This window comes from Homo sapiens, chromosome 4, assembly GCF_000001405.40.
Source record: "Homo sapiens chromosome 4, GRCh38.p14 Primary Assembly".
In the NCBI taxonomy this organism is placed as follows: Eukaryota; Metazoa; Chordata; class Mammalia; order Primates; family Hominidae; genus Homo; species Homo sapiens.
Window position 1 is genome coordinate 114,011,941 of NC_000004.12, and position 72,089 is coordinate 114,084,029.

At 37.2% G+C, this 72,089-nt stretch overlaps 1 long non-coding RNA gene across 1 annotated transcript, besides 1 other annotated feature; it reads right to left on the minus strand.

The window, feature by feature from the left end:
• Positions 1–11,425: 11,425 nt before the first annotated feature.
• LOC105377376 (uncharacterized) lies at positions 11,426–24,611 on the minus strand. Its single transcript, XR_939088.2, has 3 exons — positions 24,536–24,611; positions 18,288–18,362; positions 11,426–11,529 (listed from the first exon to the last, which is right to left on the minus strand). It is a non-coding gene; the product is annotated as an uncharacterized LOC105377376 (long non-coding RNA).
• Positions 15,608–16,109: an enhancer, noted in NCBI's record as "NANOG hESC enhancer chr4:114948704-114949205 (GRCh37/hg19 assembly coordinates)". NCBI's record gives its function as "activates a minimal SCP1, AML or CMV promoter by ChIP-STARR-seq in primed H9 embryonic stem cells {active_cell/tissue: H9 hESC(primed)}" and the evidence as "EXISTENCE:reporter gene assay evidence [ECO:0000049][PMID:30033119]".
• Positions 24,612–72,089: the final 47,478 nt, after the last annotated feature.

Here is a 72,089-nt window from a genome sequence, read left to right on the forward strand (position 1 = left end):
TTGGCTATTGATACTTGTGTATGCTTTCCAAAGTTCTCATGCTGTGTTTTTCAGCTCCATCAGATCATTTACATTATTCTCTAAACTCTTTATTTGAGTTAGCAGTTCCTGTAACCTTCCATCAAGGTTCTTAGCTTCCATGGAATTGGGTTAGAACATGCTCCTTTAGTTTAGAGGAGTTTGTTATTACCGACCTTTTGAAGCCTAGTTCTGTCCATTCGTCAAACTCATTCTCTGTCCAGTTTTGTTCCCTTGCTGGTGAGGAGTGGTGATCCTTTAGAGAAAAGGCATTCTGGTTTTTGGAATTTTCAGCATTTTTGCATTGGTTTTTCCTCATTTTCCTGGATTTATCCTGGTAGATTATCTGGATCTTTGGTGTTGGTGACCTTCAGATGGGGTTTTTGCCTGGGTGTCCTTTTTGTTGATGTTGATGCTATTGCTTTCTGTTTGTTGGTTTTCCTTCTAACAGTCAGGCCCCTCTTTGGCAGGTCTGCTGGAGTTTGCTGGTGGTTCACTCCAGACCCTGTTTGCCTGAGTATCACCAGTCGAGGCTGCAGAACAGCAAAGATTGCTGCCTGCTCCTTCCACTGGAAGCTTCGTCCCAGAGGGGCACCCACCAGATGCTAGCCAGAGCTCTCCTGTATGAGGTGTCTGTGGAACCCTGCTGGGAGGTGTCTCCCAGTCAGGAGGCATGGGGGTCAGGGACCCAGTTGAGGAGGCAGTCTGTCCCTTAGCAGAGCTCAAGCGCTGTGCTGGGAGATCCTCTGCTCTCTTCAGAGCCTGCAGGCAGGAACCTTTAAGTCTCATGAAGCTGTGCCAACACCTGTCCCTTCCCCACAGTGTTCTGTCCCAGGGAGATGGGAGTTTGATCTATAAGCCTCTGACTGGGGCTGCTGCCTTTCTTTCAGAAATGCCCTGCCCGGAGAGGAATCTAGAGAGGCAGTCTGGTTACCGCGGCTTTGCCGAGCCCGCAGTGGGTTCAGCACCCAGTTTGAACTTCCCTGAGGCTTTGTTTACACTGTGAGAGGAAAGCCACCTACTCAAGCTTCAATAATGGCAGATGCCCCTCCCCGCACCAAGCTCAAGCATCCCATCCCAGGTCGACTTCAGACTGCTGTGTTGGCAGTGAGAATTTCACACCAGTGGATTTTAGCTTGCTGGGCTCCGTGGGGATGGGAACCTCTGAGCAAGACCACTCAGCTCCCTGGCTTCAGCCCCCTTTCCAAGGGAGTGAACAGTTCTGTCTCACTGGCATTCCAGGCACCATCGGGGTACGAAAAAAAAAACTGCTGCAGCTAGCTTGTTGTCTGCCCAAATGGCTGCCCAGTTTTGTGCTTGAAACCCGGGGCCCTGGTGGTGTAGGCACCAGAGGGAATCTCCTGGTCTGTGGTTTGCGAAGACTGTGGGAAAAGCACAGTATCTGGGCCAGAGTGCAAAGTCCCTCAAGACACAGTTGCTCAAGGCTTCCCCTGGCTAAAGGAGGGAGTTCCCCTGACTGCTTGCACTTCCCAGGTAAGATGATGCCCCACCCTGCTTCAGCTCATCCTCTGTGGGCTGAACCCACTGTCTAACCAGTCCCAATGAGATGAACTGGGTACCTCAGTTGGAAATGCAGACATCACCCACCTTCTGCATTGGTCTCACTGGGAGCTGCAGACCTGCAGACGGGAGCTGTTCCTATTTGGCTATCTTGCCACCATGCCCCTCCCCCAGCTTTGGATTTAATACAGAAGTAAAATCAATGATTATAAACAAATATAATTTTAAAAAGTACTTATGTTTAGAAAAAAGAAAAATCAATATCTAGAGGGAAAGAAAAAGAAAGACAGTTAATGTATCTGTTTACTTCATTCAAAAATCTTTTCTATTTATATATAGCAGGGAAATTTTTTAAAATAATGACATATTTGCATATGTTAATTTCTATAAAAATGCCTAGCTTGAATTCCATCCTAGACTCAAATACACATTGGCTGTCTAACTTCAAGAAAGACAAATAAATTAATTCAGGAATTATGTTTTAACTTAAAAATCAATAATTGGAAAGCGAATTTCCCCAGCCTGTTATTTTTATATTACATGAAAATCCTTCAAGGAATAGTTTGTGATATTTGAACAGCAAATTTCAGTGATACTGTTGAAATATAAAATAAGAATGTTCAGGACAAGTTATTTACATATATTTGTGCTTCAGTTTCTCAATTCACAAAATAACGACAATAATTTATTATCTCATAGGGTTGTTGTGAGGATTTAATGACTACGTATATAATTTAAAAATATCTATATGTCTTTTCTAAGTACTTTATATTACTCAGTATTATCATAAGCAGCAAAATTAAATTATAAAAGAAAGCTAAACAAGCAGGAAATTAAACACACTCAAAACATACACATAAACATACAAAGAAGCGAACTTTTCAAATTTCCCCACCTTTTTGTTACAAAAAAAGTAAACAAAAAAAAAAGTTTAGTTTTCAAAGGCCCATTTTAGAGGTATTGCTTTATCAATGATTATACATTAAATAAGAAGAAGCAATAATAGACCTCCCAATGCCAGGGTTTAATTAGATTTGAATTTTACAGTTATCTCAATGGAATGTTTTTCCATCTGTAAGATCACCTTTTCTAATGCTTTATGAAGCAGACATGGACATCTTCTGTCTCCTTTCCTTCAGGACCAAGAAAAGTGGTAAAAAGTCTGTAGCTTTTACTACAGCCCATAGCTGTACCATATAACAGATAAAATAGTGCTTTTTGTAATTGGAAAAATTTTATGGTGTTCAGAAATAGTATTATTAAGTAAAGCAAGGATTTGATTCTAAATCCTGATTTGCAGAGAAAGCTTAAGCAAGTCACTAAATGTAATTTTACAGTCAATAAAATAATTGATAAGAATCCTGAAATGCCACTTAGAAATGCCTTGTCAAAACTTCAAATTATAAATGTGAGATTTATAAAACTGTCTACTATGTTATTATGGTTATCATGCAAAAGGGCAATCTTTTGATTGGAGTTTATTCAAGCAAAACAAATTAGAAGCATTCTCATTTTGCTTAGTTCTCCAAGGCATAAATAGATTATCTAATTGGTCTTTCTTTTGTTTCTCAGATTTATATCTAATAGCTTGCTCTGAGCAATAATAATTTGAGTAGAGAACTGGAGAACTTCTTGTTCCCCTTAAATTCACATTACTAAATCTCAAGGCCATGGCCATTTAGCAATATGCTCAGTCTCTAGCTCCTAACACCATCTTGTCTTGAGTACAGTAGAAAGTACATTTGTTGATGAATATTTGTCAGGAATTTAACACTAGCTTACATGTTAAATTTTCATCCTTGAAAAAAGATGCCACTTATACTAAAGCTTAAGATCTTCCTCTTAGATTATTTTTGGAGTTCACGAAAGGTGCAATACCAAACAATAGGTCAGAATTTAGAAAACATGATTTCTCCATTTAATGAACACAACAACCTAAAGTGAATAGATATGTCTTGCTTTATGGAAATTACACTGAACCATTATGTCATAGATAAAAAGAACAATGGAGTGAATGAATAAACCACCAGCTCATCTGGCTGGAATCTCATTTGTAATGAGCATTTGCCAAAGCTGGCTACGTTTTTTGGTTTCTCATCTGCCTGGCCCTCCTGATTTATTGATGTGTTTGACTTTCTCCATTCACAACCATCCTGATTCATTTCCTGGCTTTTAAAATCTTTCCTGGCATAATGCCTTCATGGGCTTCCATCTCAGAAGTAGAACCTTCTTCCTTCTTTGGACTTATTCCAAAATCAACTATATTCAACTGAAACTTTTAAAGTGGAGTCTTCACCAACCAAGGCCCTGATCTGTTTACTTTTAGCTCTACCACAGATGAGACAGCCAGGCAGAGGCAACATTCCTCCTTTGGCCTTCTTTATATTGGGCTTAAAAGATCAGTTTTCCCAGCACTATGGGAGGCCAAGGCGGGCAGATCACGAGGTCAGGAGATCGAGACCACGGTGAAACCCTGTCTCTACTAAAAATACAAAAAATTAGCCGGGCGTCGTGGCGGGCGCCTGTAGTCCCAGCTACTCCGAGAGGCTGAGGCAGGAGAATGGCGTGAACCCGGCAGGCGGAGCTTGCAGTGAGCCGCGATTGCGCCACTGCACTCCAACCTGGGCGACAGAGCAAGACTCCGTCTCAATTAAAAAAAAAAAAAAAAAAAAAAAAAAGATCAGTTTTTGGGCCAGTCATGGTGGCTCACGCCTTTAGTCCCAGCACTGGGAGGCCAAGGCAGGCAGATTTCTTGAGACCAGCCTAGGCAATATGGCGAAACCCCATCTCTTAAAAAAAATCTTTTAAAATTATTTTATTGACTTACAGGACAAACACAATTGATAGTGTTGACTAAGAGGATTCTGTATCCATGAGAAAGCATTGTAGAAACATTAATGACAGCATCATGAGGTACTACTGAGTCCAATAAACAGTCTTCAGTCATAAATCCTGGATTTTCTCTCTGTATCTTGTGGTGAATCCTTAATTGATTTAGAAGATTGCTGGATATCTCCATACCTCATTTCCTTGCCTGTATAAATGTGGAAAAATTATGGTCACTACCATGTTTGGTAAATAGTGGTCTAGATGCTTTGTTCTTATTTTGTAAATCCATCAGTCTGAAGATTTCCTCACTGTTCTAAAGCTCTTGAGTGTTTTGATATACATTTGATGTGGAAAGCACAAGCAGCAAAAGAAAAAATATATATATATATAAGTATTCTATGTATCTCATTTTGCATTTTTAAAATATGTGGCTTTAGGTTGCAAACCTAGAAGGTCTGAGAGGAAATAATGGAATTTTGTCTCATTTTTGTTGGAGTATAGCAATATAATAAAGTATATCCTCAAGTCATGAAAAATATTCATGGCTATATTCCAAGAGAAATATTTATTTAGAATACTTAGGTTAAAATTTGATCTCGTTATATAAGCAATACAATTGCATACACTTTTCAGTGCTAATTATTTTAGAAGACCAGGCTGGTATTTCATTCTTATTTCTTCCCAATACACAATGCAACTTAGAGATGGCTATATGATTATGACCTCATGGACAGGGTTTTGTTCCTTATGTAGGCCTGCGAGGCCTACAGAGAAAAATTCTCATTCCAAGACTTCAACTGAACTGCTGGTGTTAACTAACTGCCATTCAAATGGGTCTGGGTAAGAAGACAGAGCAGGAGAAAGAATGAGTCTAGCAAATAATCTACATTATATAATATATTCTTCATATGAGCAGACTAGTATGTGAAACGCCTATGAACAAAATATGTCTCATGAATCTGTAAGAACACACTGTGGTTTTAAAAATGATTCTGGTTTAATTTCAAAGGTGGGTTGCATCATACTGGAGGTTACAGTAGGGTAGTGGCAATATGTGCAGTACATCGGTCCCCAAACCTGCATCACTGTTAGAATCACTTGGAGTGGCCCCTGCAAACTTTAGAATCAGAAGTTCCAAGATATGTCCTGGGAATCTTATTTTTGGAATCTCTCTAATTTGGGAGCTACTATTGTAATGGCCAGAAAGTAGACTTGAAGTCAGAGAGACCAAGATCTAAGTTTGCTGAGTCTCACTTTTCTTATAGTAATGAGGAAAAAATGATAAACTGCTTTGTAAAGTGCTGCCAGATTAGAGTAAATCATATGGAAAAAATCTATCAAAATATTGTTACTCAGGATAACCATTATTTAAAAAATCAATTAGCATGTTTCACAAGGTATATAGTGTGTCGCAATGTATACAATGACCACGATGTCTCACAATGTATACACTTATCAAAACATCAAGCTGTACACTGTAAATATATATAATTTTTGTCAATTATACCTTAATAAACCTGTGGAAAAATAAAATTGTTTTAAAAACAATAATAAATGTTATAATGTAGGATGTATAACTTCAACCAGGAGAACAAGATTGGTTAAGTAAGATTAGAGAAGAGTTCAGAAGTTGAGAGTTAAAAAATAATATAAGAAGAAAGGAAAATGGTGAATGAGGCCATGAATGAGCAATTCAGAGTGATGGAGAAGGCATTAAAGCGGGAAAGCATAAAAAGTGAAGATCAGAACCATAAAGAGAGCAATAACCAAATTGTCAGTAGTGTTGAAGCATAGGCCATAGAGGGAACGAATCCAGAACTTAGTGAGAATGTCCCAGAACCCCTGATCAAGAACCAAGGCAGAACCCGGGCAGGAGAGATCAGAGCCCAGCAAAGGAGGATCATTCACCAGTAACAGTGTGTATAGCCCAACTCCAGGTTACTGTTGAGGCAGCCCTCTTGGATTCATGGGATAGGGATAGGCAATGGGGAGCACACAATTATGGGTCTTGCATGAGCACAGATGGTTCTGGGCCATGGTGTCTGAGGTGATATTGCAGTTCTCCCCATTTAGCTCCCATTCTGTGGATATAAAGAAACAGATAAAAAGACTAAGGCAGTTAAAATTCTTCTTAAATTTGAAGAAAAAAATGTAAAGAAATAGATTTGTCTTTCATGACCAGTAACAATAAGACATCACATCTTTGTTAATTCACATAAAATGTTTTTCTCTCAATGCAAGGTTTGAAGAGATAGGTAGATTTGGATCTGGGAAGAGAAAGGCAAAGAGTTTACCTGTGAGGGAAACATGAACTGAGACTTGGAAGCAAGAATGACAATTTTTTCAGAGAGAAAATTCATCTGCCAACAAAGTTAGCAGTAGTGGAGGAAATGATTGAAAAAGGAACAATTAGAATGTCACTGCAGTGATTTGGGTGTTACCTTTACTAAAATTTTACTACATAGTTCAGATCAGAGGACTATTATATCTTTTGTATTCTTTCTTTTTTTTATTTTAGTAAAGACATTCTATTTCCTTTGAGTTTTGTAGAATTATTCATATGTTTTTGATTCTGCTATCTAATTATGTAAGTACTAGACCGAACTAAAGATTAATTTCTGGTTTGAGTGTTGTTTACCTGAAATGTTTAACAATATCATTTGATAGAACTAAAAATTGATTTCTTGTTTAAAAATGTTGTTTCCTCAAAATGCTTAGCAGTGTCATGTGACTGCTTTGGTTGGAACATGACCATTCAAAAGCCTTCATGGAATCTAGACTGTCTTAGAGGTTTGACTGTGTTATGTCAAATATATTAAGATGGTCCCACATCCCACATTCAACATCATTTATATGTAATTGGATAAACTGTGTTTCAATGTAGTTGAATAGTTGGTATAATATACTATTTTGAAAACACTTTATTAATCAGTTAATAATTTTAATTTATAATTTTATTTTCATAGTTTTGAGCCAATAATTTTTTTTAGAGTCCCAAAAATCTGACAAGCTCAGGATGCAGTCCTTTTAAAGATTTATGAAAAAACAATTGGCCTTGCAGGTGAAGGTTATTTTACATATGTAAGATAACCTCTTAGAGAAAACATGTCTTAAGAGTCATTAAAGACTGTGAGAGAATGTTTGTTCATCCATTGAATATCCTGTTTCTCATAATCATAGGATTTGGTGACTAGTTTCTTGAGTTGGTATATTTTGTGTTTAAGTATTTTTTTAAAAGTATCTTGTAAACTTTGGAAAGGCACAGCCTTTTTTTTAGGCCTTGTTTTATACTCAGGATCAGCCCAGTTACTTCTACTTAGTAAAAGTTTATATACTAATTGTTCTTTCAAATTCCAACCACTTCATTTTAAAAAATAATAAGTTTATTAAACTTATACTTTGCGAGTAAAGTTCCTATGCTTGTGCCAACTGGCAGAAATCATGAGAATGTGTTACCAATAGGTTGATTGCACAATATTTAAGAATTTATTCCCAACTTCCTATGTTCTGACCAACATAAAATTTTTAAAAGGTCAGCATATAGGTTTTTGTATTGAAACTAACCTTCTCAAAGTTTGTGTCTCTGCATGTTATTGAGTTTAATGCCAGCACTGAACTTAACACATAAATAGAAAAAGGACATCTGCCATTTCGTAGACTTACCAATAAAATTCTGTTACAAATTAACTGGTTGCTTTGTTAAGTATTTTCTTGTATAAAGAAAACTTATCTTATAACCTAACAAAACCCAACCCATGTATATCTCATGTACTTTTCCTTTCCAACTGGCAATTAAACTATTTAAAATCAATTTGTTTTGAAAGGCATTGTGACACTTCTTAGCCTGAGAACTGCCATATCATAGCAACTAGGGTGGAGGCACAAAAACTGAACTGGTTCACAGGAAGTCTATTTTGAAAAGGCCATAGGGACCACTCACATCAGTGATGCATGGCATATTCAGAAAGTCACCGAAGGCTGCAATATTTCTCTCTTTTTATAGGAGAATAAAATAGTATGATTTATAAAAGGGTGGAATAATGGAATGAGTAAAGAGGACATAAATATCCTAAGTTATTTTTACGTAGTACAGCAAATTTTCTTTTTGAAATGGAATTTTTTTTTAAATCAGTGGTTGTTGTCATTATATTGTTTAAAAGGAAATGATATCACCTGTTAAAATGTCACCCATTTGGAAAAATATAGAAAAAACATATATTTATATATATATAAATATATATTATATATAATCTGTATAAACTAGCAAGAAGAATTAATTCAAAATATTACTCCATTATGTGGCATTTAGGAGTAAGAGAACAATAAAATTATTTAACAGTTTTGAATTTGGAAAATATAATGTGACAGAGTAAGCAAATATATCCTGCCAGCTTAAATCACTAGAGATTTTTACAGCATATCTTTATTCCTAACTATGAACGTAAACAAGTGAAAATTATAGAGGATAAAATATACCATTTTAGTCATAGCTTTCAGTATTATTTCCCTAACAATTTTTCTTTGTTACATCTAAATGCTTCTAAATCAGAATAAAATAACTCATTAGATTTTTGCCGGACATTGTGTTGGAAAGCACTTTTTTTTTCAGTTACTTTATTCCTTAGAGAAAAGAGAAAGGAATGAAATAAGGAGTGAAAGAAAAACAAGAATAAAGACATCTGTGTGGTCTGATAGAATAATGTGATGTGGAGGCCTGCAGAGAGATCTCTATGGACTGAAGAAAGTACTGGAACTTCTGATAAGAGCTTAGTCTTAGTGAAATAACGAACTTCCCAAACGTAGAATCCACAGAGGAGGGTTCCAGAGTATGTTTGTTGGGCTCAGTTGAATAGCTTATAGTATATAGTATATAGTCACTTAATGATGGGAGTACATTCTGAGAAATGCATCTTTAGGTGATTTTGTCATTGTGTGAACATCATAGAGTGTCCTTACATAAACCTAGATGGTATAGCCTGCTACACACCTAGGTTATATGGTATAGCCTATTGCTCCTAGGCTACAATCCTGCACAGCATGTAACTGTACTGAGCACTGTAGGCAATTGTAACACAACAGCAAGTATTTTTGTATCTAAACATATTTAAATATAGAAAAGGTACAGTAAAAATGTGGTATAATCTTATGGGACCACCATTGTACATGTGGTCTATCATTGGTGGAAATGTTGTTTTGTGGCACAGACTATTTGAATACTTGGTATATTATATGTATATAATCATATATATTACATATATATAATATATGTAATACGGCTAAAAGAATCTGCAGCTGCTGCTGTCTGCTGTCTGTCCCCAAAGCTGCTGCCATGGTAACCATACTACGCTCCCAAGCAAGTATGAGTGTTTCAGTTTCACGTATTTAGATATGCCCTTTGGGCCATTTTCAAGACACTGGCTTTTCATTTCCAAATATTAAAGCTGAAACTCTGAAGCAAGAAGACTTGTGATGAAGAATAAATGCTCATCAACTCTTTGGGATTGAAGCTTTGAATCCTGACCAGTGAGAAAGAGTTTGCAAATAAGAATTGGAGAGCTTTTGCTGGGCCAACAATTTTTAGTGTTAATTTGTGTGTGGCTGCTGTGCCTGTCTAAAGGGAGCATGTTCTTAAGCTACAAGCTGGACTTTCCTAGCAGCAGGTTGGGAAGAGTGATGATATGGAAAAATGTCCACATTGGAAGTTTTCTTGGTTACACACTTTCCAGAAGAAACTTAATTTCACAGAAGGCATTCTTGTTTCATCACTTCTTGTTTAAGAAGCTTGATGGAGATACTTGAGGTCTTAGAATCTTTTGTTAAATGGAGATAAAAAAAATACATACCTTTTAGTGTAGCTATGAAGATTAAGTAAAACAATATTTTTAAATGAATTAATGTAATGAACATGATGACACTAATAATAACTGTTATAGGCTAAATTGTATCCCCTCCAACTTCATATGTTGAAATCCTAACCCACAGTACCTCAGAATGAAGCTGTTTTGGAGATAAGGCTTTTACAGAGGTGATTACATTAAAATGGGAATGGTGATATGGGCCTTAATCTAAGTGATGCAGTTTTTGGTATTTTGTTATGGCAACCTTAGCAAACTAACCCAATAACTAACAGAGATGGAGAGCTTACTCTAGGTTTTATAATTGGTTCTATTTAATAGAAGAATTGCTAAATTAATTTAGAGACCATGGATGAAGATGCTGAAGGAAACATTCTTCCACCTTTGCCTTTAACTTCCCAATAGAACAGCTGTCACTTAGGCAATTTATTGTATCTGTATTATTGCAAGAACAAAGTAACTGAAAGGGTCCTTCACAATTTCTTTGTTACGTAACTTAGTTCTAAATGAAATATATTTAATTTTCAAATAAAATCTGGATTTTAAATTAATTTTGTATTCATTTTCTACCCATGAAAATGTTCCTTACAAATATTGTGATGTTTGAGTGTGGAGTGAGTGGAAACGTAAACCCATTTCAAAGAAGATATTTGTTTACTATATTCTTGCAAAGCATACTTTATATTGGCCCAACCTGAAAGATCTACTAGCTTTTGCTTCCTCTTTAAACAAGTGTAGTCAGTTTTACTTCCTCCCATTTTAATGTGTTTCTCTATTCTGGTGAATATGGATAAGTCTTTTCTTTCTTTTATGGTAAGTAGGAAGAAGTCTGAATCACAATTCAAAAGTCAAATTTAGTCTAAGTCAAAAATAGAAGGGGCACTAAATAAATAGGCATTTTATGATGTTCTAAGAATGCCATCAAAATTTCTGTTTAAGATTTCTGTGTGTATATGTTATATATGCATATGTATGTGATTATTAACAATATAACAGAAATAACCTGTATTGTATGTTGCTTATCTATCTATCTATCTATCATCTATCTATCTATCATCTATCTTCTATCTATCATCTTTTTTATCACATACATTTTAGCTTGGGACATAAATACAGGTTAGGTAATTAACTCTTAGCAAATTAATTAAAATGGGAATTCTTTTATTGAGGTCACATATATTTAAGTTTTAAAAACCACCTACCTGTTACTTTCAGTGTTGGTTTTTTTCCTTTAAAGATTAAGTGTAATTACCATTTGTAAATTAATTTTTAGGCGATTATTTGACTAGTAACTTGACTCTCTGACCTAGAAGAAAAAGGAGCAAAAGTCAGAAAACTCATTGAATATTGACTACAAACTGTGGTAATGCTAGATTTCCCAACAAAAATCAACTATGTAAGCTTTGGTTATATAGGTTAGTAATGCCTAGGGACAGCTTAAATTTGTAGTATGTGTACATTAGTTCATCTGAACTTTAATTAAATAAGGCATACTTTGTGTCTTGCTTATTTTGGCTTCTATTAGTTTCTTCATGACCATTCTAGGTTTTTTATCCCCATGGTCTACTAGTTTAAAAAAAAATGCTTGTTAAAACACGTTTAATCTCAAAATTGTATCATTTAAACCAAAGGACAACCATATTTTATAGACTATTCCAGTATTATATAAATTGTTATGATTTTGTCACATTTGCTGTGTATTTTATGAATAATGATGAGCACTTAATAAAATTATTTTTTTCTACCTCTGCATATTTGCTATATTAAAGTCAAGTACTTTTGCTTATACACCTGGGTGGAAGAAAAATTTTTCTGTGTTAAAAAACAGAAGAAACATTGAAATATTTGTTTTCAGATGGTAAAAAATACTGCTTGGAAATATAAATCAATATAAACAAATACTTTAAGATCTTCTAGGTGATGAATGCATAGTAAAAGTGTAGTATTTTCTTTTGAGGACATAAATGAATGATAATCATTTTTGAATGTAACTATCATAAATTAGACAATGCCTAAATTTTTGGTTTACCATTTTTAAAGGATCATGTGTGGGGCCTGCCACTTATACACATGCCTTATCTGGCAGATGCCTTTTTCAATTAGTACCTCATTTACAATATCATAAATGCAATGGTTTATTGATAAAAACTTTTAATAACCCCTTAATGGTAGTTGGGTCGCACACTGAGTCTTGTACTCCACAGGAAGACAGATTACCTTCACTGTTATTGAAAATATCTGACTTTAGAGTGTAAAAACATAAGATCTGCTCCTCTGATCTGTTTATTTTGAGGTGGGCTGTTAGATACTGACAGTGGTTATGGTGGTCCTATGGAAGGGGTGGTTTTTCTTTCTTGACATCATCCTCAAAAGTTGAGGACTTGCATCAAATCCCCCTCTCCTTTCCTCTCTTTCTTATTCACTCCATCCTGTCCTCGTAAATAGTATATACTAATGTCATTTTATAGATTCATCATACCTATAAAAAATATAAACCATGTAGTTATGGGAAGTAATTTATATTTATATTAATATGTTCCAAGTTTTCTGAGACAAGCAACTGTGTCCGATTAACTTTTGTCTCCTACCTGTGTCTCTTGTGTCTAATGTAAGCTTTGGTACCAATAGCAGATACTAAATATCTGTTGAGTGAATGACCGGCCTAAATATCCTTCTGAGATAAAGTGTTCCATCATGAGCTGTATGAGGTAATGATTAATTTGTTTTAAATTGATTCTTTTGAGTTTTAAACTATAACTTTTTAACCCAATATGCCAGCATAGATGAAAATATCTTATAGATACCATTTATATGTTCTTGGGAAACCTATAAATGTCTCAATATATTTGAAATTGTTCAGATTAAATTTCTCCCATCAAGAAGAATGGGCAAACACTGAGTTTAGTTGTGGAAAATTGAGTGGGCTATTAGTAGACCTGAACTTGTGATTTGAGAAATGTGTACCTTCACCTGCGGATAAAATGTAATATCTCATTTTGTAGACTTACTAGGTACTTGTAACAATGAGTTAAATATGTATGATATACTTTCTAGCAAAGTTGCTATGTAGTTAAATAACAAGAATGGTGCAGACCATTAGTTTAATAGGAATTCAAACACTGTGGTCTAGAAAGGTGAGTAAAGTTTCACTTCAGGAAGTGAAACCTGAGAAAGGCTGTGAAAAATACGTGCCAGCTGAAGGGACATTATATGGTTCAAAGTCCTAGGAAGCTGCTAGCAGCGTGTGAGTGCTAGCACCCTGCCCCTCGCCTTGGGGAATTGTTGCCTATGCATAGTCACATTAGTCCAAGCCTTGTGGAACTTCTATCTAATAAGCTTCTATACCATCAAGGGTAATATTTTTGTACAAGATGAATAGTTCTAGATGCTCTACTTCCTCTGAGAGTTGGATCAATAGTCCTGCATTGCTTAGTCATAGCTAGACATTTGACTACAAGAACATCTATCTTCACAAAACTCATCCCTATACGGTTCTGCCCAGCCCTTAATTTGATCCTCTCACTTCCATCATATTTCTCTTGTTCTTCGTAACAAAACCACCTCAAATGTGTCATCTTTTCTAGGAACATTTCCTTATATTCTTGCTTTATCAAAAAACTGCCTGTCCCTTTTTATTGTCAGCTCAACTTGGCCCTCTCAAAAGAAAGTTGTTCTTTCTCGTAGTGATTACATGAGGTATGACAGGGTTGACTTGTCTTCTTTGATTTTGGTTTGCAATATTAGCTCTTTATCCATCTCCCTCCTGCAAATGCCTACCACCGTTCTTGATGCATATGCCTCCTCTATCTTTTTGTTACTGTTGTCTATTTACCTATGTATTAAGGCCCTTTTATTCAAGCATATAGATTTCTAAATTCTGTACAGTATATTTATTTGTGACTTCAGCATCCACATAAATAAAACATGTAAAATGGAGGCTTTTTGGTTCTTTCATCTTCTCATCTCCCAATTTTTTTTCATTCCTAGCTAACCACTTTCACTTAATGTCTTTTCAGCCCCAGAAAACTTACCACTTCTGAAATCTTGGTTTTAAATATTCCATTGTCCAATAATGATCATTTATTTATCTGGAGCATTTATTCAGGTATCTCTACTGCCACAATTCTTCAAATACATCAATACTCCAACCCTGACCCACACCTGTTATCACCACTCCAAGCTTCATTTTTACCCTGGCGTTTGTGATCTCTGTCCATCATGAGATTACTTCATGGCAAATATCCTTCAATCCCTTACCCCTCTCTCCTTTCATTTTAGTTACCCTGAAAAACTTGGCCATGTGCCTTTTTATGATTTAATTTGAGTGGGGAAACTTTGCTGGAGAAAGATCACAGGACTCTGTGATCTCAAATTTCAAACTTCCACTCCATACCACTCATTAATCCTTTCATTTTCTTCTGATAGGATCATGTTTCCACTTTGAAAATGAGAACTTTATACCTTTTGTTTTCTCTTCAAACCACCCATAACTTCTTTCTGTTCACAGCTGTTAATTGTGCTGTCTCACTTCTTCCCCTTCCATTTACACCACAACCCACTGTGATCAGGCTTCTCTGCCCAATTATCTGAGCCCCGCATTCCACTGAAAAACCTCGTAACTAGGTCAATATTAACATTTCATTGTCTATAACTTGCTCGATTTCTCACCATTATGTGAGACAGTAAATACTAATTTTTTTTTCCCACTCACTTTTCTCCTGTGGCTTCTGTTCCACCACCCTACTGATTTTTTTAGACTTAATGGTTACATCTACTTAATTTTCTTAGCTGGTTACCCTTCCTTTAAATATCTGTGCTTCTTAATTTTAGGTTCTAGATCTACTTTGCTTCTTCAACAAACATTTTCTAGGTGATCTCATCAATTGACATAAATGTGAACTCAGTATTTATTCTGATGGCTCCCAAATGTTTATATTTATCCCCAAGCTCTTGAATTTCATTTCAGAATGTTTATCTGACAACACAGCTGGGTGTTATGTATACCTTGCAAACACAATCTATCCAAAAACAGAAACTCATGATTTTCTGTTCTAAATCTCTCCAAAGTCTCCTTTCTCCTTGCCACCTTAGTAAACATCATCAAAATCCACTTAGTTGTTTCTTCTAAAAGCAAAAGAGAAATGTATTTATTTCTCCCTTACTGTACTTATTCATCAATACATTCTGTTGTATTGTATTAGCAATACAATAGAATCTTGTATTCTCTTGTATCTTGTATTCCCAAATTATTCTTCAAATCTGTATACTTTTCTCCATCTCTACTCTCCTGTCTCCAGTTCAGATTACTATCCTTTCTTGCCTGGAAGATAGGTTACTAACTTGTTTCCTTTATGTATTATTGTTCCCTTTAAACTATTCTCCACAAAGCAGCAAGTGTGATCTAAAAGTTAAATCAAATTATATTATTCCTCTGCATAAAACCTATCAATGGCTTCTAATTTTACTAAGAATGAAAGACAGACTTCTTTCCATGAATTACAGAATCACCCATGTTATGGTTTCTATTCACTTCTTCAAATTCATTGCAGACCACTCTCCCAGTTGTTCACTCTTAATGACATTCTAGCCTTTCAGAAGTTTAATGAAGCCATCAAAGCCTTTTCCTGTCCAGGGTATTTGAAGTCATTGTTGCATCAACATGGAAGATTTCCTTTCAGACTTCAATGTCAATGCCATGAAAGTCACATCTTTTTCTTGTTTGTTGTTGATTTCTCAGCATCTAGAATGGCTCCTGTCACACAGTAGGTGTTTAATATGTATTTGCTGAGTTAAGTAAATGCATAAATTTCATCCCTGATCTTAGCTGAAATATCCCCTCTTAAGGTAGGCTTTTTCTAACCACTGTTTCTGAAACAGCTTCCACCCTAGATTAAATTACACTATACCATTTTATTTTCCTTCATTTCAGTTTTTAGTCTGCACTTACTTACCTTGCTTTCTTACTTTTTTGCTTGATTATTGCCTATATTCTCTATGGGCAATAATTGCTGATATTCTATTATTGCTCATGTTCTCTATGGGCAATAATCAAGAATAGAAATTCAGTGAGGTCATCTTTTGGCTTTGTTACAACTGAAATTTCAGTGCCTGGCACAATGCCTATATGCAATAATCCCCAGTTAATATTTGTGAAACAAATGAACACATGAGTAATTGAACAATAAGAGCAATACAAAAAGATTTCAGAGGGAAAGAAGAGGGAATATCAAGGAGGCAGACTTTCACCCTTTATCAAAATTTAGCCAAAGTAAGCATAAAGAGGCTATTGTTTACCCATTAAGATTATTTATAAAAATGTCAAATTGTACATGTTCTTATAGTAACTCATATTCTTATACATTTTAATACAGAAAGTACAATTTGTTGTGTTTTTAAAAAAATTTCCTTTCCCCTATTCTTAACCAATTTCTTGGTTAAGATGACAAATGTTCCTCCAACCCTGCCCATGTTGATAGAATCCTGTTTTCAGTCTTTGATGTGGAAACTTTCCAGTGGTTTTTGGAAATTTAAATCATTTAAGACTAGTAAAACATAGTTGTTGTTGTTTTTTTTTTTTTTCTCTGCTAAACCATGAACATTTTTCTCCTCAGTGAGAGTGTCATCTAAATGCTTAGTAATTCTACCTTTAATGCATGCCTGGCTGTTCCTATGGTATCTTATGGCTGTTAAACTTTTCTAAGAAAAAATATGATCTATTATGCTTTTGAATTTATTTAAAATATCATCTGCTTATCAAAAAGTAGATAAAATAAGAACGTAAACATCAACAAATTATCCACCTTTCAAATCAAGAAATAGAAAACTACCAGTGCTCCAGAAGACCTATCCCCCCAAACACTCCCAATCTCTATCCTCTTCTTTCTCACTACAGTTTAGTTTGGGCTGATTTGAAATGTATGGAAAGGGGATCATAAAATATGCATTTTTTTGTGCCTGGCTTCTTTCTTAAAACATTATGCCTATAAGAGGCATCCATGTTGTTATGAGCAGCAGTGTTTCATTCTCTGTCATTGCTATTTATTGTCCCACTGGACAGAGGTTCCACAGTTTTTCTATCCATTTCACTGTGGATGGAAATTGGGGTTATTTCCAGTTTTCGACTTTTATGAATAATGCTGCTATGAAAATTCTTCTATATGTCTCTTGAAATACATGTGCAAGCGTTTTTGTTAGAAACAATCCTAGTAGTGGAATTGTCATGTTATAGGGTGTGTATATGTTCAATTTTAGTGAATAATGTCAAATAGATTTCCAAATTCCCTGTATCAATTAAAACATTAGCCCACAGCATGTGAGAATTTCAGCTGCTCCATATCCTTGCCATCTTTTGGTACTGAAAGGCCTTTTATTTTAGCCATTCTAATGGGTATACAGTATTATCTCATTGTGATTTTAATTTTTCTAATTAATAGTACTATTCCATACTTTTGTATATGTTGCTGGAATGTTTTATAGGTCTTGTGCTCATTTTTCTCTGAGGTTGTGTTTTTTCCATATTGATTTTTGTACTTGTGTTTTATTTATCTTGCATGTAAGCTGCTTACCTTGTATATGTACAGCAAATATATTTGCTCATTTCTCATTCTATGACTTGTTTTTTAACTTTCTTAATGCCATATTTTGATAAACATAATTTCTACATATTAAAGTCATTTAATTGATCATTTTTATTCTTATTGTTAGGACTCTTGCTTCATATTTAAGAAATCTTTACTTAAGGTTGTGAATATATGCTCTTGTATTTTCTTATCAAATTATATTACTTTGCTTTTACATTTATATCCATTTCATATGGAATTGTTTTTTGTGTGTGGTGTGAGGTAGAACTCATATGGGTGTTCAATTAAACCAACTTCATTTATGAAAAGATCCATTTCTTCCTCATTGTGCTAAGGGGCCACTTTAGCAAAAATTAGGTAGAAATATTTATAATCTCCCTTTTTCTCTTACATTGTACTCTTTTTCTATTCTTGTACCAATACCACACTACCTTAATTATTGTAGCTTTATAATAAGTCTTGATATCAGTAAAACAAATCCCACCTTATTTTCCTTCAAGTGTGCATTGCTATTCTTGGCCCTTTGTGATTCCTCATAAATCTTAGAATCAGTTTACCTCTGCAAAAAACAAACATAAAGACCAATTTGAGAAAAATTAATGTTTTTTATAATATTGGTTCCTCTAATATATGATCACAGCATTTTCCTTCATTTGTGTAGGTCTTTTACCATTTCTGTCCATCAAGATTTACAATATTCTGCGTAGAGATGCTAAATGTATTTTGTACACTTATTGTAAGTATTTGGTAGTTTTTGCTATTGTAAGTGCTATTGTATTTGGCATTTTATATTTTTTAAAAATGTACATGTTATTGCAAATTGTATCTTATACTTTAAAAAATTTACTGGTTGTTCTCATTTAAAAGTAAATACAACTATTTCCTGATGGATAAAATGCCCCTTTATTGGAAAATTTAATAATAGGCAACTGTGGGACTATGTAGGGAATAGAAGTAATATTGAATATTTTAAAAATAAAATTCATATAATTAGGGAACTTGTTTGTGAATAATCCATTAATTTGCCCAGTCAAACTTTAATGAATGTTTTCCCTTTACCAGGTATCATGAGAGACACTGAGGACATACAACGGTCCCAAAATACAATGTAACAATTTTATGATAATATCTATCATATGAATACATAAAGCAGGCATACAGAGCTGTAAATCATTTATATATACACACACAAACATATAACTATATATAACTTACAAATTTGTAAACTCTTTTTTCCCATATCATCTAATTTAATCCCTAGGACAACTTGTGAATTTAGTCTTGTTAATACTTTGTAGTGAAAATGGAGACTCTGGCAGGATAGCAAATCTCTATCAGGAGATTTTTTGAATCAGGAGCCTGTTGCACTGTATCATAAACTTGCCCTGGCACTGAAGACCCTTCAGTCAATAGGGTACTGATGTCTTTCTCATGAATAAAGGTCGCTGATGAGATAAGCATTTATTCCCCTGGGAAGTAAACTCTATGAAGGCAAGGATTTTAATTTGCTTTGCTCACTGCTCTGTCCCCATTATGCAGAATGATGCCTGTGACATATTTAGCAATCAGTAATTATTTATTATATAAATAAAAATGAAGAAGTAAACTTTATTCTGAAGTGGACAAAGATGAAGAGAGACTTTGGCATCACTGGTTTATAGATTTAATCTAAACAATTAAATTAGGTGCCAGAATTAGAAAGACATGTGCATAGTAGGTGATTTGACAAGAGAATAGCTTGCACAAATGAGATCACTCCAGGCATTTCATTGCTCTATAATAGTAAATTTGCTTTTCTAAGTTGTTTTTCTCTTGCTTCCAAGCTAGGATCTAATTCTGCCAGCAATAAAGCAATGGAATTACATTTTAGCACAGAGAAAAAGATCCTGAAAATAATCATAACAATCTTCAAAGCAATGAATGAATCTTTTTGGATTAGCAACTTATTCAAGCCATTTGCTATAATTCCATTGTCATAGATAATTGACAGCTAACTGGCTTGTCAACTTATCTCTCTGACCCTCGATAAATTTAGGAAACATGTGTAAATATATAATTCTTATTTAAAAGACATATGGGACTATATTCTCATGCTTATCTCATTAGGACTTTGCCAAAATCTTGGGGAAGTGGATTATTCTGTTTCAAATCAATGGTGTAATTTTATAAATAAATTACTTATTTTATTGCCATATAATATGACAACGGTAACTATAAATTTAATTCAGAATTTAAATTTAATTTACAAGTATAACACATAATCATAGAAATAAATATTTTTTCATAAACATATGAATTTTCTAGGTTTTCTATTTTCTTATTGGGTTATTTCTCCTCCAGTGATACCAAACTTTCCTAACATTACAATTATTTTTCTTTTCAAAAATTGAGGGCTGGGCACGGTGGCGTAATCCCAGCACTTTGGGAGGCCGAGGTGGGCGGGATGCTGAGGCAGGAGGCAGGAGATTTGCTTGAGCCGGAGAGGTGGAGTTTGCAGTGAGCTAAGATCCTGCCATTGCACCCCAGCCCGGCTGATAGAGACTCTGTCTAAAAAAAAAAAAAAAAAAAAAATTGAGGTGAAATTTACATAACATAAAACTAACTATTTTGAAGAGCACAATCCAGTGGTATTTAGTACACTTTGCAATGCTGTGCAGCCACCACCTCTATTGAGCTTCAAAACATTTTCATTACTCCAAAGAAAGCTCCACACCCATTTAGCAGTCAGTTCCCATTCCTCCCTCTCCTCAGAACCTGGCAAACACCAATTTTCTTTTTCTTTTCTTTCTTTCTTTTTTTTTTTTGAGACAGAGTTTCTATCTTTTTGCCCAGGCTGGAGTGCAATGGCGCGATCTCTGGTCACCAAGACCTCCGCCTCCTGGATTCAAGCGATTTCCTGCCTCAGCCTCCCGAGTAGCTGGGATTATAGGCATGCGCCACCACGCCCAGCTAATTTTGTATCTGCTTTTAGTAGAGATGGTTTCTCCACGTTGGTCAGGCTGGTCTCGAACTCCAGACCTCAGGTGATCCGCCTGCCTCGGCCTCCCGAAGTGCTGGGGTTACAGGTATGAGTCACAGCGCCCAGTCCACCAATTCTTTCTCTCCCTATGGATTTATCTATTCTTGATATTTTATATAAATAGAATCATACAATATGTGGCTTTTTTGTATCTGGCCTCTTTGACTTAGCATATTGTTTTCAAGGTTTATCCATTGTAGCATGTATCAATACTTCATCTTTGATGGCTGAATAAGATTCCATTTTAGGTATATACCACATTTTGTTTATCCATTCATCTGCTGATAGACACTTGGGTTATTTCCACCTTTTGGCTGTTGTAAAGTGCTGTGGAGTATTCTTTAAAGAATGAGAAAAAAATTTGAATATTACTTTATGTCTAATATCTTACCAACTGCAGCATTCCCAACAATGATTAAATATACTTTATAAGAGTCTCATGAGGTTACCTCATAAAAGAAGCTACTCCAATATTAGTCAGCATTAATACTGTTGGACAATCCTCTATTTCAAGCCCCACATTTGTGTTTTTAGTTCTATTAAAATCACTTTAGAATACATTCACTTATAAATCACTGAAGGGAGAAACTGAAAAAAATGCTTAAGATTTTTATTGTACATGTCGTTTTTTAAAAAATAATTGATTTATCTGATATTTTTAATTAACTAAAAAAGCACTTTAACTTCTAACTTTCATAAGAAATCATTCATATATTCTACTCTATGAACTTTGATTTTATTCTCATCTGGTAACTCCTGGATGTTTCTCCTCCTTACAGTGTTTCTTGCAATCACATAGGCAAGAATTATTGAAAGATTTATTTACTTATACTCAAGAATTCTTAACTCTTTCTTTTTCAAGATTCAAATTTTATATGGACAAAGAAGAAGCAGGAAAGAAGGAACTAATTCTAATTCCACTGCAGAAAGGCTAGTATTTAATCCACCCTTCTTCTAAAAATAAATGCAAGTCCCAGCCTGGGCAACATAGTGAGACCTCATCTCTACTAAAAATAAAAAGTAAAAAAATTAACTGAGTATGATGGCATGCCTGTAGTCCCAGCTACTTAGGAGGCTGAGGTGGGAAGATCACCTGAGCCCAGGAATTCAAGGTTGCAGTGAGCGATGATCGTGCCACTGCACTCCAGCATGTGCAAAAAAAAAAAAGAGGACCTGTCTCAAAACAAACAAATAGAAAAACCACAATAAGCACAAATCCCCAAGCTAGCATTGTTTTTGCACTTTGACCTTGAATGCTTTACATTTTATCAGTAACTAATTAACCTTATTTGTCATTATAGGACATTTGATAATAACATTTATGTCTAAGTTAGTTCTCCTTATAAAGATTTTAGATGGACATGGATGTGGAACAAAAGTAAGTTCTATTCTCAGGTGAACTTACATTTTTCGCAGCTGTAGATAAGCAGTAATTGAAGTGAAAAACTGTCTCCTCTCTCCTGCCTTTGGGATGTAATGGCCATGCAGGTGTCTTTTTGCCAACTCTGTGCTCTTGACAGTGTTATTAGCTCAAAATCACCAGGGACAAAACATTTTATACAAGGAACAGACATGCTTTTATACTACTAAATGAGCTTTCTGGGCTTTCTAACACTGCCAGTTTTGTATAAAGGTGGATGCCTACCTTGTGGAGGAACATTAATAGCAGGGAATTCAAAGCAACCATTGTTAGAAGCTTGTATTTTAGAGAATGCTTTTATTTTCTTTTACTAGACTTCATTACAAAAGTCTCTTGTTTTATTGCCATTACCTTTCTAGGCTGGTCTATATTTGGGTTCTGGCCAAAGATGAAAGTTGTATGCAAACATCCAATGGGCAATACAAAAATCATTTTCAAGATAGCCTTTTGGGAAATGTTATTTGCTTTCCAATTAGAGTCTGTTATTTCATGACTATTGTCACCGAAACAAAAATAATATTCTTAACTAATCATTCAGTGCATTTGAAGAGCAGTGTTATTTATTATTTTTAAATTTTTCTCATGTCTGAAATAATCTTACTTTTTTTGGTCAACATAAATCAAGTCAATGTTCTGTGGCTTGGGCATAGGCATGGTAGGCATGAATAGGCGTGCTTCACACCTACCCAGAGAAACACAGGAGAAAGGTCTGGTACATGATGTAGGTTTCTAGAAAGGGAAGAGTCACAATGGATGAGTCCCTCCATCTTCGAACTACAGATATGAAGTGAAGTGAAATTACTTGCCCGAGGTCATAAATATACCCAATGACAATATTGGCAGAAGCATCATGTCTACAGATCCCAAAGTATTGTTTCTTCAAACAGTATCTTGGTGTGACACTGGAAAGAATTGCAAGGGAGATGGCACGGGTGGATCACATCAATCTTGACTTGAGTCTCTACTTACCTGATAGTTGGCTCCACTGAGAAATACAAAAAGAGTGGTACTTGTTTTAGTATAAAAATAGTATGAAGTGCAATTACTAAATGGGCTAATTTTTTCTCATTATCAAGGTTTTTTACTATTTAAGAATCACAGGAAGAAGGAAAAATGTGCATTAACTTTTATAAAATCAGTGGTAGTAACTTATCAAAAAGCTACTTCATTAGTACTTCAGTAAGTAGAGTACTTCATTTAGCATTACTCCATTAGATAATATATAAAAAACAAGGCAAGCTTAGTAAACCATCTGGGTTGAAAGTTGTAAGAAAAAGAGACATGGTTGGAAGCTTGAATAAATGAAAATATTTTTACTACAAGCATCTGATTTCTGCATGCATGGTGGCAGGCAAGTAATTTCTTGGCTGATGCCTAAATCATATTTTTGAATTGAAAATGAAATATCTGGCATTTAAAGGAAGTCTTAAAAATGCAACACATAGATAAGTCTACTTAAAATACAGAACTGAGAACATTGGTTGAGTTATGAAAAATCTATGCTTGGAGACTACCATGATCCATGTCTCTGCCTGGAACCCTCTACTCACCCGTAATGTATTTCTCTAGGAGACTTCTTTTTAAGTGATTGTTTAATGAGTGGTAATCATATGATGAATGCTCCAGGTATTATACTAGGTGATTTACACAGATTATTACATTTAAATCTCAAAACAACTCTGTGAGGAAAGGTTAAGTAATCCAGTAAAAAGTCCCCCAGCTAGTAAGTGGCTAGCTGAAGATTTGAGGAGTCACGATTTGAATGCAGGCCTTCTTATCTCAGGTCTGAGTTGATATAATAATAATGCTTTCCATGGTGGGATGGAGAGTTAGGAACTTTACCCACCTTTAGACAAATAGGATGCCGTGTCTTAAAGAAGGGATTTCTATTCTGGAGAGAAGACAATCTGGGAGCTCTTAATTGGACTACAAATTCCTTAAAGGTAGAAATATACTCACTATTATATTCCCAGCATCAAATAGGCATACAATAAATACTTGTTGAATTTATGAGAGTCTGGCAAATTTGCCACCCTTTTAAAAAGAATAGTCTATAACAGAAGTTTAATTCTAAGGAATTTCCAATAGGGGCAAAAAAGTGGAGTGGAGGGGAGTTGTCACATAATTATAAGGAAACATAACTATCCCATATTTGAGTGTGCCTACATGTGAAAGACTGATCAATCATAAGCAGATGGGTTAAATCTTAAAAAGAATATAGGATACGACCCAGAACATTAAAGCATTACTATAATAGCCATAAACATTGGAAGAGATTCTCTAATCAGCCTACCTTAATATGGTGGTTTGGAAGAAATATCTCAGGGAACAAAGAGAAAGACCATCAGAAAAGAGTGTGGTTGGTGACGGAAGCACAGTGCCCTCACCAGAGGTGCTATGAAAATGATTAACGCTGTGTAAAGTACATCATTCAAAAACTAGGTGCCACTGAAGAACAGTTGCTATGGCAACCGAAGTAATATAGAAGGGAGAGGCGAGGCCAAGGAAGAAGGAATGACATAAATTGAAAACCTAGGAAGTGCCAGGTTTCACAATGAGTTTCACAGTTAATATCTCAATTTATCTTTACAGCTCTATTTTACCTTCCTGTGATTGTGCTACCACTAAATATCCACAGGCTTCTTTTCTGTTCTGTAGAATGGGATCCTATTTCATCAGATTCTCTATTTTCTTGCTGAAAACAAGCAGGCACAGGAAAGAGATGTCACTTTGAAACAGAAGAGGTTAATAAAGCGACTACAAAAGGGTAGAGGAACATCATAAAATACTTGTGCAGTCCTATGGGCTTGGCCACAGCCGGGAGCCACTGTCATTCCTAGGCCTAAAGAGGCAAGGAAACGAACAGTTACAAGAAGGTGGAGAGAGGCTCTGTGGGGAAAGATGCCTGAGAAGAACAGGATCTTTCAGTAGAGATAGCCAAAACAGGCGGAAGGTAGCTGAGGGAATAGGAACCTGCACCTCCCTCTCCTCCAGCCTGCCAGACCTCCTCCCTGTGCCGTTCTTTATATAGCAGAACTTCTACCTCCACAGGCTTTTCTGGGTTAAAATGTCCAAGTGTCTGCAGGGTTTTTATTACAGCCTGGACTTGCTGCAAAGCCTTTTCTTGATGTGGGACCCATTCCACACTGACAATTTAAACCTGCTATATTTTGCTCCAAAATTCAAAAATGCCCTCCAAGCAATCTGCCTTTCTTTGTGGTAGGTGAGCAGATATCTCACTTTCAAAGCAATATTCTGATATTTCCCAAATCACTGGATTCTTAAGAATCTATACCAATGTGGCAAACCTCTGAAACTTCACAGGGTTTAGTTGCTATCCTCTTATGTGCATGGGTCTTACTAGTCCTGATCCCCAGACTCATTAGTATAACAGCATCAGCATAATAAACAAGCTAGTGTGATATTCTGTGGTATATAAAGACTATAAAGGACTAAATTATGACACTGGGCAGGAGAGTTGACTTTGTCCTGAAGCAATGTGGTAAAGATATACTTTTGTATCTATGAAACTGCTTCTAATTTTCCTTGACTGATTTTTAATCAGCTAAGTCAACAGCTGTATTCTAGCTGCTGAAGACTGTAGTGATTTTTCCTCATCTGGAGCTGCAGGTTAAAACATAACTCAGTCATTATCCAAGACCTATCAAACTTATGCACCAGCCAAACAAGCTATTTAGATGAACACGTGGTATGAATCAACTTCCCCTATATTTAAAAGATTGTTTGTTGTGGAACTAATTTTTTCAATTCACCCAGGCATGTGGTGTCATTTTTGGGTTGCTATATTTTTCAGGGGGTAAAGGAGAAGGGGTAAGAAGAGGAGAAGCTTTACTAAAACCAAGGAGAATGGCTTTATGGAGAGGGCCACCTGGCAGAAGTTATGACCTTCAGGAAAGATGAAACCAACTCCCAGCAACCCAGCAGGGAGGGTCCTAAGGGAATCCATAAATACCCTAAACTCATCCTTTTCTATCATCACAACATCTGCTTGTGCTTCTCATTGGCCAAACCAACCAGAAGCCAGCGGGTGTGGCAGCTATTGGTGCATACCATACAGATCAGTCTCCCAGATGGAGCACAAGCAAAATGAAGAAGGATGGAGGGTATGGTGGGTAAGGTGGGAGGTTTTTTAATAAAAATAGCCAAAATATAAGCCTTTCACAATTTTAGTACATTACTACTAGTCTTTAGAGGGAAGTGATCAAAAGTGGTAAAATTATGAAGCTTATGGCATTTTACAAATTTATTTCAAACATGAGTCTTGGGCTACATTTACTGACTCCATTTTTACATGTAACTGGAAACTAAGTTGAACTTCTAGCCCCAATTTTTAATTCCTGTATTTGGGATCAACTCTTCCATCCCTCTAACTCTTCGTTTAGAGCTGGTCATTTGAACCTCTTCATACAGAATGGGTACTTTTTACATCATGTGGGCCTGAACGTGCAAAAAGGAAAAGAATGAGTTATAAAAAGGCTCTGATCTCCAAGGTCCTGTTGTCTCAACAAACTCTATTTCATTGAGCCTCTTTCCCATTACAAAACTGTTCATATCTGTAATTTTTCTCTCAAGTATTCACTAAGAATTGTTTCTGTTCTTTCTTTTGGTGGGATGAGAATATTTGGAAATGCTGATTGGAAGTACCATATGCCTATCTCTGCCCTTTCTTTAAAGGATCATGTTTGCTTAGTATTTTCTGTGTCACAGAATCAAATATTTACCCTCCCTGCAGCAGTAACGGCTGTTCTTAAAATCATTTACTTTCTTCTACAATAGAGTACTTCTGACTAATTTTTTCATGTCCAGAGATGTGTGCTTTACATTTATGTGTTGGAGGATGCTGGTACCAACCAAGTGGCTATGTGATGAATGTGTTGTTTTTTGGTCTCTTTGTTTAATCTCATGTTTCTGGGTGGGCCAGAGTTGAATTTTGAACTAATGAATTTTGAAATATCAAACTCATACATCTGGACTCTAACATGCAATTGTTTCACAATCACGAACAATCTGTAAATATTAAATTGGCTTGAGAGTCTAAGTATTTTAAGACACAATAAAGCAGTACCTCTTTAATTCCACATTTCAAATAGGGCCTCTCAACCAATCAAATGTATGCCTCACATTGAATTTTGAAGAGTGCAGGGAAATTGCCATTCCAGAAAAACAGATAGTCCTAAGGTAGGTAAGAATTCCCATTCTTTTCTGAACTTATAGACGATAAAGTTTAGCAACTAAATAAAAATTTAAAGGAAACATTTTAAAACTTAGATTATTTATTTCCTCCTCAATTGGTTCAGGGAATTTAAGCTATAAAAAAAATAGAATAAAATCACCCGTGATAAACATCTGGTTGAGTTTTGCTAGTTATTTGTATTTTAAGCATTCCAGCTTTCACTATTTGAATGAATGGAATTGAAGTGGGATAATTGTTACTGTTCATAACTCTGAACTTTCAAAAGAGAACATAGCATTGTTTTTGAAACCTTAGTAATGTGGGAAATTGTTTGTCATTCAATTAACTTGCTCATTTTTGGTGAACATTGCATGCCCCAGCAGAAGTGGTGTGGTTTAATGGGTGGATTTTCTAGCTATCAGAGTCTCTAACTCTCTACTCAACGATAACCAGGGTGAAAGTGTCTGTTAGAACATAGGTCTCTTGTCCAGCTAGAGACCCTTTAAAGAAAGGAATCTGGGGAAAGTCTGGCAGAATTGTAAATAAAACATATGGTTTAGTTATACCAGAGTGGGTGCCCACAGAAACGAAATGCTTGATAATAAGCATTCCACTTATTTCTAAGTGGAGAAGAATATTCTTGTTTGATTTTATTACATAAGAATTTTGTTTTAGCAAAATATAGAACAGATGGAAAAATTCAATTGCCATTGGTAGCAGTTTTTGCCTGTTTCATGTGCAAAATAAATATGAAGATAATTAAGATAATTTCTAAATTACCACTAATTTACATGTTTTAGTGAAAATGGGCTGGTGTATTGTTCCTTAGATAATAGAGATTTAAAAAACGTTTCTTATGGCAAATTTTAACTGTATAAAACAGTAAAGAGAATAGTATAATGAAATCCCATTACCCACTATCAAATTTAAACAATCTGAATCACAGAAGTAACTTTTTTCTATCATAATTTCACAGAACTTGAGAAACATTGGGCCTCAAAGAGATCAGCCTGGTAACAATAACAGTATTTTGCAGATGTGGCGGTTGAGGGCTAACAAAATTGAGGGAGCTGACCAAAGTCACTCAGTAGCAAAGCCAGAAGTAGAAACCCTGTCTTCCAGTTGACAGCTTAGCAGCATAAAATATGCAAACTTTATTTTTGATTTTCAGTTTTTTAAACTGGAAAGTGAAACTAATAATCATAATTTACAGTGTTGCTTTGAGTGGAAGCCATGTAAAGAGGCTAGGTCCTTTTCTGGAAAGTAATAGGTCATCCAAAACATAGATCCCTTTCTTTCCTTCCTCACTTATCTCTAGCATCTGTAACCACACATGGTAAAAACCACTCTGTTCAGCCTGGGAGGCCACCCTGAAACAGAAACTTCAGCCCTGGGTGAAAAGCCTCTATCAGAAACCACAGAGGTTAGGAGGGAAGGTGGGAAAGCACAAATACCTAAGCTCAGAAAAGAAGGCGAAAATGTTAACAGTTGGCCTTCTGTCCAGAGAGGCAATGGAGTGGACAGTGTACAGCCAAATCCCCAAATCAGGCAGCTATTAATATATGAGCTAGACATCCCACAAGTCACACTTAGGACTGGGGCACTGTTCTGGTTTGTCTTAGGGATCTGGATCTCTGGATTATGAGTAGAGCAGAGCTGATGAGGTGAGTGACAAATACTGAAAGGGAATTCATATGTAAGCACATTAAGGAGAGAAACGAGAGGCAGAGGCTAAGATCAAGATCAGAGATCAATTTTGCCCCGATGTTTGTTTCTTAAATGCCAACTAAAATAATTTTGGAATTTAATTTATTGCCTCTTTGTTTATGCATGAATTCTTTATGTAGATGTCAGGTAATAGTGTAACATCTTAGCAATTTGTGAACATATGGAAACCAATGACTCTGTGTTCTTGGAATCTCTGCTGAGATTTTTATCTTGTAGCATGGACAAAGATCCCAATCAATGGGCATTGCCTGCAGCTGTTACATGCATGTAACAATCTACTTTTATTCAAGCGTACTGGAATCATTTGTCCACTGACTTCCTTTGAAGAGTGAAATGAAATAATAAGTTATAGTTAATGTTTCTGTTATTAAAAACTCTGCCTTTTAATGTATTAACTTTTTTTTCTTATTAAAGTGCTTATTAAGTAATAATCTCTTTGGCCTGGCTTACATGGTCAGATTGTCTGATATTATGAGCTTTGGTCACTTTCGAATTCCACAAATAAATACCATAACATTTTTGTACAATATCACTTAATAAATCAAAATAACTTAAAATCTAGCCAATTATTGTTACTGTTTTTTTCCTTCTTAACACATGTGTGTTTTATCAAATCTCAAATCCTGTTATAGATAAAGAATGCTGGTCGGGCATGGTGGCTCACGCCTGTAATCCCAGCACTTTGGGAAGCTGAGGTGGGCAGATCACCTGAAGTCAGGAGTTCGAGACCAGCCTGGCCAACATGGCAAAACCCCATCTCTACTAAAAAGTACAAAAACTAGACAGGCGTTGTGGTGGGCACCTGTAATCCCAGCTACTCAGGAAGCTGAGGCAGGAGAATAGCTTGAACCTGGGAGGAAGAGGTTGCAGTGAGCTGAAATGGCACCACTGCGCTCCAGCCTGGGCAACAAGAGTGAGACTCCACCTCAAAAAAAAAAAAAAAAGTGCTGAATTTAGGCTTCTCTTTTGTCAGTTGGCAGAGAACATCTTACTATTAATGTAATTTGTTATTTAGAAATTCAAACTGGCATATAAGAAACATCTCACTCAAAATTGAGTCTTCTGCAGTTTAGAAATAATTTAAATGAAGCAACAATATTTTATAACAATCGAAGTACCTAAAGTAAGACTTGAACACTTACCAAAGAAAATAATTTTTTTTTGTCTTTCTATAGTTCAGTAGTTCAAAAAATACATAAAGCAAGCAGCAATCATTAACATATACTTCTGGCATTGTTTTTGTGATTAGCCCACTTTAACAGTAACTTTAGGGAATGGCTAACTTTAGGGAATGGCTAACAGTAACTTTAGTGAATGGCTCACAAGGTGTTAAGTTTGATTGAGAAAGAGCAATGCATGGATGAGATGTGGATTCTAACAGGGTAGGTTGGTTGTATACACTGCTTGGTGAGATCTGATAGAGGAGTGGGGAAGCCATGGAGAAACGTAAGTGGACGGAGGTAGGAAGTTAAGACCTAGAATAGGAAGTGCATGTATGGTACACAGATAGACTTCACTTACCTCACATCTTTGACTTTGGCTGATCTCATTAGGATCGTATTATTTTACAAAACAAGTTCCATGACTTCCTCTGTAACTCAATTTGCCATTCAACAATTCTTATAATCAAGACATTATTTTAATGCTTAATCAGACCTCATTCTTCTGTAAACTTAAATACTTTGCCATTTGCCCTAACCTTAGAGGAACTGACGAGGCACACATTGTCACACTTAAAAACTTGGCTTTGTGTTTGTTTGATCAAATAGGTCCATTTTTCTTATTTAAATTCATAGAAAGATTAAATTAAATAAATATTTTTTTGGCTACTGAGTGTTTTCAGATCCTAGTAATTATTGGTCTCCATTCTCATGCTACTTTAAGGACATACCCAAGACGGGGTAATTTATAAAGGAAAGAAGTTTAATTGACTCACAGTTCTGCTGGGCTTGGGAGGCCTCAGGAAACTTACAATCATGGTGGAAGGGGAAGCAAACATGTCTTTCTTCACATGGTGTCAGGAAGAAGAATGAGCAAAAGGGGGAAAGCCCCTTATAAAACTATTAAATCTTGTGAGAACTAACTCATTATCATAAGAACAGGCTGGGATAAACTTCCCACATGATTCATATCTCCACCTGTTCCCTCCCAGGACACATAGGGATTATGGGAACTACAACTCAAGATGAGATTTGGGTGGGTCACAGCCAAACCATATCAGGTGTTAAGGACAGAAGGCTAATTACATCACTATTTCTGTTTATTTTACAGCTTTGTTTCCAAGACAGGATGTTATTCATTCAAGTATAGTACACCAAAAAGGAAGGATGGTTCCATCTGTGAAAATATGATAATATGAGCTTTTACTGAACTAGGACTGATGAGTAAATGGAGATAACTATATGTGTTACTTATAAATACTATATATTCTAGGTTTTGCAAGCAGGTTGATTTTTCTCTGCCTTAACTTTTGCAGGTAACCCAGTAATCATTTGATGAGTTAAAGCATTTTCAAAAAGAATAGTTTTTAAAAAATCACACTGTGTTCCACTCCTATATGTCATCCCTTATCTTTGTTATTTTTTTTTAAACAGGTCCCAAATACTTACCAGCCATTTCTGCATTCCCCAATTTAGCACTGATGCATTTGACCTATTGAGAATTGGTACACTGAAATATATAATGGTAGACTGCATATTATGTTTAAATATCTTGATTATTTAAAAACTTAGCTTTGCAAATATGCTTAAGAAAACTACTATATTTTTACATTAATGCATTTCTAAATGTGTAATATTTCTACAGAACAACTAATAGACTTGTAAAGATATCATTATTATCTACATCTGTCTCTTTCTCTGTGTGTGCAAATATCTATAAACAAACATGTAATAAAACATGCTAAAACATTAGTATTCTAAATATATTATTATATAGAAAAAGAAAGTATGCATTATACAAAATGTATTAAATGTTTGAAACGCATTTTAATCTACATGTGAATTCCGTAAACTCAAAGGTTAAAGGAACTTCACAGCTTAGTGGAGTCCATTCTGGTCTTTTTTTGCCTAATAAGTAAAGAGTATTGTTTCTATGGAAACTGCATTTAGAAAAAATAATAACTATTATTCCAAGTATTTAAATATCCATGATAAATTCAGTAGAATAATTTACTCTTTAGTGATAGAAATGCTTAAACATTTAGAATATATTGTACATTCTGATCAACGTACATATTTTACAGTTTAAAACTAAATTTCAAGAAGTTTCTTTTGGGCAACCCCCTTTGGGTCCCCTCCCTTTGTATGGGAGCTCTGTTTTCACTCTATTCAATCTTGCAACTGCACTCTTCTGGTCCGTGTTTGTTACGGCTCGAGCTGAGCTTTCTCCCGCCGTCCACCACTGCTGCTGGCTACCGTAGCAGACCCACCGCTGACTTCCATCCCTCCGGATCCAGCAGGGTGTCCGCTGTGCTCCTGATCCAGCGAGGCGCCCATTGCTGCTCCTGATCAGGCTAGAGGCTTGCCATTGTGCCTGCATGATTAAGTGCTCAGGTTCGTCCTAATTGAGCTGAACACTAGTCACTGGGTTCCACGGTTCTCTTCCATGACCCACAGCTTCTAATAGAGCTATAACACTCACCGCATGGCCCCAGATTCCATTCCTTGGAATCCGTGAGGCCAAGAACCCCAGGTTAGAGAATGCGAGGCTTGCCACCATCTTGGAAAGGGCCCACCACCATGTTGGAAGCGGCCTGCCACCATCTTGGGAGCTCTGGGAGCAAGGACCCCCCGGTAACATTTTGGCAACCATGAAGGGACCTCCAAAGTGGTGAGTAATATTGGACCGCTTTCGCTTGCTGTTCTGTCTTATCCTTCCTTAGAATTGGAGGAAAATACCAGGCACCTGTCGGCCAGTTAAAAACAATTAGCATGGCCACAGGACTTAAGACTCAGGTGTGAGGCTATCTGGGGAAGGGCTTTCTGACAACCCCCAATCCTTCTGGGTTGGGGATGGATGTCTACCTCAAGCCAGCTTCCACTTTCAGTTTTCTTGGGGAAGCCCAGGGCCGACTAGAGGCAGAAAGCTGTCGTCCCGAACTCCCGGCAGTAGCTGGTTGAGATCATGGTGCAGCCAGAAGTCTCTACTCAACAGTCGCCCATGCGTGCGCCCCTACCTTTCCTTCTGACCCATACCTCCTGGGTCCTGACCACGAATTTCTTGAAAGTGTAGCCCCAAAATTCTCCTTACCTCTGAATCTACTTCCTCTGATCCCTGCCTCCTAGGTACTAATGGTCCAGACTTTTATTTCCTTTAGCAAGTTATATCTCCAAAGGGATCTAAGGAAGCTCTACGCTGCATCCTTAGGCATCTAGGCTATAAACCCAGGGAGTCTTATCCCTGGTATCCCTCCCGATTTAGGTATACAGCTCTCAACATGGGCAGTTATGTGGGACCCATTCCCCACCACCCTTGCCGGGGCCCCGAGTTTGTAATGGCTAAGAGGAGGAGAGAGAGAGACGGAGGAGAGAGAGACAGAGGAGAGACAGAGAGAGACAGAGGAGAGACAGAGAGAGACAGAGGAGAGACAGAGAGAGACAGAGGAGAGACAGAGAGAGACAGAGGAGAGAGAGAGAGATGGAGGAGAGAGAGAGAGGGAGACGAAGGGGAGAGACAGAGAGACAGAGTCAAAGAAAAAAGAGAAAGATAGAAATAGTAAACAAAAACAAAAACAAAAACAAAAAACAGTGTGCCCTATTCCTTTAAAAGCCAGGGTAAATTTAAAACCTATAATTGATAATTGAAGGTATTCTCCGTGACCCTATAACACTCCAATACCACTTTGTTGTCAGTGTAAATAAGGGCGTAGCCCGAAAGCACTGAGGCCACTGACAACCGGTAGCCTTCCTATCAAAAATCCTTAACCCAGGAACCTGCGGGTGGCCCAAATGCATTCAATCTGTAGCGGCACCTGCTTTGCTAACAGAAGAAAGTAGAAAATTAGGCTTTAGAGGAAACCTCATTGTGAGCACACCTCACCGGTTCAGAACTATCCTAAGTCAAAAAAGCAAAAAGGTAGCTTACTCAAAAATCTTAAAGTATGGGGCTATTCTGTTAAAAAAAAAAAGGTAATTTAACAACAACCACTGATAATTCCCTTAACCCAGCAGATTTCCTAACAGGGGATTTAAATCTTAATTACCATACAAAGGTCCGACCAGACCTAGGAGGAATTCCCTTCAGGACAGGAAGACAGATGGTTCCTCCCAGGTGATTGAGGAAAAAACCACAATGGTTTTCAATTCAATAATTGATACGGAGACTCCTGTGGAAGCAGAGTTAGAAAAATCACCTAATAATTGGTCTTCTCAAACATGCGAGCTGTTTGCACTCAGCCAAGCCTTCCAGAATCAAAAGACTATCTCAACCCTGACTCAAAAGGTTACCTACGCCCTCTCTGAAATGAATTTGCATAATAACTGCTTTTATGGGAATGCATCTTGTTGGGGCAGCTGGGTTGTTATGAAATACTCAGGAACCCAGCCCAACTCTAGGACTCACCCCTGAGCACAAAGGCAATGTTGGGCACACTGGAAAAGGACCACTAGAATCCAGCAGCCTGGACCCCTTTTTTTGTGGTGAAGAAGGGCGGGAAAAGAGGTTCAGGACTGCTACATCGGTGAGCATAACTAATCCGATAAGAAGAGGTCCATGGGTGGTTACACACCTTGGAAAGGAACTCACCTCTGAGCGCAAAGGCAATGTTGGGCACTCTGGTAAATGACCACTAGAATCCAGCAGCCCAGGCCCCTTTCTTTGTGGTCAAGAAAGGCAGGAAAAGGGGTGCAGGACTGCTACATCGGTGAGCATAACTAATCTGATAAGCAGAGGTCCATGGGTGGTTGCGCATTTTGGAAAAGAATAAGCATTAGGCCCTTAGAGGATGCTCTAGGACTAATGCTCATTGGAAGATGACTAGGGGTGCTGGCATCCCTATGTTCTTTTTTCAGATGGGAAATGTTCCCCCGCCCCCCAGGCAAAAAATGCCCCTAAGATGTATTCTGGAGAATTGGGACCAATTTGACCCTCAGACACTAAGAAAGAAACAACTTATATTCTTCTGCAGTACTGCCTGGCCATGACATCCTCTTCAAGGGGGAGAAACCTGGCCTCCTGAGGGAAGTATAAATTATAACACCATTTTACAGCTAGACCTCTTTTGTAGAAAAGAAAGCAAATGGAGTGAAGTGCCATATGTACAAACTTTCTTTTCATTAAGAGACAACTCACAATTATGTAAAAAGTGTGATTTATGCCCTACAGGAAGCCCTCAGAGTCTACCTCCCTACCCCAGCATCCCCCTGACTCCTTCTCCAACTAATAAGGACCCCCCTTCAACCCAAACAGTCCAAAAGGAGATAAACAAAGGGGTAAACAATGAACCAAAGAGTGCCAATATTCTGCGATTATGCCCCCTCCAAGCAGTGGGAGGAGGAGAACTTGGCCCAGCCAGAGTGCATGTACCTTTTTCTCTCTCAGACTTAAAGCAAACTAAAATAGACCTAGGTAAATTCTCAGATAACCCTGATGGCTATATTGATGTTTTACAAGGGTTAGGACAATCCTTTGATCTGACATGGAGAGATATAATGTTACTGCTAAATCAGACACTAACCCTGAATGAGAGAAGTGCCACCATAACTGCAGCCTGAGAGTTTGGCGATCTCTGGTATCTCAGTCAGGTCAATGATAGGATGACAAGAGAGGAAAGAGAATGATTCCCCACAGGCCGGCAGGCAGTTCCCAGTGTAGACCCTCATTGGGACACAGAATCAGAACATGGAGATTAGTGCTGCAGACATTTGCTAACTTGTGTGCTAGAAGGACTAAGGAAAACTAGGAAGAAGCCTGTGAATTATTCAATGATGTCCACTATAACACAGGGAAAGGAAGAAAATCCTACTGCCTTTCTGGAGAGACTAAGGGAGGCGTTGAGGAAGCATCCTTCCCTGTCACCTGACTTATTGAAGGCCAACTAATCTTAAAAGATAAGTTTATCACTCAGTCAGCTGCAGACATTAGAAAAAAACTTCAAAAGTCTGCCTTAGGCCTGGAGCAAAACTTAGAAACCCTATTGAACTTGGCAACCTCAGTTTTTTATAATAGAGATCAGGAGGAGCAGGTGGAATGGGACAAATGGAATTAAAAAAAGGCCACTGCTTTAGTCATAGCCCTCAGGCAAGTGGAATTTGGAGGCTCTGGAAAACGGAAAAGCTGGGCAAATCAAATGCCTAATAGGGCTTGCTTCCAGTGCAGTCTACAAGGACACTTTAAAAAAGATTGTCCAGGTAGAAATAAACCGCCCCCTCATCCGTGCCCCTTATGTCAAGGGAATCACTGGAAGGCCCACTGCCCCAGGGGATGAAGGTCCTCTGAGTCAGAAGCCACTAACCAGATGATCCAGCAGCAGGACTGAGGGTGCCCGGGGCAAGCACCAGCCCATGCCATCACCCTCACAGAGCCCCGGGTATGCTTGACCATTGAGGACCAGGAGGTTAACTGTCTCCTGGACACTGGCGCAGCCTTTTCAGTCTTACTTTCCTGTCCCAGACAACTGTCCTCCAGATCTGTCACTATCCGAGGGGTCCTAGGACAGCCAGTCACTAGATACTTCTCCCAGCCACTAAGTTGTGAGTGGGGAGCTTTCTCTTTTCACATGCTTTTCTAATTATGCTTGAAAGCCCCACTCCCTTGTTAGGGAGAGACATTCTAGCAAAAGCAGGGGCCATTATACACCTGAACATAGGAGAAGGAACACTCGTTTGTTGTCCCCTGCTTGAGGAAGGAATTAATCCTGAAGTCTGGGCAACAGAAGGACAATATGGACCAGCAAAGAATGCCCATCCTGTTCAAGTTAAACTAAAGGATTCCACCTCCTTTCCCTACCAAAGGCAGTACCCCCTTAGACCCGAGGCCCAACAAGGACCCCAAAAGATTGTTAAGGACCTAAAAGCTCAAGGCCTAGTAAAACCATGCAATAGCCCCTGCAATACTCCAATTTTAGGAATACAGAAACCCAATGGACAGTGGAGGTTAGTGAAAGATCTCAGGATTATCAATGAGGCTGTTTTCCCTCTATACCCAGCTGTACCTAACCCTTACACTGTGCTTTCTCAAATACCAGAGGAAGCAGAGCGGTTTAGAGTCCTGGACCTTAAGGATGCCTTTTTCTGCTTCCCTATACATCCTGACTCTCAATTCTTGTTTGCCTTTGAAGATCCTTTGAACCCAACGTCTCAACTTACCTGGACTGTTTTACCTAAGGGTTCAGGGATAGCCCCCATCTATTTGGCCAGGCATTAGCCCAAGACTTGAACCAATTATCATACCTGGACACTCTTGTCCTTTGGTACGTGGATAATTTACTTTTATCCACCCGTTCAGAAACCTTGTGCCATCAAGCCATCCAAGCACTCTTAAATTTCCTCGCTACCTGTGGCTACGAGATTTCCAAACCAAAGGCTCAGCTCTGCTCACAGCAGGTTAAATACTTAGGGCTAAAATTATCCAAAGGCACCAGGGCCCTCAGTGAGGAATGTATCAAGCCTATACTGGCTTATCCTCATCCCAAAACCCTAAAGCAACTAAGAGGGTTCCTTGGCATAACAGGTTTCTGCCGAATATGGATTCCCACGTACGGCAAAATAGCCAGGTCATTATATACACTAATTAAGGAAACTCAGAAAGCCAATACCTATTTAGTAAGATGGACACCTGAAGCAGAAGCAGCTTTCCAGGCCCTAAAGAGGGCCCTAACCCAAGACCCAGTGTTAAGCTTGCCAACAGGGCAAGACTTTTCTTTATATGTCACAGAAAAAACAGGAATAGCTCTAGGAGTCCTTACACAAGTCTGAGGGACAAGCTTGCAACCTGTGGCATACCTGAGTAAGCAAATTGATGTAGTGGCAAAGGGTTGGCCTCATTGTTTACGGGTAGTGGTGGCAGTAGCAGTCTTAGTATCTGAAGCAGTTAAAATAATACAGGGAAGAGATCTCACTGTGTGGACATCTCATGATGTGAATGGCATACTCACTGCTAAAGGAGACTTGTGGCTGTCAGACAACAGTTTACTTAAATATCAGGCTGTATTACTTGAAGGGCCAGTGCTGTGACTGTGCACTTGTGCAACTCTTAACCCAGCCACATTTCTTTCAGACAATGAAGAAAAGATAGAACATAACTGTCAACAAGTAATTGCTCAAACATACCCTGCTCAAGGGAACCTTTTAGAGGTTCCCTTGACTGATCCCAACCTCAACTTGTATAGTGATGGAAATTCCTTCGTAGGAAAAGGACTTTGAAAAGTGGGGTATGCGGTGGTCAGTGATAATGGAATACTTGAAAGTAATCCCCTCACTTCAGGAACTAGTGCTTAGCTGGCAGAACTAATAGCCCTCACTCGGGCACTAGAATTAGGATAAGGAAAAAGGGTATATATATACACACTCTAAGTATGCTTACCTAGTCCTCCATGCCCATACAGCAATATGGAGAGAAAGGGAATTCCTGACTTCTGAGGGAACACCTATCAAACATCAGGAAGCCTTTAGGAAATTGTTATTGGCTGTACAGAAACCTAAAGAGGTGGCAGTCATATACTGCCAGGGTCATCAGAAAGGAAAGGGAAATAGAAGGGAGCAGCCAAGTGGATATTGAAGCCAGGAGAACTGCAAGGCAGGACCCTCCATAAGAAATTCTTATAGAAGGACCTCTAGTATGGGGTAATCCTCTCCGGGAAACCAAGCCCCAGTACTCAGCAGGAGAAATAGAATAGGGAACCTCATGAGGACATACTTTCCTACCCTCAGGATGGCTAGCTACCGAAGAAAGAAAAATACTTTTGCCTGCAGCTAACCAATAGAAATTACTTAAAACCCTTCACCAAACCTTCGACTTAGCCATTGATAGCACCCATCAGATGGCCAAATTATTATTTACTGGACCAGGCCTTTTCAAAACTGTCAAGCAGATAGTCAGAGCTTGTAAAGTGTGCCAAAGGAATAATCCCCTGCACTGCAGGCCATACATTTCAATCCCTGTATCTTTAACCTCCTTGTTAAGTTTGTCTCTTCCAGAATCAAAGCTGTAAAACTACAAATCATTCTTCAAATGGAGCCCCAGATGCAGTCCATGACTAAGATCTACCATGAACCCCTGGACCAGCCTGCTAGCCCATGCTCCGATGTCAATGACATCGAAGGCACCCCTCCCAAGGAAATCTCAACTGCACAACCCCTACTATGCCCCAATGCAGCAAGAAGCAGTTAGAGCGGTCATTGGCCAACCTCCCCAACAGCACTTGGGTTTTCCTGTTGAGGGGGGGACTGAGAGACAGGACTGGCTGGATTTCCTAGGCCAACTAAGAATCCATAAGCCTAGCTGGGAAGGTGACCGCTTCCACCTTTAAACACGGGGCTTGCAACTTAGCTCACACCCAACCAATCAGATAGTAAAGAGAGCTCACTAAAACGCTAATTAGGCAAAAACAGGAGGTAAAGAAATAGCCAATCATCTATCGCCTGAGAGCACAGTGGGAGGGACAATGATTGGGATATAAACCCAGGCATTTGAGCCAGCAACAGCAACCCCCTTTCGGTCCCCTCACATTGTATGGGAGCTCTGTTTTCACTCTATTAAATCTTGCAACTGCAAAAAAAAAAAAAAAAAAAAAAAAGTTTCTTTTGTTATTAAAATGAATGGTAAACCCAGTGCTCCTCCAAAGATCAATATATTAGTTTTTTAAAAAAATATTTGAACAACTGTGTAAAACATTTGGTAGTGCCTTTTGGAATAAAAGAGTACCATTCATCAAAATTGGCTGTGTGGTAACGCCATGAAAGAAACAAAACTATATTACCACAAAAATAGGGGTAATAATGGATAAAACAATTTATTGTTAGAATAATTTCTACATGTAATTTTTAACGGATTAGGTATACATAGTTGTTTTTTATGTAATTAAATATTCTAAAATTTGGTTTTTCATTTAGTCAGACATTATCTGGCCAGTGAACCACTAAATTAATATGACCCATTACATTCATGATATGCCACAGGAAATATTGACTCAATTTTAGCATCTTCTATGGCACTTAATGGAAAATACTGTAACTGTCTCCTTCAAAGTCAGTGCAATGCATCTTGGCAGCACTGCCCAGAGCTTTTTATAGATCAGGTTACTCTCTTACACAGTAGAATGATTATGTTCTCATGTATATTTGGATTCCCCATGGCTGTGCACCACCCTTGTAGAGAGAGGCTCTGGAGGGCGGCAGTGGCAATATTTTCTTCGGAAGGTAATGCTTGATCTCCAAGCCACCTCTAGATATTACAGAGTCAAGAGGGTGTGGTTGGCTGGCTGACAAACAAGAAGAGGCTCATTAACCAAAAGTGGAAGGAGACTTTCTTGCTTGCGTTTTCCACCAGCTTTGACTTTTAAGAACACACTTTCGTATTACCTTCGTTCAAAGCCTTTAAGATATATAAACAATAAATATATCTGGCATCCCTATTACCTCCTTATCCACTTTCTACTTTTTTATTCCTTTTTCTCATTTATTAATAATGGGTTGGGTTGGAAGAAGGGGCTGTACCAAATTCTGTGTAGTATTATCCCACTCAAAATTGACATGGAGTGGGATCAGTAGAGCTTATGAGTTAAAAGGCCTCAAGCAAACCTGTACATTGAGGCAAGAGACTCAGTGTGAAAGCCTAAAATTTGCATAGGGCAACAATCCTTTGACCTAAAATGTATCATCTATTTTTGCTGAAATAATTCTTAATGAACCACATGAGTTAGCAAGGTGCTGTACCAAAACAAAAATAAACACATCAAAAAGGATTTTTTAACCACTGTTTTTCAAGACTTACACTGTAAAATATTTAAGGGAAATTTAAAGGTTCACTTGATTTCTGGGTTGCAAGTTTTATTTTCTAGGTCTGTGCCCACTGATAATTTAAAGTGGGATAGTTAGGTCCTGTCTGTTGCTATTTGCACTTCTAATGTTAAAATAGATATGACATAAAAACATATTTCTGGTACTTTAATTTATTCAAAGAAAGTAAATTATAAACACTGTATTAAAAAGATATGTTTGTATTAGAAGATATTGAAAAACATTGGCATTCTTCATAGAACTAAAGAAAACTATTTTAAAATTCATATGGAACCAAAAAAGAGCCTGAATAGCCAAGGCAATCCTAAGCAAAAAGAACAAAGCTGGAGGAATCACACAACCTAACTTCAAACTATGCTACAGGGCTACAGTAACCAAAACAGCATGATATTGGTACAAACACAGACACGTGGACCAATAGAACAGAATAGAGAACCTAGAAATAAGACTAAACACCTACAACTATCTGATCTTTGACAAAGGTGACAAAAGCAAGCAATGGGGAAAGTATTCGCTGTTCAATAAATGGTGCTGGGATAATTGGCTAGCCATATGCAGAAGATTGAAACTGGACCCCTTCCCTACATCACATACAAAAACTAACTCAATATGTATTAAAGACTTAAATGTAAAACCCCAAAGTGTAAAAACTCTGGAAGACAACTCTGGCAATACCATTCAGGACATAGGTATGGGCAAAGATTCCCTAATGATGACACCAAAAGCAATTGCAACAAAAGCAAAAATTGATGAAGGGGATCTAAGTAAACTACACAGCTTTTGCACAGCAAAAGAAACAGACAGCCTACAAAATGGGAGAAAATATTTGCAAACTATGCATGTGACAAAGGTCTAATATCCAGAATCTCAAAGGAACAAATTTACAAGAAAAATACAAATAGCCCTGTAAAAAGATGGGCAAAAAACATAAATAGACACTTTTCAAAAGACATGATTGAGGCCAACAATTATATAAAAAACAAAGCTCAATATCACTGTTCATTAGAGAAATAAAAATCAAAACCACAATGAGATACCATCTCACAGCAGTTATAAAGGATGTTACTAAAAAGTCAAAAAATAACAGATGCTGGCCATCTTGTGGAGAAAAAGGAACACTTATACATTAGTGGGAATATAAATTAGTTCAACTATTTTGAAAGACAGGGTAGCAATTTCTCAAAGACCAGAAAAACGAAATACTGTTTGACCCAGCAAATTCTATTACTGAATATATACCTAAAGGTATACAAAGCATTCTATTATAAAGACATATTCACACATATGTTCATTGAAGCACTATTCACAATAGGAAAGACATGGAATCAACCTAAGTGTCCATCAATGATAGATTGGATAAAGAAAATGTGTTACATATACACTATGGAATACTATGCAGCCATAAAAAAGAATGAGGTCATGTCTTTTGTGGGGACATGGATGGAGATGGAGGCCATCATCCTTAGCAAACTAACACAGGAACAGAAAACCAAATACTGCATATTTTCCCTTATAAGTGGAAGCTGAATGATGAGATCACATGGACACATAGAGGGGAATAACATACACTGGGGCCTTTTGGAAGGTGGAGGATGGGAGGAGGGAGAGGATCAGGGAAAATAACTAATGGATACTAGGCTTAATACCTGTGTGATGAAATAATCTGTATAACAACCCCCCACAACACAAGTTTACCTATGTAACAAATCTGCACTTGTACCTCTGAACTTAAGTTTAAAAAAAGAGAAAAATATACACAAGATTGCAGTAATTGTCCATGGTGCCTCAATCCAGGGGCAAAAACCATTATTTTTTCTTGGCTGAGATTATGTTTTATGTGTCCTTCTGCATCCTGCTTTTTCTAGTTAACCTTATATTGTAAGAATTTTTCTTATGCCATAATTTTCAAGTGTACTTAAAAGCTGAATAGTATTTCAATATATGTATGTTACCTTAACTCATTGAACCAATAATATATTATTGAATATTTAGATTGCTTCTGATTTGCTGGGTGTGGGGACTTACTACTATAAAAAATACATTAGAATGTAAAAACATACATGAGGCTGGATCTGTACTTTTGATCTCTTCTTGAACTTAGGACATAGACCAGGGACTCAATATCTACTTGTTAAATTGAAGAAGAATGAACACAAACTTGATTATTTCTAGATCTTGGTGGAATAGGATTTCTTCCTGTCACAATAAAATGAAAGAAGATAACATGAATTCATAGCAGCATTGGCGACTTGAAGGTGGTATTACTAATCGATCACAATAGTGCAGAATTTCTGTATAACAAAAGTTGATGGTAACCAATTGATGTTAAGACCCAACAAGGCTGAGAACACTTTTATCTATGTTCATCAGGGATACTGGGCTGTAGTTTTGTTTTTGTTTTTGTTTTTGTTTTTTTGTCATGTACTTACCTAGTTTTGGTGTCAGTATAGTGCTGCCTTCATAGAATGAATTAGAGTTCTCTCATTTTCACATTTTTGGAATAGTTTGAAGTGAATTGTTATTAGTTCTTTGTAAGTTTGATAGAATTTGGCAGTGAAGCCATTCGGTCATTGGCTTTCCTTTGTTGGGAGACTTTTTGTTACTTATTCATCAATCTTATTACTCATTATTGGTCTGTTTGGGTTTATATTTTTTCCTGACTGAGTCTTGGTAGGTTGTATGTGTCCAGGAATTTATCCATTTCCTCTAGGTTTTCCAGTTTGTTAGTATATAGTTGTTCATAATAGTCTCTGGTGGCCTTATACATTTCTGTGGTATCTGTCGTTATGTCTCTTTTTTGTTTTGATTTTGTTTATTTGGATCTTCTCTCTTTTTTTCTTGGTTTATCTAGCTAGCTGTTTATTAATTTTATTTATCTTTTCAAAAAACTTTATATTTGTTGATGCTTTGTATTTTTTAGTCTCTATTTCATTTAGTTCTGTTCTGATTTTTATTATTTCTCTTCTACTTAATTTTGGGCTTAGCTTGTTCTTGCTTTTCTATTTCCATTAGATGCATCATTAGATTGTTTATTTAAAATCTGTGTACTTCCTTGATGTAGGCATTTATTGCTATAATCCTCTTTCTTCACACTGCTGTTTCTGTATCCCATAGGTTTTGGTATTTTGTGTTTCCATTTTCATTTGTCTCAAGAATTTTTTTGATTGGCTTTTGAACTTCTTCCTTGATCCAGTGGTTGTTCAGGAGCATGTTGTTTAATTTCCATGCATTGATACAGTTTCTAAAGTTCATCTTTTTATTGATTTCTAGTTTTATTCCATTGTGGTCTGAGAAGATACTTGGTATGACTTTGATTTTTAAACATTTGTTGAGACTTGTTTTGTGCCCTAACATATGGTTTATTCTGGAGAATGTTCCATGTGCTGATAAGAACATGTATTCTGCAGCTGTTGGATAAAATGTTCTGTAGAGATGTCTGTTAGGTCCATATGGTCTAAAGTGAAGTTTCAATCCAATGTTTCTTTGTTGGTTTTCTGATTAGATGATCTGTCCAATGCTGAGAGTGGAGTGTCGAAGTCTCTAATTACAGGCAGCAGCAAAACAAGGGAGATTTTCCAGCCGACTTTTGGGACAATCCCAAGGTTAGAGACCATAAAACTGGAAAAAAGTAACTAAATAGGATGAAAGAGGCAAGTCAGTTTACTCTTCTAAGGATGTCTGATGCCTGCATTGGCACAAAGCTAAGAATAGCATATCGAAAGGAGACTCTGGCAGGAGGGTTTCTGCAGCACGTGTGGCACTAGAAAAATAGAAGTGCTCTAATGGAGTGGCTCTCATATTTGGCCACACACTGGAATAAACCGTGGAATTTGAAAAAAATAAACTCCACATCCCACCTCTCAAAATTCTGATTTAATAATTTGAGGATGGCCTGAGCATTGAAACTTTTTTTGTTTTAAACGGAGTCTTGCTCTGTCACCAGGCTGGAGTGCAGTGGTGCAGTCTTGGCTTACTGCAACCTCCACCTCCCGGGTTCAAGTGATTCTCCTGCCTCAGCCTCCCAAGTAGCTGGGACTACAGGTGTGTGCCACTACACCCAGCTAATTTTTTTGTATTTTTAGTAGAGACAGGGTTTCGCCATGTTAGCCAGGATAGTCTTGATCTCCTGACCTTGTGATCCACCCGCCTTAGCCTCCCTAAGTGCTGAGATTACAGGTATGAGCCACCATGCCCAGGTAATCTTTTTGTATTTTTAGTAGAGACTGGATTTCACTATGTTGGCCAGGATGGTCTCTATCTCTTGACCTTGGGATCTACCATGAAACTTTTAAGTTTGAGGATTACTGCTCTAAATAACTACTTTTGGTTTACCAAGAGGCCACCCTCAGAAACAACATGTCCACTTGGACTTCTCAAGTGCAATCACTGGAGGACTTCTATAATTAGATCTGTATTCATTTCCAGTCTCATACAACTGGGGTTATGAATTTAAGAAATATGTCTTAGCCACAAAAAGCATTCAAGTGTAGACCTTACTTATTTAATTGTTTTACAAAAACAAACAGAAAACTAAGAATTGTTGATGCTGACAGAGAACATATTTCAATGAACAGAGTTACTAAAGGAAACAGAATATATTAAAATAAGTCAAATTAACATCAGTAGAGAAGCATAACAGAATATCACATTCATAAAACAAGAAAAGAAACCAAAACTTGCTTTGAGGAAAGAATACTAAAATTTAAAATGTGATTGCTTCAATTAAAAATAAATCATCATTAGATAGATTTAGTACTAGGAGAATAAGCACAGGGAAAGACTGAATTAGTAACTCAGAAAAGCAAGCCTGGGCAAGTTACTAGTCTGTGCCACATGATAAAAAAGTGCAAAGTCTGGGAAAAGTATTCAGAAATGTGACGACTCGATCCAGAAGTTCCAGTGTTCATCTGGGAAAGGTTCCAAAGGTTCATCTGGTGTCAGGTAGGGTTAATAACAAGGCCCACAACCAAAGAGAGCTTGGTGAAGTTTCAGAATTCCAAATGAAGAGATAATACAAAAAGTAGTGAAAGAAGTATAGGTAACTTACAAAGAAATGGAAGCCAGATTAATATAAAGTGGGCTCAAAGTTTGAAATAAGAATTATTTTAAATGTGAAGTTTTTTATTTTGCCAAAAAATTCAAATATGATTTCAAAATAAAGATATTTTCATGTGAAGGACACATTTTGAACAGAAAGAAGAAATTTTCTATATTGGAAAATACAGCATATTACAAGAAAATATAAAAGATTTATCTTTATGCCTTTATCATAATTTTAAGCTTTATATACTATAAGAAATTCAGGAATTGGGCAAATCCACAATTGCATCAGGAGCTCTGAGCATATTCCCCTGGGCTGTGGTGTCCTTCCCATGCTTATATCTGCTTTCTGAATTTTAAAATTTATTTAATACAGCTTATCTATTTATTCCCCTACTCATCTTCAATTATCTTTACTATTACTGATTGTTTCTAATTTGAAAATTATTTTTCTGCCATATAATATATTTTCAAGAGGGATTAAATCTGTTATCTTGACCCAAAACTCAGAATCTTTAGACTCTTTAATCAAAATACCTGCATTTAACTCAAGTTGATCTGTGATTACTATCTGTCCAGGGTCCATATTCTCACTGCTCCTTGTATTTTTAAGCCACTGAACTGTCTGATTTCAATTTTTTGCTCTCAGAAGATGGTCATTATCTTTCTGCATAGCACAGCTCTCAGCACTCATTGCATTGATTTTTATCTTGGTAAATATTTTTTAATAGATAATCGTGCCCTTTTCTTACTCATAATGGAATTTCATAATATAAAAAGTAGATCCCATAGATTATTGCCAGACATCTTTCTATAAAACTGAGCATGCATTAATGCTATTGGCATTTTTTAGTGTAGAGGATATTGAATATCACAGTGAATGGGTAATGCTAGCTGTCACAAATATTTCTCAGCACTGAACTTTCTTTCACTTAAATGACCTAAGGAAATTCTAAGTTATATAATAAATGCTTTTATCTCCATTTTTATGTGAGGTGGAAGAATATTGGATTTTGCAAATAAATAAAATGAAAGATCAAAAATTATTTGGTTTTTATTTCATTCCATCAAAAATAAAGCCTTATGCAAGCACTGATTCACTAGGTTATTACAGAAATTTTTAATAAGATGTATATTATGAGAGCTTCCTCGTCAGTAGTAGGTATTGTCTCAGAAAGTCTTTAAGTTGTTCAAGTCTCTCTACCCGTATTAGCTATTATACAAATATAGAATGTTTATTGCAATTATCATGTGAGGTGATTTACCTAAAGCTTCACAACAGCCTTGTAATGATGGTACAATGATTATCCTTATCTTTCAGATGAGGAAACTGAAGATTAGAGAGATTAGGTAACAGAGATAGAATTTTAAACCCAGGGCTAGTTGTCTTTGTTGCCAGTGTGTTCTTCTGCCTCTTTTCAACTGAGTGTATTGCCTGTTTTACATGTCTAATTAGAAACCCCTCTCAGTGGGATCACTGTTGAAGAGCTTCTCATCCATAAAGAACTTTCTAAGAATTTTCATAGAAGCCCTATGTAAATTTCAGTTCATATACAACTATGTTCATGAACTACCACCAAAGTTCAAATCGCATTTTGAAATCCCCTCTCTTTATTGCCTTACAACATAAAAGCAATTGCCAGTCACTCAGTATCTGTCTTCTATATAAGGCCATACATTTTGTGAAAGCAGGCACCATTTTGGTCTAACTGGATCTCTTATGTCTAAGAAACTGCTTTGCCTAGAGGAGTTACTTGATAAACATTTGTTAATGCAATACTTTGTTTTTACATCATTTCTTCTTGTCTCTTCTTTTCAATTCCTATTTACACCAAAACAGGTAGTATCTTCTGTAATTTTCACCTGGGCTGTTAGGCTGGCCTTTTGGACTTAAGACTCCTCTCATTTCTTCAACCTGCCAAGCACATTGCTGCCCTAGAGTTTATGCACTCGCTGTTCCCTTAGTGAAAACATCTTTGTCTCAGAGAGCCACATGGTCACTCTTTCACCTCCCCTGGGTCTCTGTTCAAATGTTCTCCTATTGGTGAGAATACCTATTTAAAATGGCAGCCCCTGCTTTCCCTACCTGATCATTGAAATTTCACTCTTCCATTTAAGATCCATCTTAATTGCTGCAGGGAAAGCTCAGGATGAATGACTGGGATTGTAGTGCATGTGATCACAGAGGTCGGGGACCAAATCATGAAAGGCCCAGTAGAAAATCTGGAGAATTCTTTTACTATGAATGAGACAAGAAGCCATTGGAAGAGAAAAGTGACCAGGAAAACCAGTTAGAAGAATATTTAATATTCCCTATGAGAGAGAGAGAAAGAGAGAGAAAGGTGTCTTGAAAGTGAGTATTAATAATGGAGAATATGAATAAAATTGGCCAGTGAAATAAAAGTAGGATGTGAAAGAGAGGAGTCAAGGATGACCTTAAGGATTAAGGCCTGAGAAATTGGAGCAGTGGAATTTTCATTTACTAATTTGAGGAAAACTTTGGAGGAATAGTTTTTTTTGTTTGTTTGTTTGTCTGTTTGTTTTTGGAGATGAGAGTCTCACACTGTCACCCGGGCTGGAGTGGGGCAGTGGCACAATCTCAGCTCACTGCAACCTCCGCCTCCCTGGTTCAAGCGATTCTCCTGCTTCAGCCTCCCAAGTAGCTGGGATTACAGGTGTCTGCCACCACGACCAGCTAATTTTTAGTATTTTTAGTAGAGACAGGATTTCACTATGTTGGTCAGGCTGGTCCCAAACTCCTGACCTCGTCATCCGCCCACCTTGGCCTGCCAAAGTGCTGGGATTATAGGCATGAGCCACTGCTCCTGGCCAGGAATAGTTTTTAAAGCAAATATCAAGCTTTCAATTTAGGACATGTTAAGTTTGGAAATCTATTTAACATCCAAGTACAAGGTGATAGATAAAGTATAGGGTCAAGTAGGCAGTTGCATGTAAGATTCCAGCATTGAGGCGATAAATCCAGGCTTGGGATATGTACATATAAGTTCTCAGTAGATATGTGGTGTGTAAAGCCATGAAGCTGGGTGATATCACTGAAGAGTAAGAGTAAATAGAGAAGAGGTTCAGCACTGAGTCCTGAGACACCTCAACATGTAGAGACTGGGGAGGTGAGGAGAAGCCAGCAAAGGAAACTTAGAACAAGTTATGTAATAGGAGAAGACCAGGAGAGTGAACTATCTCAGAAGACAGAAAAGATGTTTCAAGGAGAAAGGAGTGATCAATTGTGTCAGTGTTTCTGATAACTTCAATAAGGTAAGGACTGTGAAATAACTGTTGGGACTAGAAACATAGAGGCCATTTCCATCCTTTCAAAGAGCAGTTTTAAGGGAGGTGACAAAAGCCTTGGTTCAAATAAGAAGGTAATAGGAGTCTACTTCAGGAGAAAAAAATGGCATGTGCAAAGCGTGTGAAGCAGGATTAGGGGGCTTTTTCCCTTTGTGAGAAATATGGCTAGTTTCTGGCCATTGAAAACTCTCATTTCCTGGCTTACATGATGTGTGTCCAAATAGACCATTCAAAGTTTAAAAACAAGGCAGAGATATGCCCAAAACATGCTTTATTATTATTATTATTGTGAAATTTTTCTGTATATCCTCTATATTTTTCCTTTTCTTCCTATTATGTTTTAGAGATATATTTATATTGGTATTTATAGATCTAGTTCAACCTTTTTAACTATAGTTAACTTGTTTCCAGATTCTTTTTTTTCCTCTTAAGCAATCACATTTATTCATTTTTAATCTATGAATTATTTAAAGTTTGTGTTTTTTAAACATTTCTAAACTAAAAGTTGATTGAAGCCTCACATGTGCTCTTCTAGAATTTTCTCTTCTAATAAGGCTTCTCATTCTCATGGTTAATTTAAAATGACTTCTAGGCCTTTAAAAAACCCACAGCTTCTTTTTTTTTTAAATTCAACTTTTATTTTAGATTCAGGGGGTACGTATGCAGATTTGTTTACATGTGTGTATTGCATGATACTGAGGATTGGGGAATGAATGATCCTGCCACCCAGGTAGTGAACATAATACCCAATAAGGTAGTTTTTCAGCCCTATCTCTCCTCCTCTCCCTGACTAGTAGTTCCAGTGTCTATTGTCCCCATCTTTATGTCCATATGTACCCAGTGCAAAAGAATGCTTTAAAGAAATTAAGGTGACATCAGCTTCATTAATGACTTTAGGAGAGAACATTCTAAGGCAATAAGGATTTTAATTTAAAAAACATAAAAGGCAAATTCAGCTTACTTGAACAATTAAATTTTTTTCTTTGGATTTTTACCCAAACGAACAGAGTTGCCATGAAATAGTCATCAAAAATTTGGGTAGTGAAACAACAATTAAAAGTAAATATTTTAAGCATGGAATTTTCAGACTTAGAATTTGTAGGTTTTATAAAATCTCAAAAATATGTAGAAAACACTCATTTTTAAATTCTTGAGGAAACTATACTTCGTAATTTATGACAAAGATGTTTGCAAGTTCATGTAATATCAAAGTATATGTTTAACTATGGAAAAATGTTTCATGTGTGGTCTGGTGAAATTGCTGTGAATTATTCAACCCTTAAAATATATTTGTGTTGTTATTTTCATGGTTCATAAAGCACTAATGTAAAACAGATTTTTAAACAGTCCTTGTACATTTGACACAGCTGTCATAGAACTAATGCAAACATTATGCATAAGTATATGATCAATGATGTAATGATTTAATGTACACATTAGTATATAATAATTCACTGCCAGACACTGGTGAGATTATAAAACTGATTTTCCAGGATCATAATTTAGTGATTGGAATATTAGATTAGCAGTGAGAAAAATCAGAGTTTTGGCATCTTTGATTTGTTTCATTATGTCAGGAAAACAGTATTCACTCTGTTTTATAAGGCAGAAGGAAGGATCAAAGGCAAAAAATGATAGGTCCTCTTCTAATGTGTCATTAATATTCATTAATATATGTATATTATTTTAATTTGCATTTTATATAAATAAAATATTAACTAATTTTATTAATTTTCCCAATATCATAAATTGTACAAAGAACCTACATAAAAGTGTGAGTGTGTGTGTTTCTTTTTGTTTGTTTTGCTTTTGTGAGACAAAGTCTTGCTCTGTGACCAGGCTGGAGTGCAGTGGCATGATCTCGGCTCACTGCAACCTCCGCCTCCTGGGTTCAAGTGATTCTCCTGCCTCAGCCTTCCGAGTAGCTGGGACTACAGGCATGCACCACCACACCCTGCTAATTTTTGTATTTTTAGTGGAGACAGGGTTTCACCATGTTGGCCAGGATGGTCTTGATCTCTTGACCTCGTGATTTGCTCATCTTGGCCTCCCAAAGTGCTGGGATTACAGGCATGAGCCACCGCGCCTGGCCAAGTGTGTGTGTTTTAAAGAAAACTTGAAAGGGCCAGGTGCGGTGGCTAATGCCTTTAATCCCAGCACTTTGGGAGGCCAACACGGGCAGATCACCTGAGGTCAGGAGTTCAACACCAGCCTGGTCAACATGGCGAAACCCTGTCTCTACTAAAAATACAAAAATTAGCCGGGCGTGGTGGCACACACCTGTAATCCCAGCTACTCGGGAGGCTGAAGCAGGAGAATCACTTGAACCTGGGAGGTGCAGGTTGCAGTGAGCCGAGATCTAGCCACTGTACTCCAGCCTGGTGACAGAGCAAGACTTTGTCTCACAAAAGCAAAACAAACAAAAAGAAACACACACACTCATACTTTTATGTAGGTTCTTTGTACAATATGTATGCTGAATGTATGTAGGTTCTTTGTACAATAATATGAAACTCAATAGAGTTTCATATTATTATTTGAAATTCATGTTATTATCGGAGGTGAGAATGAGCTGCTGAAGTGTTTCATAAATGATCTGATTACAACCAAATTCAGAGGTTGTCATTGAGCTATAGATAGCAAGCTTCATTTTTTATTAAAAAAGAGAAACAATTGATCTTTTTTTCAAGTGACTAAGGATAACTACATGTTATTTCCTTATATCTTGGCTAGAGTATTTTCTCCACCCTATATGTTTTGGCTTATATTCAGTAATTTTTGCCACATTTGGGCCCAGGTCTTTACCTCTGCACAAAGCTATAGTATCTATGGCTTGCTTGCTAATTCAGCACCCACATTCCTCACCTTCCCTGTGCTTGAACCCCATTCATTTGTTGTTGTTTCAGATTATCTAATTAAAAAATCCGTTTCCAATTTTCCCTATTACACTTCTCAATACCCTCATGTAACGTGTAGACACATTGGAAGATAATCTATCATTTTGCCCAATATAGGTGCTATTTCCCAAAAAGACTTACATATACATCTGCTTAAAAAGTCATGAAAAAAAATTTCACCTTTGGGAATAAATAAAGTATAGGTGGGGTGTTGGTATTAGAAGATAATTCTCTGTGAGTCACTCACATTTTCTGCAAGTCTTGGAAGATAGAGGTAGTGTCTCCCTCAGTATCAAAGAGCAGGTGTGTTTATTGCTCACTATAAAAGATTTAGGTTCCTGAAATGAAGGATTCTCTCCTACAGTGCATACCACTGCATATGCAGCAGTCACCTGGCTCTACTCTAATCACCCTGTGGAAATGGGGTTCAAAGAACTTGCAAAACTATGTTGATATGTTGGCTACTTGCTGTGCCAAGTTCTTTTTTTCTCAAACTGTGGCAACCTAACTTGTTAGCTTGCATGAAGGATAAAATCTCATGCCCTTCGTCGTTTTTGACAGTTTGTAATGAAGGGACATTGATAGAGACATTGCTTTCTGCCAAGGAAGAATGGCAAGAGTCGTACTGTGCCACAATGCAGTCTATCATGCCAAATTTAGAGTCATTCAGAGATGACGGCAAAAGTGCAAGATTTCCCTTAGATAGACAAACTCCCCTGGGAAATCATTAAATAAGGTATTAACTAGTGTTTGGGATCTTACTGCCCTGGATTAGGCTCATAATGCTGATGAAAGTGAAATACTATAAAATAAGACACTGACACAAAAGGACCTGGATAAATTCTTGTGGTCAGACCTGCTGTCCTACAAACTGCTCCTATCCCTTATGTTAAAATTGGTGAAAAATTGAGAGATGTTATCATGACAACATAGCAGCAAAAGACTTGGATTAAGATGCACACTTTTATTTTTATATTTATTTATTTATAGTTTTTCGATGTGCTTATTAGCCCCTTTTTAAACTTTCAAGCTCAAGGGTACACATCTAGTTTTGTTGCATAGATAAACTTGTGTCATGGGGTTTGTTGTACAGATTATTTCATCACACAGGTATTAAGCCTAGTACCCAGTAGTTATTTTTCCTGACCCTCCCCTTCCTCCCACCCTCCACCCTCCAAAAGACCCCAGTGTGTGTTGTTCCCCTCTAGGTGTCCATGTGATCTCATCATTTAGCTCCCACGTATAAGTGAGAGCATGCAGTATTTAGTTTTCTGCCTGTGTTAGTTTGCTAAAGATAATGGCTTCCAGCTCCATCCATGTCCCTGCAAAGGACATGATCTCATTCTTTTTTATGGCTGCATAGTATTCCATGGTGTATATGTATCACATTTTCTTTATCCAGTCTATTACTGATGAGCATTTAGGATGATTCCATATCTTTGCTATTGTGAATAGTGCTGCAATGAACATATATGTACATGTGTCTTTATAATAGAACAATTTATATTCCTTTGGGTATATACCCAGTAATGGGATTGCTGGGTCAAATGCTATTTCGGTTTTGGTCTTTGAGGAATTGCCACACTGTCTTCCACAATGGTTGTACTAATTTACACTCCCACCAACAGTGTATAAGTGATCTTTTTTTTCCATAACCTCGCCAGCATCGCTTTTAAAAGTTACTGCTATTCGAGTCAATCCCTAGTCAGCTGATGGGCATAAACCTGCAGATCTAGACAGAAGACCATGTGAGCTATGTCTACTTAGGGAAAGCATTCTCCAAGCTGAATAAATGGAATCAGTAATGACAACCTTGCTGCCTCTTATACGGCTTTTGGTGTAATGAAAACATTAGAAGTTTGTTTGGTTTATCTGTGAGCAGCCTCTATATTAGAAGTTTGTTTGGTTCATCTGTGAGCAGCCTCTGTACTGCTTGAAACTGAATACAAATATGTCTTACTCACTTGTGTGGAGCCTCTTTCTCCCTCCACATTTCCTGATCTCTAACTTTCTCCTTTTACCTAACCTCAGCTGCGTTAAGTAGAAAGTTGATTAGCAGAGGCACCAATATCTTCTCATCTCTAAATAGTTTTTTAGACAATGTGCACTTGTCTTAGCATGCTGGGGAACTTCAGAAATGAGAAGGACTCAAACTTTTAGGGGTTCTTTGGAGAAAGACATTCAAATCTTTATCTTAGCCTGTCCCACATGGGGAGAGGAATCCAAATTTAACTGATGGGGCCTGAGAAAGTTCTACAGTAGTGATTGGAAGCTAATGTGACATTGTATGACTTGTCATTTGAGGCTAACTCAATGTTCTATTGCTGTAGATTTCAATCTGAATATGTAGTACCTATATGCTTGTATATTCATTCTTGTTCCATAAATGCCACAGAGAGTCCCTCAGTCAAGATTAAAAACCTTTGGGGCTCCACAACTTAGTGACACCTTTGAGCTACAAGTTTCTCTGACTAATTATTTTAAGGACTGTAGCATCTGGCCTTGGGAGGCAGCCTTCATCCTTTGGTGTTAAGGTATACCCCTTGGGGTTTTGTATTTCTCTCCTCCATGTCATAGGCTCTTGGGAAATCTCCTTTTGACAAGCAGCTATTAGCTTGCCATGGAATCTTACTGAAATTGAATGCCTGGCCAGTGAAGGCCTTGTGACTTTAATCTAATAGTCTTCACTTTGGGATGGGTCAACTTGGACTCTGACTGTAGGAAGAGCCCAGTCTATCTCTCTTGTAAAATGCAATGAAAATAAAATAGCCAAGAACACAGCTGGCTTGGCTCCAGCATCGTCTCAGCTTTACATTTAAAAGTGACAATTATCCTTTTGAGAGAAGCTTTATCGCTTATTCAGACTTCTAAAATAAAGTAACCAGCTCAACAGGGCTCTCAGTTCACAAAGATTCCCCTAAATGCCTGTGCCTCACTAACTGTTAAACCAAACTAATACTGTTGAGTGTTTAACTGGCCTCCTCAAAAATCTACTGAAATAATTTCTGATTTTACCCTCTGTCACCTCTTCTGGTTCACACATCTTGTAAGATTGGTCACTCAATGTGGCTGTCACCTGAAAGTAGTTATTTTCCCTTAATCATTACTTGGGTGTATAGTAGGTTGAATTGTGCTCCCCTAAAATTCATGTATATCTGGGACCTCAGAATGTACCCTTACTAAGAAAAACCATCTATGCTGATGTACTTAGTTATGGATCTTGGGATGAATTCATCCTGGATTTGAGGTTGGCCCTAAATTCAAAGAATTTTAGACCAATATCCCTGATGAACACCGATGCAAAAATCCTCAATAAAATACTGGCAAACCAAATCCAGCAGCACATCAAAAAGCTTATCCACCATGATCAAGTGGGCTTCATCCCTGGGCTGCAAGGCTGGTCCAACATACGCAAATCAATAAATGCAATCCAGCATATAAACAGAACCAAAGACAAAAACCACATGATTATCTCAATAGATGCAGAAAAGGCCTTTGACAAAATTCAACAACGCTTCACGCTAAAAACTCTCAATAAATTAGGTATTGATGGGACATATCTCAAAATAATAAGAGCTATCTACGACAAACCCACAGCCAATATCATACTGAATGGGCAAAAACTGGAAGCATTCCTTTTGAAAACTGGCACAAGATAGGGATGCCCTCTCTCACCATTCCTATTCATCATAGTGTTGGAAGTTCTGGCCAGGGCAATCAGGCAGGAGAAAGAAATAAAGGGTATTCAATTAGGAAAAGAGGAAGTCAAATTGTCCCTGTTTGCAGATGACTTGATTGCATATCTAGAAAACCCCATTGTCTCAGCCCAAAATCTCTTTAACCTGATAAGCAACTTCAGCAAAGTCTCAGGATACAATATCAATGCGCAAAAATCACAAGCATTCTTATACATCAATAACAGACAAGCAGAGAACCAAATCATGAGTGAACTCCCATTCACAATTGCTTCAAAGAGAATAAAATACCTAGGAATCCAACTTAGAAGGGATGTGAAGGACCTCTTCAAGGAGAACTACAAACCACTGCTCAACAAAATAAAAGAGGATACAAAGAAATGGAAGAACATTCCATGCTCATGGATAGGAAGAATCAATATTGTGAAAATGGCCATACTGCCCAAGGTAATTTATAGATTCAATGCCATCCCCATCAAGCTACCAATGACTTTCTTCACTTAATTGAAAAAAACTACTTTAAAGTTCATATGGAACCAAAAAAGAGCCTGCATTGCCAAGTCAATCCTAAGCCAAAAGAACAAAGCTGGAGGCATCATGCTACCTGACTTCAAACTATACTACAAGCCTACAGCAACCAAAACAGCATGGTACTGGTATCAAAACAGAGATATAGACCAATGAAACAGAACAGAGCCCTCAGAAATAATACCACACATCTACAACTATCTGATCTTTGACAAACCAGACAAAAACAAGAAATGGGGAAAGGATTCCCTATTTAACAAATGGTGCTGGGAAAACTGGCTGGCCATATGTAGAAAGCTGAAACTGGATCCCTTCCTTACACCTTATACCAAAATTAATTCAAGATGGATTAAAGACTTAAACGTTAGACCTAAAACCATTAAAAACCCTAGAAGAAAACCTAGGCAATACCATTCAGGACATAGGTATGAGGAAGGACTTCATGTCTAAAACACCAAAAGCAATGGCAACAAAAGCCAAAATTGACAAATGGGATCTAATTAAACTAAAGAGCTTCTGCACAGCAAAAGAAACTACCATCAGAGTGAACAGGCAACCTACAGAATGGGAGAAAATTTTTGCAATCTACTCCTCTGACAAAGGGCTAATATCCAGAATCTACAAAGAACTCAAACAAATTCACAAAAAAAAAAAACAAAAAACCCCATCAAAAAGTGGGAGAAGGATATGAACAGACACTTCTCAAAAGAAGACATTTATGTAGCCAACAGACACATGAAAAAATGCTCATCATCACTGGCCATCAGAGAAATGCAAATCAAAACCACAATGAGATACCATCTCACACCAGTTAGAATGGCAATCCTTAAAAAGTCAGGAAACAACAGGTGCTGGAGAGGATGTGGAGAAATAGGAACACTTTTACACTGTTGGTGGGACTGTAAACTAGTTCAACCATTGTGGAAGTCAGTATGGCGATTCCTCAGGGATCTAGAAATAGAAATACCATTTGACCCAGCCATCCCATTACTGGGTATATACCTAAAGGAATATAAATCATGCTGCTATAAAGATACATGCACACATATGTTTATTGTGGCACTATTCACAATAGGAAAGACTTGGAACCAAGCCAAATGTCCAACAATGATAGACTGGATTAAGAAAATGTGGCACATATACACCATGGAATACTATGCAGCCATAACAAAGGATGTGTTCCTGTCCTTTGTGGGGACATGGATGAAGCTGGAAACCATCATTCTCAGCAAACTGTCGCAAGGACAAAAAACCAACCACCACATGTTCTCACTCATAGGTGGGAATTGAACAATGAGAACACTTGGACACAGGAAGGGGAACATCACCCACCAGGGCCTGTTGTGGGGTGGGGGGTGGTGGGAGGGATAGCGTTAGGAGATATACCTGATGTAAATGACGAATTAATTGGTGCAGCACACCAACATGGCACATGTATACATATGCAACAAGCCTGCACGTTGTGAATACGTACCCTAGAACTTAAAGTATAATAAAAATATATATATAAAAGAAAACACAGGGAGATTTGGACATAGAGAGACACACAGAAGCCCATGTGAAGATGAAGGCAGAAATTGGAGTTATGTTGCCATAAGTCAGGGAATTCCAGGAGCCACCAGAAACTGGAAGAGTCAAGGAAAGATTCTTCCTTAACACTTCAGAGAGAGCATGTCCCTGTCTATTTTGTACTTCTGGCCATCAGATCAAGGAAAGAATAAATTTCTGCTGATTTAAGCCACCAAGTGTATGACCATTTGTTATAGCAGTCTTAGGAAACAAACATACTGGGTAATAATAAAGAAGAAGGAAAGGAGGGTGCTATAAATGAATTTTGAAAATTTGGAATTTCAACCTGTCCTTTCCAGGGTATGATGCATCTTTCTTTCCCCTAACTGCAACCCCAGATTGGCCTGGTCATGTACCTTTCAGGTACAACTTGGCCAAAAGTGGGGGCATAGTGTATTCAAATTCAGTTCTGGCTCAGCCATCTGGAGTTTGCTCTTGGATTGACGTGGTCCTAGATCATACAAATAATGACCACTTGGTTGAATATACCTGCTGGTAGAGTTCTTCTATATAGAGACCCATGAGGGCCAAAGCAGGAAGCCTGATGTCTCTCTGTGAATTTTATAAAAATATTATCTGTGGCACCAGCTGCTGAAGGTGGTATAATCAAAGCTTAGGAATGGATGCGGAGAGGTGGTCGTCTCTACTCAGTGCACCACTGTGGACTTGGCAGCAGATCTTCCCATCAGGACTGAGAAGCATGAGCTGAAAGTGACCTCTTCTCAGGCTTCTGCAGCAGCTCCACCCCACTGAAGGTGAATGTGTACTGGGGGAGGGTTGTTGTTGTTTTTTTTTGTTGAGACAGAATCTTGCTGTGTTGCCCAGGCTGGAGTGTAGTGGGGCAATCTCGGCTCACTCCAAGCTCCGCCTCCCAGGTTCACGCCATTCTCCTGCCTCAGCCTCCCCAAGTAGCTGGGACTACAGGCGCCCACCATCACGTCCGGTTAAATTTTTGTATTTTTAGTAGAGACGGGGTTTCACCGTGTTAGCCAAAATGGTCTCGATCTCCTGACCTCATGATTGAGGGAGGGTTTTTTTTTTTTAATGCATCTCTATTGCCTCTTTTCCTGCCCCTACATGCTATTTCTTACTCCTAAATGCCATCTACTGGAAGAACCCTGAATTACATCACCATACAAAGTTACGCTGCTACCACAGGCAATGTCTGAGAAAACCATAGCACAAACCTATCTGCAACCAAGGAACATGTACAGAGCCTTGACACCATGAAAGCACCCAGAAATGAAGCCAATAAATTATACACAGCACACACCACAGTAATACCCTCAAGGGAAAAAAGAATTAAAAATCAAGAAGCTCCTTACAAGCGATAGCAAATCAAAAAAAAAAAAATCAGTTATCTCAGATGAGAAGAAACCAGTGCAAGAATTCCAGCAACACAAAAAGCCAGATTGTTTCATCATCTCCAAAGGATAGTTCTCAAGTAATTCATCCTATCTGGAATGAAATGTCTGAAATGACTGGTATAGAATTCAGGATGTGGATGGCAAAGAAACTCAATGAGATCTAAGAGAAAATTGAAATCCAACACAAAGAAGGCAGAAAAATGATCAAAAAATTGAAAGACAACATAGCTATATTAAGAAAGAACCAAACAGAACTTAGAGAATTGAAAATTTCACTACAGAAATTTCAAAATACAATTGGAAGCTTTAATAACATACTAAACCAAACAGAAGAAAGAATTTCAGACTTTGAAGACAGATCCTTCAAATCAACCCAATCAGGCAAAACCAAAGAATGAAGAATTTAAAATTATGAACAAAGCTTTAAAGGAATATGGGATTATGTAAAGTGACCAAATCTATAACTTATTGGAATTCCTGAGAGCGAAGAGGAAAGTAAGCAAATTGAAAACATGTTTGAGGATATAATTCATGAAACTTTCCCCAATCTTGCTAGAGGTTGACACGTAGATACAAGAAATCCAGAAAACTCCTGTGAGATACTGTACAAAATTACTATCCCCAAGGCACAGTCATCAGACTATCAAAGGTCAATGAGAAAGAAAAAATCTTAAAGGCAGCTAGAGAAAAAGGTAATATTACCTATAAAAAGAAACCCATCAGATTAACAGCAGATTTCTCAGTAGAACTTTATTAGTGTACCATTTTTAGCAATCTTAAAAAAGGAAATTCCAACCAGGAATTTTCTATTCCTCCAAACTAAGCTTCATAAATGAAGGAAAAATAAAATCTTTCTTAGCCAAGCAATCACTGAGGGAATTCATTACCATGAGGCCCTGTAAGAGGTTTTTAAGGGAGTTCTAAACATGGAAATGAAAGAACAATATATGTTACCACAAAAGTACACATAAGAACATAGCCTACAGACTCTATAAAACAACTACACAATAAAAACTACAAAGCAACTGGTAAAAAATACCACAAGAAAAAAAGCTCACATATCACTATTAACCTTGAACATGAATTACCTAAATGCTCCACTTAAATGACATAGATTGGCAAATTGGATAAAAAAAAACAAGATCCATCCTTCTCTTGTGTTCAAGAGACCCATTTTACATGTAATGACACCCCCAGGCTCAAAGCAAAGGGATAGAGACAGATCTATCACACAAATGGAAAACAGAAAGGAGGAGTGGCCACTTTTCTTATATTAGATAAAGTAGACTTTAAACCAACAACAGGAGAAAAGAAAACAAGAAGGCATTACATAATGATAAAATGTTCAACTCAACAAGAAGACTTAATTATCCTAAATATATATAGACTCAAATTTGGAGGGCCTAGACTTCTAAAACAATGACTTCCAGACGTAAGAAAAGATTTAGACAGTTACACAATAATAGTGGGGAACTTCAAAACCTCACTGACAGCATTAGACAGATCACTGAGGCAGAAAACTAACAAAAAATTCTGGGCTTAAATTCAAGACTTGACCAATTGGATCTAATAGAAATCTACAGACTATCCCACCCAACAACCACAGAATACATATTATTCTTATCTGCACATGGAACATACTTTAAGATTACCACCTGCTCAGTCATAAAGCAAGTCTTAATAAATTTTAAAATATTGAAATCATAACAACCATCTTGTAAGACCACAGGGAATAAAAATAGAAATCAATACCAAGAGTAGCTCTTGCAGCCACACAAATACATGGAAACTAAACAAGTTGTTTCTGAGTGACTTTTTGGTAAACAACAAAATTAAGGCAGAAATGTAAAAATTCTTTGAATCAAATGAAAATAGAGGCACAACATACCAAAACCCCTGGAATGCAGCAAAAGCAGTGTTAAGAGGAAAGCTTATAGTGCTAAAAATGCCTACATCAAAAGATAGAAAGATCTCAAATTAACAACCTAACCTCATATCTGAAGAAAGTAGGAAAACAAGAGCAAACTAACCCCAAACCTAGCAGAAGAAAAGAAATAACTAAAGTCTGAGCAGAACTAAATGAAATTCAGACCAATAGAATCATACAAAGTTTCAATAAAATAAAAAGTTGGTTGCCTTTTGAACGGATAAACAAGATTGATAGACCGCTGGCTGTATTAACAAAGAAAAAAAGACAAGAGATCCAAATAAGCACAATCAGAAATGACAAATGTGACATCACAACAAATCACACAGAAATACAAAAGATCCTCAGAGACTACTATGAACATGTCTATGCACACAAACTAGAAATTCTAGAGGAAATGGATAAATTCCTGGAAACATACCACTTCCTAAGATAGAACCAAGAAGAAAATTAAATTCTGAACAGACTAATAACTATTAATGAAATTGAATTGGTAATAAGTAACCTACTAAGCAAAATAGCCCTGGACCATATGGATTAATAGCCAAATTCTACCAGATGTACAAGGAAGAACTGGAAACAATCCTACTGAAACTAGGATAAAGGGGGAGAAACTTCTCCCAACCTCATTCTGTGAAACCAGTATCATCCTGATACCAAAATATGGCAGAGACACAACAAAAAAGAAAACTATAGGTCAATCCTCTGATGAACATAGATGCAAATATCCTCAACAAAATACTAGCAAACTTAATCCAGTAACATATCAAAAAGTTAAATCACCACAAGCCAGCTTTATTTCTGGGATGCAAGGATGGTTCAACATAGGCAAATCAGTAAATGTGACTCACCATATAAAACAAATTAAAAACTAAAACCATATAATCATTCAATAGATGCAAGAAAGCATTTGACAAATCCAAAATCCTTTCATAATAAAAACCTTCAACAATCTAGGCATTGAAGAAACAAATCTAAAAATAGTAAGAATGATCTATGAAAAACCCACAGCCAACATCATACTGAATGGGCAAAAGCTGGCAGCATTCTCCATAAGTACTGGGAAAAGACAAGATTTTCCACTCATTACATAATAGTATTCAACTTAGTATCGAAGAGCTAAGCCAGAGCAATCAGGCAGGCAATACAAATAAAAGGCATCTAAATACAAAAAGAGGAAATCAAATTATCTCTCGTCACTGACAATATGATTCTTTATCCATAAAACCCTAAAGATTCTGCCAAAAGACTCCCAGCCCTGATAAATGAATTTGGCAGTGTTTCAGGATACAAACTCAATGGATAAAAATCAGTAGCATGTCTATACAACAATAATGTTCAAGCTGAGAACCAAATCAAGAACACAAAACCACTTACAGTAACCACATGCAAAAATAAAATACCTGGTATTACATTTAACCCAGGAGGTGAAAGACTTCCACAATGAGGAGTAGAACATACTGCTGAAAATATTATAGATGACACAAACAAATGGAAAAGCTTATGGATTCTATGCTTATGGATTGGATGATTCAATATTGTTAAAATGTCCAAGCTGCTGAAAACAATCTACAGATTCAATGCTTTTCCTGTACCTAGTTCAAAAGTAAACCAAAAAGAGACCATTGAAATAAAGCCACACATTGGCCAGGCACGGTGGCTCACACCTGTAATCCCAGCACTTTTGGAGGCTGAGGTGGGAAGATCACATGAGGTCAGGAGTTCAAGACTAGCCTGGCCAACATGGTGAAACCCTGTCTCCACTAAAAATACAAAAATTAGCCAGACATGGTGGTGGATGCCTGTAATCTCTGCTACTCAGGAGGCTGAGGTAGGAGAATTGCTTGAACCTGGGAGGCAGAGGTTGCAATGAGCCAAGATCATGCCATTGCACTCCAGCCTGGGTGAGAAGAATGAAACTCCATCTCAAAATAAAATAAAATGAAATGAAATGAAATGAAATGAAATGAAATGATGAAATGAAATGAAATGAAATAATGAAATGAAATGAAATGAATAAAATAAAATAATAAAATAAAATAAAATAATAAAATAAAAAATAAAAGCCACACATCTACAACCAACTGATCACCAACACAGTTGACAAGAATAAACAATGGAAAAATAAATGGTACTGGGAAAACTGTCTAACCATATGCAGAAGAATGAAACTGGATCCCTACCTCTCATTATATACAACAATTAACTCAAGATGAATTAAAGACTTAAATGTAAGACCTCAAACTACAAAAATACTGGAAGAAAACCTAGGAAATACTCTTCTAGACACTGGCCTAGGCAAAGAATTTATAACTAAGACCTCAAAAGCAAGTGCAACAAATAAAAAATTGACAGGACCTAATTTAACTAAAGAGCTTCTGCATAGCAAAATAAACTATCAATGGAATAAACAGACCACCTATGGAATGGGAGAAAATATTAGCAAAATATGCATCCAACAAATGACTAATATACAGAATATATAGGGAACTTACAAAAAATCAAAAAGAAAAAACAACCCCTCTAAAAAGTCGGCAAAGGACATAAACAGACACTTCTCAAAAGAAGATATACAAGTAGACAACAAATAAATGAAAAAATGCTCAACATCATTAATCATCAGAGCTACAAATGAAAACCATAATGAGATACCATATCACACTAGTCAGAATGTCTGTTACTAAAAAGTAAAAAAATAACTGATGGCAAAGTTGTGGAGAAAAGGGAATGTTTATACATTGTTGGTGGGAATGCAAGTTATTTTGGTGTCTGTGAAAAGCAGTTTAGAGATTTACCATTCATCCCAATAACCCCGTTACTATATTGAACCCAACAATCCCATTACTGGATATATACTGAAAGGAAAATAAGTCATCCTACCAAAAAGACATCTGCACTTGTATGTTTATGACAGCACTATTTATAACAGCAAAGACAGAATTAACCCAGGTGCCCATCAACAGTGGACTGGATAAAGAAAATATGGTACATATGCCCCATGGAATACTATGCAGCCATAAAAATGAATGAAATCTTGTCCTTTGTAACAACATGGATGCAGCTGGAGGTCATTATCCTAGGTGAGTTAATGCAAAAACAGAAAATCAAATACCACATGTTCTCACTTATAAATGGGAGCTAAACATTGGGTTCTCATGGAGACAAAGATGGAAACAATAAACACTGGCTATTCTAAAAGGGTGAAAGGGGACAAGGAAATAAGAGTTGAGAAACTACCTATCAGGTGCTTTGTTCACTACTAGGCTGATGGGATTACTAGAAGCCAAAACTTCAGCATCATGCAATATACTCATAAAGCAAATCTGCACATGTACCTCCAAATCTAAAATTAAATTAAAAATAAGAAAAAGAATTGTGATAATATATACCCAAAGCATAATACTGAAAACAATCCAATCTGTATTTTATCAGTGACTTGTTCTAAACTTATAACTGTAAACATTTGTATGAATAAAACTGATTAAAGTAAAAAAAAAATTTAAAAAAATACTGTTGCCTTTCTTGTACCAGACTCTTTACAGATGAAAGGCCTAGGTGTGATTAAAAAATGTTTTTTTTAAAAAAGGTAAAGTTATAGCTACTGGAATGAGACACATCAATTTTGTGGCAGTGAAGGGAAAACAATGACTTTGGCATGGGAAAGAAATTACTCAGACCACAGAAAATACTGGAAAGGGAAGGATATTAATCATCTTTTTTCTTTTGGAATCAGCCCTATAGCCTTTCTCATGAATGAGAAATGACTTGGGTGGCTTTTCCAAACTGTTGCAATTAAATTTAGCATACTGGTGAATCTTCTGTCCTCTGCTAGACAGCTTTGAGTACAATTTGACAATCATTCCCCTTAATATTACTAAGAAATTTATTGGAAATAACAGAGGATGGCCCAAGCTCCTGCATCTTCCATGCAAAACATCCGTCACCACCTCCAGATGTCTGTATCAGCTCCACTCCTGGAGCTGCTGCTTGTTCCATGGAGCACACAAATCCCACCCAGCTATGGTATAAGGCAAGACAACTGCTTGGACTTACTTCCCTCACTCACTGTCTCCAAAACCAAAGGACTCAACTCAGTTTTTGAACTGAACTGGGAACCCTAAGATCCATCATGTGGATATGAGAACAATTTGGAAGCACCATTAACATGTGCTACCCCAACTGAGGGCTCAATTATTGCAAACAACCTTTTCTTTGTAGAGTCACCATATGTGTCTCTGGGACTGAACATTTTGTGTGGATTCTAGGCATTCATTTGCTTCCCTCCTGAAAACACAGCTACTTGTTCCTCTGAGGCAGTCATCTGAGACTATCTAGATTTTAAGGAATACCATCAGTAGATCACATAGTTATCAGATGACATGGAGTTCTTTCCAATATGAAGCTGCTGTTGCTTACTCTGGGGAGCTTCCTGGATGAATCACTGAGTCATTAATTACATGGCCCCTGTTGGCAGTCATCCCTGTGATACAAATCATTCATTTAGGAAAGCATTGTGAGAAATTTGTCCCTAACTTTAGCTAAAGCCCTGGAAGCCATGCAGTTTAGCCTCCTCTCACTGTCCAGGATTGTTACAGATGATAGAATTATCCTTACATGCCATTGTGGACTCTACAGTCACCAAGTGGAAAGGCCAATACAGAAAGTTAAACAGAAAGCCACCTCATTTTCTATTTTGGGATGAATTATGTTTCCCTAAAATCCATATGTTGAAGTCCTAACCCCTAGTACCTCAGGATGTAACTGTATTTGGAGATGAGGTCTCTAAAGAGGTTAAATAAGATCATTATGGTGCACCTTAAGGCAATATGACTGTGGTCTGTATAAATCAAGGAGATCAGGACACAAACACATGCAGAAGAAAGACCATGTGAAGACAGCCATCTGTAAGCTAAGGAGAAAAGTTCTCAGAAGAAACTAACCATTTTGACACTTTGATCTTGAACTTAAGTTAAAATGATGTTATTAGTGTGTGGTCCTGATCCTGTATGACTGGTGTCCTTATAAGAAGAAGAAGAAACACAAAGGCTTCATGAACATAGAGGAAAGACTATGTGAAGATACAGTAAGAAAACAGCCATCTTCGAGAAAAGAAGTGAGGCCCCAGGAGAAACAAAACCTGCTGACACTTTGATCTTCAACTTTCAGCCTCCAGAACTGTGAGAAAAATATATTCCTCTTGTTGAAGCCAACCTAATATGTGGTTACTTTGTTATGGCAGCCCTAGCAGTCTAAAACACTTTCTAAGGTAGACCTTAAGCATTTGTGACATCTGTGAAGCTATTTGAGTCCAGAACTCTAGGGGCCTGGTTGAGGTCAGTACTGCTAGTTGCTCTCATCCTGTGATAGCAGTGTTAATTAAATGTTGCATGGGACAAATGGAATGGATTTGGTTTGAGGCTTTGTGAGTCAAATTAATCAAAGTGGCTGATGGAATTGGGAAATGGTGTACTCATGAAAAAATTCACCAGAAGTTAAGATGATGTAAAAGTGAGGAGTGAATTTTGTTGGGACACAATAAGGTTGCCTCATGTTTTTTAGCATCTTGTGAGCAGAGGCACTGACTGACTATTCTGAATTATCTTTACACAGATGTTTGTATAGGAACAGCCTTGGGAGATAGAAAGATTATTTCCATTTGGAGTAAAGGGCCGGCATGCTTATTGTTCATAATACAAGATTTGAGTTCCCTAAGCTCAGGGTCTCTCTCCTGTATTGTAACTCATGTTGCATGTAGATGTTATTCAGCAATTGTGTGGCAGTCTGGCAAGTGGAACTCCAGGAACTATGACAAAATGTGTCACAATTTCTTATTGAAAAGAAAAATAGGAAATAACTGAAATCTATTTCAAATAACCCATTGATCAGCTGGGGGCCACACTCTTTTTTAAATATCTGAGTGTATTAGACTCTTTTTACACTGCTATAAAGAACACCTGAGACTGCGTAATTTATAAAATAAGAAGGGGTTTATAATTCACTCACGGTTCTGCATGGCTGAGGAGGCCTTAGGAAACTTACCATCATGGCGGAAGGGGAAGCGAGGAACCTTCTTCACAAAACAGCAGGAGAGAGAGAGAGCGTGTAGGGGGAAGAGCCCCTTATAAAACCATTAGATCTTGTGAAAACTCACTCACTGTCATAAGAACAGCATGAGGGAATTGCCCCTATGATCTAATCACCTCCCACCAGGTCCTTCCCTCAACACATGGAGATTATAATTCGAGATGAGATTTGGGTGGGGACACAAAGCCAAACCATATCACTGAGAAAATTTGTTATAAATATCCTTAATTCTACCTTGCCTTTCTGCATATTTCTAGATCAATTGACATGGATGCCTTGTGACTCCTACATAACTGGATTCATTCTCTGAATGTGTACCTTATTTGGATTGTGAAGCAGTTTTTCGGGAATAAACAAGTTCCCCAAACTCAAAAGGAAATGTACGCTTTACATACATGCAGTTTTTATATGTCAGTTAATACCTCAAAAAACTGTATAAGGAAAAGGAACACACATTATTTTGGATTTATGACTACCTTGTTGGACCACACATTGAAAAACCTACTCACATGTCCCTAGGTCTTCAATAAAGTCGAATATATAAAAAATATTCTATATAAAGACATGCTTTTTCCATTTTATGTAATTTTTTGACTAAAGGATGGGATAAATATGACATATAGAAGAGCACAGCAGACTCAGAATGAATGAGGTCAGCTGGAGACCAGAAGGTCACACTTGACTTTGTTGTCATTTTTATAATACTGTGTATGTTATATCTACATGTGATTAAGAACCCCTAAATATATTGTTATTATTTTTACTTTGAGTATTCGATTACCTTTTTAGAAAAGACTAAAAAGAAATGAAAAGTATTTTATATTTGCCCACATTTTTACCATTTCTAGTGGTCTGTATTCCTCTCTATAGATTCAGATTTTTATCTGTTATCATCCTCTTTTTGCATGAAGGCCTCATACATGTATGTGTAAAATGTTGCAGTGAATGTCTACTGTTAAGCTTTTGTATATCTGGGAAAGTCTTTATTTCATCATTTTTGAAAATTATTTTCACTAAGTAGAGAATTCTAGTTACCTTAAAAAAAACCTTTCAGTTCTTTAAAGATATTGCTCTACTGTTTTCTGGCTTGCCTTGTTCTGACATGAAATCTTTGGTTATTTGTTCCTCTGTAAATCTCATATATATATTTTTCCCTCTGGCTGCCCTTTGAGATTTCATTTTAGATGTTTATAAGCAATTTGATTTTGATATGCCTTAGGGTAGTTTCTTTAAATTTTGTACTTGAGATGTATTGGGCTTCTCAAGATCTATGGATTTATTGCTTTTATTTAATTTCAAAAATTTTAGGCCATTACCTCTTCATATATATATATTTCGTTCTATCTCCACCTTCCCTGCCTTCTTTTGGGGACTTAAATTACATGTAAATTAGGCTACTTGATGTTATCCTGCAGCTTACTGGCTCTGAATTTTTTCTTCAGTCCTTTTTTCTCTCTGTTTTTCATTTTGGATTATTCATATTGCTATTTTTTTAAGTTCACTAATTATTTCTTCTGTGGTGTCTGATCTGCAGTTCACCCAATGCAGTGTATTTTTCTTTTAGATATTATCTTTCTTTCTTTATAAGTTTGATTTTTGTATTTTTAGAAAAACATCTTCTCATATCTCTACTCAGTATATTCTGGCTTTACTTTTTCTCTACGGAAAAGCTTCAAAAACTGTTTTAATGTCCTAATCTATCATCTAGGTATTGTCTCTGTTTTTTTTTGAGTGTGCATCTATTGACAGATTTTTTTTTTCCTCATTAAGTGTTGTATTTTACTGATTCTTTGCATAGCTGGTAATTTTCAGCTGGATGGCAGACACTGAGAATTTTACCTTGTTGGATGTTTTGAGCTTTGATCTGGGATGTAGCTAAGTTACATAAAAACAGTTTGATCATTTTGAGGCTTGTTTTCCTCCTCCTCCTTCTCCTCCTCCTTTTCTTCTTTAAGGTGGGACATGGAACAACCTTTAGTCTAAAGCTAATTTTACTGCACCATTTAGGTGATCTACCTGACACCCTGTGAATTACAAGTTTTTTCCAATCTGACTACAGACAGTCCCTGACTTACCATCGTTCAGCTTTACAACGGTGTGAAACTGGCACAACTCCAATGTAATGTACAGTACTCAATAAATTACATAAAATATTCAAAACTTCATTATAAAATAGGCTTTGTGTTAGATGATTTGCTCAACTGTAAGCCAATGTAAGTGTTTTGAGCACATGTAAGGTAGGCTAGGCTAAGCTATAATGTTTGATAGGTTAGGTATATTAAATGCATTTCTACTTAAAATATTTTCCAGCTTGCAGTTGGTTTATCAGACATTACCCCATTGTAAATCAAGGAGAATTTGTAGTGAGAATATGAGAATATAATCATTCCCACACCTGTTTGAGGTCTAGGGATTGTTTCTTTTAGTGTTTCTTTGCCTGGCCTTGGGTGGTTTTCTTATGCAAATATGCTCATCAGAGAGTCATTGGAGCTCTCTCTCTGTGCAGCTCTCTCTTCTTCTGTCCTCTGCCTTTTAAATGTTGGCTTGGCTTTTCTGGTCTTCCAACTTTGTCTCTTCCTCCTAGGGTTACCTTTGGGATCTACCAAGATTCCTCCTGCCTAGGCTGCCACACTCTCTGGAGGTAATAGCTAGGGTAATTACAGGAATGATTTCAGTCACTTCTTTTTTAGGAATCACTGTTCTGCACTGCCTTTTTGTTGTAAAAATATTTTGTCGGGCCGGGTGCGTTGGCTCATGCCTGTAATCCTAGCACTTTGGGAGGCCAAGGTGGGAGGATCATGAGAAGATCGTGACCATTATGGCGAACACAGTGAAACCCCATCTCTACTAAAAATACAAAAAATTAGCCGGGCGTGGTGGTGGGTGCCTGTAGTCCCAGCTACTCAGAAGGCTGAGGCAGGAGAATCGCTTGAACCCAGGAGATGGAGGTTGTAGTGAGCCGAGATCGTGCCACTGCACTCCAGGCTGGGCAACAGATCGAGACCCTGTCAAAAAAAAAAAAAATTGTCTAGTTCTTTAGTTGTTGCTGGCAGGAGGAGGGTAAATCTGGTTCCTATTAATCTATCTTGGCCACAGGAAGTAATGAAACCACTTAAAAACTTGTATTACACATTTTTTGTTCTTCAAAAGTTGCTTTCTGGCTCTCTTGCCACTGAAGGTCCTTTGCCCTCCGCCACCTCCCTCAGTGCAGCCCGTTTCTGCTCTTGTCTTTCTTTCCAAAGCCCTTTCCTTTAGCTTTGACACAGCAATTGCTCCTTTTCTCTAAATCTTCCATTCTAGCTGGTTTTCAAAGTTCCTGCTCTACTCCTGCCAACAGGTAGTTTCCAAAGATAGCTCTTATTTCTAAGAATTATTGGGATTACTTTTTAAAAATGTCCAATTCATAAGCCTTAAACATTTAACCACCTTCCCATTCTCCCTCCCATTCTCCCTTGCTTTTTTAAAAATTGTAGGAGTAGGAGATAGAGATGCATTTAAACAGATGGAGGAGCCCAAGAATGAAGGTACAGTGGAGTTGCTTGTCCATGTTCCTGTTTAAATTGAACCTCTTCATGAATGCATAAATACCATCTCTATTTTGTGTTAAAAAGACCTTTTCCCTACAATTATCTATTTTCTTTTCTCCAAGGGAACAGAAGCACGATATGCAATCTCTCAGCTTAAAAATGGCCCTCCCTTTTGCCACATGCTTTCTCAGGTTACTGCTTCATTTTGCTGCTCCTCTTTATATCAAAACTCCATGCCACAATACTACCACAAACTCACTCCCCCAAACTCACTGTCCCACTTCTCCTTCCATTGTCTCTTTGGCTTACCCTAATCACTCAAAAACAAAAACAAAAGGCAAAACCAACACACACACATAAAATAAAACCACAAATTAAATAAGCAACTGTTCTTTTTCACCATCTTTCCCTCTGTTATGGGTTGAATTGTGCCTGTCAAAATTCACATGTCAAAGTCCTAACTCTCAGTACCTCAGAATGTGACTATATATTTGGAGAGTCTTTCAATGTATAATTAAATTAAAGACAGTTAAGAGGCTGGGCCCTAATTCAATCTGACTGATGTTTTTATAAGAATAGGAGATTTGGACCCAGACACATACAGAGGAAGCACCATAGGAAAATGGCTATCTACAAGCCCAGGAGAGAGGCCCCCGAAGAAACCAATACTGCTGACACATTGAACTCAAGATTGTAGCCTAAGGAATTGTGAGAAAACAAATTTCTGTTGGTTAAGCCACCCAGTTTATGGTACTTTGTTATGGCAGCCTTAGCAATGAATACTTTCACCCTCACACTGCTCAAATGACACTGCCTTCTGTGAACATACCAACCACATTTCTGCCCAGGTCCTTACTATTCCCTTTTGTTGGAATGTTCTGCTTTCAGATACCCACATAACTTGGTAATTTTATTCAGGTTCCTTCTTGAGTGTCGCCTGTCAGAGAGGACTCCCTTAACCCTCACACCACAAACACTCTTTGTGTCTTTGTATTTTCTCTCCCTTTTAATTTTCTCCTACCACTTAT